General features: G+C 38.7%; 1 pseudogene; it reads right to left on the bottom strand.

The window, feature by feature from the left end:
* Nucleotides 1–31,737: 31,737 nt before the first annotated feature.
* LOC113307160 lies at nucleotides 31,738–31,837 on the bottom strand (annotated as a pseudogene).
* Nucleotides 31,838–72,089: the final 40,252 nt, after the last annotated feature.

Raw genomic sequence — 72,089 nt, forward strand, 5'->3', positions numbered from 1 at the left:
CAAAACTCGTGACCATGGACAGTTTGCTCGCTTACGAATCCAGCCAATCCTTTTACTTCCGTGGATGCCCATACAATTATAGCCAACCTACTTTGTTCCCACGACAATGTAGTCTCTTCTGATTACATCTGCTACCAAGAACTGTTGCCGCTCATTTTTGATACCAGCCATAGCTTCACCGCAGAAACAATCACTAGAAAGGTAACCCATACTCCTCCATATTTTAGTTTCACGTGGAAGAAGTAACAAAATCACCAGTACGAACGAACGATGGTGATGTCTTTATCATGGTCAACCCACTGACCATACAAGATGGAAACATGTAAACCATACTTGGGGACTGAGGATCTACACGGAATCCTTTCACTGTCAAAGCTCAGAAGACACAGTCAACCAAAAATCCATAACCACAACAAGGCCATCTACTCTTCAAGGGTGTAGCGCAAGAATATCATCACCTCTCTATCTAGAAGACGCTTTCAACACTTTACGAGGCTGCGGAGGATCCCAAGCCTGCTCAGAGGAAAACAACTTCAGAAGCTAAAGAAAAATGCGACTGGGGACTGCTCATCACAGTCCATCCCGAAGACCATCAAAGAATCATGAGATAACTCCAGAGACGCGGCTGAAACATTTCCTTGAAGAAACAGAGGGAGCCACGATAAAAAACATAACTCTCTCATTCCTACCTCTTCTCTATCCAGAATATTTCGTCCATGTGCATCCTAGCGTCACATCCAGAAGAGTACAATAAGCTTGTATCAAATCCCGTGGACATGGATTCAAGCCGATGCGATGAAAATAGGCTACACATGGGGACTACCAGCACGAGACGCTTTCACTCCCCTCAAATTGGTTATTTCTGATTTCAACATCATCACTGCCGAAGTTTTACGAGCCGAGGGAATTTATCAACATGAAGACGTACATGCGCATCGAAAACTCCAAAAGAACGCCACAAAAATACATTCACATGTTCGTCCATGCCATCGGATCTAATAGAAATATAACCGGGGACTGCTCACCGCATCCCATTCCATACGATAGTCCAAGATGCATAAGCTGGTTCGAAGGATTTCTATTGGAACAAAGTCCTTGAAGACTTGATAGCAGCACATCGGCAACAAAATGTCTCCCAACTCATCTATTTCATCTTGTGTCTTCGGAAGATTTCTACCATACAATCATCCACAACATATAAATCAACCTAAAATCAAGGATGTACCAACAACGCAACAACAATTTCCAAGATTAGCCCTGACATGATCGTTGCCAAGCATATATTTCATCCATCCATCCCAAGAATACAGTGAGTTTTGGTAAATTTTGGAATCCACTAGAGAGACACTGCAGACGAAAGCACATATTCAGACGAGCAACATAAGAGGCTCGATACCTCTTTTCATGCAGATGGAGTTTCTAGAGTTTGAACAGAATGAAGATCCCTTCTTTATCAATGAACGGGAATAGGTGACTGGGCGTGACTATGTCACCTCGGGCCCGCAATATTCCTCCTGAATTTTACTGTCGAGCTGTTTTCACCTCCCGAACGAGCTCGAAACCTAAATATTCCCGAATGAGGAGATAGGAAATTCTTTTCCGTTCAGAATGGAGGGGAGGACCGTCAAAATCCGAGTCTGTACGAGAATTCTACATCGATTCTAGTAAAGGGCGCTAATTAGGGTTTCGGCATGCCAAACCCTAATTTAGACAAAGTTGCCATCATTCCACGGAACTGAAGCCGGTCGTCATCCTTCCACGGAACTGAAGACAGTCGTCATCCTTCCGAGGAACTCAAGATAGCTTCATTCCAAGCCTACCAATGTTGACGGCTCCATTCCAAGCCTACCAATGTAGACGGCTCCATTCCAAGCCGACCAATGCTGGCGGCTCCTTTCCAAACCGATGACAACAGTCTGCATCCCGGTAGCAATCGTCTCTACCACTCCGCGGTCTGACCTGCAGTGCCACGAGCATAATTTATGCAAGACCGCCAACACGAGAATCAAAAACTATCCTCACCTCTCGAAAAAAAAGTTAGCCGGGTCTTCCTGACCATTTTTCATGACTTGTCATTTCGATTTTTTCCTTGCCTGTCACCATCTTATGCTTCCCTCGCAACAATACTCATGTTCCGAGCTAAGCAGGGGACTTAATGTTGATGGTGGTTTTTAGCTTAGGGTTAAAATCGTAAAACCGTGCATCTGACATGACGTCACTACGACCACTAGCGCATTATTGAGTCAATCAGCATGCCTACGTAAGAATTACCAGGGTACCTTTTTTCTTTTACATGTGTCATGTTCCACGGTAGAACCCTTAGTATTGACCGACATTATCTTCGTATATACCAAACCCTAATTCTCACGCCACTGTGCCAATGGAAAACCATGCCAGCCACATCTCCGTGCCAAGGCATGCCAACCATGCCAGCCATGTCTCCGCGCCAAGGCATGCCAACCATGCCAGTCGCACCACCGTGCCAATGGAAAACCATGCCAGCCACGTCTCCGCGCCAAGGCATGCCAACCATGCCAGCCACACCACCATGCCAGCCACATCTCCGCGCCAAGGCATGCCAACCATGCCAGCCGCACCACCGTGCCAATGGCATACCATGCCATCCACGTCTCCGCTCCAAGGCATGCCAACCATGCCAGCCGCGCCACCGTGCCAGTGGCAAACCATGTCAGCCACGTCTCCGCGCCAAGGCAGGCCAACCATGCCAGCCGCGCCACCGTGCCAATGGCAAACCATGCCACCCACGTCTCCGAGCCAAGGCATTCCAACCATGCCATTCGCGCCACCGTGACAATGGTAAACCATGCCGGCCACGTCTCCACGCCAAGGCATCCCAACCATGCCAGCCGCGCCACCGTGCCAATGGCAAACCATGCCAGCCACATCTCCGCGCCAAGGCATACCAACCATGCCAGCCGCGCCACCATGCCAGCCACATCTCCGCGCCAAGGCATGCCAGCCGCGCCACCGTGCCAATGGGAAACCATGCCAGCCACGTCTCCGCACCAAGGCATGCAACCATGCCATCCGTGCCACTGTGCGAATAGCATACCGTGCCAGCCGCATCTCCGCTCCAAGGAATGCAAACCATGCCAGTCGTCCCAATATGCCATGCACGATGCTGGCTGCCAAAACGAAGGGTTGCAACAATCAACGGCCACCCTTCCATCTGAGATGTAGATCTTAGCCGTCCAAGGTTGCCAGCTAACGCGTGCTAACCTTTGGCCCAACGCCAAGCCCTAAATTTTGGCCGCGCCCAAACTATGCCAAAACCCTAGTTTTTTGCCGCGCCTAAACTACGCCAAAATGCTAGCTTGGCCACGCCTAAACCATGCCGGCCATACCTTCATGCCGCTGGCTTGAAAAACGAAGGGTTGCAACAATCAACCGCCACCCTTCTACCTGAGATGTAGATCTTAGCCGTGTAAGGTCGCCAGCTAACGCATATGGTAACCTGTGGCCCAACGCCAAGCTATAATTTTGGCCGCTCCCAAGCTATGCCAAAACACTAGTTTTTGGACGCGCCTAAACTACGCCAAAATCCTAGCTTGGCCACGCCTAACACATGCCAAAGCCATGCACGACGCTGGGTGCCAAAACGAAGGGTTGCAATAATCAACAGATGCCCTTCCTTCTGAGATACAAATCTCAACCACACAAGTTCTCCACCAAACTCATGGAAACTTACATCCCAAAGCCAAACATCACGGTTCATGAAAACCCTAATTTTGGACGCGCCTAACACATGCCAAAGCGATTCACGACACTGGCTGCCAAAACAAAGGATTGCAATAATCAACGGCTACCCTTCCATCTAATATGCAGATCCCAACCGTCCATGTTCGCCACCCAAGGAATGCCAACCATGCCAGCCGCACCATATGTGCCAATGGCATGCCGTGAAACCTTTCCGCGCCAAGGCATGCCAACCATGCCGCATGTGCCAATGGCATGCCGTGCCAGCCACATCTCCGCGCCAAGGCATGCCAACCATGCCGCATGTGCCCATGGCATGCCGTGCCAGCCACATCTCCGCGCCAAGGCATGACAACCATGCCTCATGTGCCCATGGCATGCCTTGCCAGCCACATCTCCGCGCCAAGGCATGCCAACCATGCCGCATGTGCCAAGGGTATGCCGTGCCACATCTCCGCGCCAAGGCATGCCAACCATGCCACATTTTCCAATGGCATGCTGTGCCAGTCGATCCAAGGCATGCCAACCAGGCCAACCGCACCGCTGTGACAAAACCATGCAAGCCTTTCCTTCACGATCGTTGGCTGCCAAAGCAAAGGGTTGCAATAATCAACGGACACCTTTCCATCTAAGATGCAGATATTAGCCGTCCAAGGGCACAAGCTAACACGTGGAAACCTTTGGCCCAACGCCAAGCCCTAATTTTGGACGCGCCCAAACTATGACAAAACCATAGCTCTCGGTCGTGCTTAAACTATGCCAAAATCATAGCTTGGCCACGCCTAACCATGTCAAAGCCATGCCGGCCATGCTTTCATGAAGCTGGCTACCAAATGAAGGGTTTCAATAATCAACGGCTACCCTTCCTCTCAAGATGCAAAATCTCGACCGTCTAAGGTCACCATCGAGCCGGCAAGTCTCCAAAGCTCAACTTGCCAAACAGCAGCAACATTCCACATGTTTTCCACGAAAACACTCGAGATATAAACGCGTGTCACAAACTGGGGGATGCTCATTAGGGTATTTGTTTGGAGGTTTACAGCGTGCGGCGTACACTATGCCCGTTACAAGACAGTGTCATAAGAATGAGGTGGTTAGTAAATACAGGGGGTAATGGTGAAACGCTCTCCTTCATTATGGAACATAAATTTCAGGCGTTACCGGTTACCATCTCCTCTCATTTACTCATCCATTTCTATTTCTTACGAGACCATAGTACGTTTCACTTCGACTTGTATAAATTGGTCTTACCTATTTCCACCGAACAAAAAGTTCTGGTCAGGGGCATACAACACTCAGAAATCACCTGCTAGCTTTCCCATGTGTTAGCTTACGTTTTCTGATACAAGTCAAAACAACTACTCTTCCAGAATCAACTATTCTGGTCTCAACACTCTCTTTGCTTCCCTCTCCAAAACCAACCCTTCTCCTTCACTTTGTGACCGAAGCAAGTCTGGAACGACCATTTCTTGGTTTAGGCCGGATTTGTACAGATTGATCTCTCGAATCTAAAGTACTCCCTTGCAGTACATTGTTTAGGGTTTAGACTCGTTTCTCACCCACAACACACGAAATTACCGAAACCAGCAGAAACTGTTTTCACCCTTCAATCCCTGTAGCAAGTCGTCAGTCTTGACCTGATCGGTAAGTGCTCTTATTGATAACACCTTGTTTGTATGTAAACCCTGGTTCTTTCTCATGATTTACAAGTTTTACTATTTGCTTTATCAGGATACCATTGAGCTCAACCTGGAGTTTTAGCGATTGCTTAAGACCCTCTCTTGTATTTGATTTCCTTTGTATTTATACAAGCCTGTTTTCATACTTGATATTGTATATACATATATATACACAGGAGTAAATCCGAACCTTGTGCCCAATTGTTGACTAAGATGCTGCTTGCATCCATTGTAGATGTCTCACGATAATGGAAATAATGCCGCTACAACTTCCAGTCGTGGTAGGGATGAGAATTCTGATGACGTCCCTTTAGATGATGTACCCAGTATTTATGAAAAAAAATTTGAGGGTGTTACTGAATATGCTGCTCATCCAGATTATATTGGGTGGTTTCTCTCGAGTGGCAATGCTATCAATATGATTAAACACATTTCTCCTTGTGCTGTGGTCAGGTGTTGTCTTCATAAGGGAGAATATAGTACTTCATTTGTGGAATTTCGAGCACCTCAGCAACCTTTACCCGGATGGACAGGATGGGTCAAGGTTATGCTTATGAATCCGCAAGTTAAACTGGTTTTAGAAAATTCTGGAGTATTCCATGTTGTGAGAGTGTTCGAGTCTTTGAGCATCAGCAAAGATACTAAAGGCTTGCTTGCATTCATGTCTCGCTGATATGGCGCAACTAATACTGTTGTGTTCTCATGGGGCGAACTGACTATTACCTTAGAAGATGTATTTTCTTTACTACAGTTACAGGATGTTGGCAATTTCCCGAAGTTGACTGATCAAGGAGAGAAGAATGATTCTCTTCGTATTCGTAAGATTAGTGAGTTGGAGAAGTCCGATTTGATAACACAAGCTACTCATCTTGGACTGACTACTGGTGGAATAGTAGTACGAATATCGATGGTCTTGTTGTTGATCACCCTTTAGGTATTGCTGCATATCTCGTTCTTTGGCTTTCTAAAGACATATTTGAGGATTATCTAGGAGGTATATTAAATCCCCAAGTTTCTCTTGATGTTTCCCTTGATGGTGGTAAAGCTCTTCCCCTCGTTAAATTATTTATGTTTCCTTTATATGCTCACTTGTGTACTTTAATCCATGTCTAGGATGCCACGGTTCTTGACTGAGTAATAGCCTAAGCTAGCACGCGGCCAAGTACAAAGTAGTTGCAGTTTATAGGTGAAAAAGGTAGTGCTTTCACTGTAGAAAGAATCGGGAGACTACTGAGTCAACCCAGTTAGAAAATCTCATCTTCTTCAACTGCATTTACTGCATCTCGATCCCTCTGCATGTTTCAAAATTAACTCCTACCGTCTTTATGTTGTCTTAATCAAGCTTTAATTTTCACTTTTTTTTCTCCCCCTTTTTCGATCTTCATAATTTAATGTGATTTTTGTCTCTTCCATGAACAGCAGGTAGTGCATTCACTGGTCATCTGCCATTAAAGGTTCCTTGTTTAAGACGTTGGTCCAATCTCCAAAGGTTGTAATGGCTTCTACTACATAAAAGTTATTATACATTGATGATTTCGAAAGATGATGCTCAGAAGCTCAATGTTCAATTCATAGTAAACTCCGTCAAATGACACTAATCGAAAAAAACCTGCATCAAATATAACTTGTAAGAATCCGTCTGACCAATCATACACGTTTCAGAAGGAAATCATGCAAATCATGTATAAAAAGGAATTAGATTAGTTATCTTCTCATCAACATCATCATTCACTTTCTGTATTTTACAACATCTCTTTCCAAAATGTCGGATAATACTTCTTATGGTGAAGTCTCTGACTTTATTAGCAAAATCAATTTAACAAATCTGAATGATGATGATGATAATGTCAGGAGAGTTATAAGATATCCACACATCAAGTTAAGTAAAGGAATTAAACAGTGTGAAAGAATCCTTATTGGGAAGATCATGCATGAACTTCCTTTTTTAATTAGAAAAAATGAATATGAAGCTACTCTTCAATGGGGTCATGGTCATTTCATCATCAGGAAAAAAGATTTCAATATTCCCACCTTCACGTTTAAAAGCTGGAGAGAATACAATGAGGTGTTAGTTGGATCTCCATAGAATTTGGATAGATACCTGATTGTGTTGAAAGAGTGGAATCCAACTATGGATCACAAAGAGATTGATTTTAACATTCAACAATACTGGATATATATCAAAAAGATGCCAATTGAGTTTCAGAATGCTGAGGTTGCAAATCAGATTGCAATCATTGTTGGGAGAGTGATCAAACTTGAACCAGAAGATGGATGTCCAGTGGATTCAAACATTGTAAGTGCTCTCATTGAGTTTAATATATCTAATCCTATGCTAAGAGAAATTCTTGCAGAAAACGCTGCCAAATACACTCAACGGATACCAATTTATTTTCAGAAGCAGCCAAGGAAGTTGTGTCCTTCTTTTCTGATTGCCAATCACAAGGAAAGTGGATGTGAAGAGAAAGCTATCCATGTTCAAATTATAGCAGGGTATATATTCAATTTTGGAGAGGATTTTGGAGAAGTTATTGACCCAAGAGAGAACAGTACAGACTTTGTTGTTGAAGAAACTATTCACATATATCCTAAGAAGAACAACAGAAAGAAGAATATTCAAAAGAGAGATTATGTTATCCCAGAGGATGGTCAATTGGTCTCTACAATCTAGTCTCAGGGGTTTTGCAATGCTCCAGAAAGTTCAAATGCTAGGAGAAATAAGAGATATGGAGAATATGGAAGCTCCTCTCAGGCTAGCTATGCACAACAAGGTGACAGTCTGGACTCTCAGATGCAGCATGAAAGCAGCCAAAATATGGAGGACTACGAAGCCTATTATAATCAAATGTATAATAATGAACACGGAGATTGGGACAATTATGTCAATCAACAACAAGGAAACCAAGAATGGCAGAATGATCAGGTATCTTTCTTTTCAATAATTCAATATTTTGATTCAGACCTTAAATCTCAACATCATTTAATTGCTTTTACATCACACATCATATCTAGCCTGAATTGAATCCCCATTGTTCTTAATTTTAACAACAATATTTCCTTGGTTAGTTGCCCTGGTCACTCCCAAAAAAATCTTAATTATAGCTGCAATCAAAATAGCATAGCCATGAAAACTCTTGCTTGGAATGTTCAAGGTATGGGCAACAAAAATACTAGACAGCATCTTAGAGATTGTATATACAATTATAACCCTGGTATTATCTTCCTCTCAAAAACTAAAAACAAAGCTGAAAGAACTAGAAATTTCTTAATGCAATTGTCAAAGTTCAATAGGAAGGTCAGGGGGCATTGCTTTGCTTTGGAAGGATGGTCTAGGAATTAAAATTGACAGTGTTTCTAGTAATATGATGAATGTGATTTTCAATGCTAATGTTAAAGATTGCAGCTGGTTCTTAACATGTATGTATGGATCACATAAAAAGAGTGACAGACAGAGTCGGTGGAATTCCTTACAAAAACTAGGAGAAAATATGTACATGCCATGGGTCATCCTTGGAGATCTCAATATCACTCTTCACAGCTCAGAAAAGAAAAATTTCTCTACTCATCCCTCTCCCTCTTATTAGTTTGTATATGACACAATTGATTCTCATGGCTTAAGAGACATCCCATTCACAGGATCCCCATTCACCTGGTCAAACCAAAGAAACCTACAGCAAAATATCCAAACCAGAATGGATAGAGCTTTAGCAAACCCAGAATGGTTTACCAAATTTCAAAATTTTATCATAAACAATCTACTGCCTTATGGATCAGATCATGCACCAATTCTCCTTCATACCCATGCTCCAGAAAACAAAACAAAAAGCCCAAATAGATTTTATCAAGTTTGGCTAACAAATCCCACATGTAAGGAGGTGATTCAAAAATGTTGGCAAAAGAATAGCATAGGACAAGACAAGGGGAACTTGGTGGAAAAACTGGAAGCTACAACTGAAGCTCTTAAGGAATGGAATCATAAGGTATTTGGACATGTTAAAACAGAGATAAAGAAAACTCAGAGAAAACTTCAACAAGAAAAGAATGACATAATTCAAGACAAGTTCCAGATCAATCATATAGAAGATCATCTAAACTCTCTGTACAAAAAAGAGACCTAATCAGCTATCAACAAGCAAGAGACTATAAAATCAAGTTTGAAGACCGGAACAACAAATATTTTCATTCAAGAGCAAACTACAGAATAAAAAGAAACAACATAAACACCATACAAGATAAAGATGGGAAATGGACTTCTACCAGAGAAGAGCTAAAACAAGTTCTGTTTCAATACTACAATGATCTCTACACCTCTTCCACCCATACCATGGATGAAGATATTATGCAGCTGATTGAACCATGTATAACAGAAGAAAACAAACTTATAATTCAAACTCCAACAGATAAAGAGATAAAGGAAGAAGTTTTCTCTGTAAATTCTTGGGAAGCACCTGGACCAGATGGCTATCAAGCAGGCTTTTATCAACAAGTATGGGATACAGTCAATGAATAAGTTACTCAACTTATTAAAGCTTTTTTCAACTCAGGTGAATTTCCCTCTAAAGTTAATGAAACATTTCAAGTTTTGATTCCAAAAAAAGAAGTGGTTACCAAACCTGAAGAGCTAAGACCAATTAGTTTATGTAATATATCCTATAAAATCATTACCAAGGTACTAGCCGCAAGACTCAAGCCACTATTACATAAAATGATTTCTCCATGGAAAGCAGCATATGTTCCAGGAATACACATACAAAACAATGTCATTATAGCACAAGAAATGGTCCATTTTATGAAGAAAACAAGAGCTTCTCAAGGAATTGTTGGAGTTAAACTAGATATGGCTAAAGATTTTGATAGAATAGAGCGGGACTTCCTTATACAAATCATGAAGCAATTGTTTTTTTTTCATCAAGCATTGCATAATCACTTCATCCATATCTCTACTTCTAAATGGTACTCGCACAGAAAAAATCTTCCCATCCAGAGGACTGAGGCAAGGTGATTCCATCTCTCCATTCTTATTCATATTATGCATGGAAGGTTTCAGAAAATTGATCACTAAGGAAGCTCAGGAAAAATTGATCATTCCAATTAAACAAGCAAAGTCAAAGGATTGTCCATCCATCTCTCATCTGTTTTTTGCAGATGACTGTATTCTTTTCACTAAGGCTAGCAAGGAAGCAATCACAAATCTGATACATATTATCCATAAATTCACTTCATCTTCAGGTCAAATGGTCAATTTAGGGAAGTCAAGTATATTCTTAAGCAAGAATGTGACACCTCAAGATGCCAAAGATATTTCTTCAATGTTTCAAATGAAGGAAATAGAGGAAAAATATTTGAGAATTAATCTCATTGTTTCAAGAAAAAGAGATCAAAATGCTGATTATGTTGTGGAAAAAATGCAACATATGCTTCAGGGGTGGCAAGGAAAGCTTACAATTCAGGCAGCAAGAATTAGACAAATCCAATCTTCACTAAGCTCGGCTACACAGTACCAGATGAGTATTTTTTTTCTTCCAGATAAAACTCATGATAGAATTAACAGAATTCAGAGAAACTATTTCTGGAATAAGAAGAAGAAGAAGTACTTCTGCCCAATTTCATGGATTTCTATGAGCAAGCCAAAGAGATATGGAGGTCTGGGATTCAAAGACTTAAAAAAGTATAATCTAGCTATGCTTACCAAGCTAGCTTGGAGGATGATCACTAACCCAACAGAAAAATGGGCTCAATTGCTTAAGGCTTTACACTTCCCAAACAAGGATCCTTTAGTGCATGATATCTCCAAAAACGATATCTCTTGGGTTTGGAACATCATACAACAGTGTCTCAAAATTTTTAAACAGTACTACATATGGGAAATTGTTGATGGCAGTTCAGTTAAAGTCTTCAAGCATAACAGGATAAGTAAAAAAGACAAGTCAGTTGATCTCAGTGATGTTCTTAACTCTCAAGGAATTCAAATCCAAGGCAATGAAGATCTCAAGGTGTCTGAGCTCTTTGATGAAGACTCAAAGAACTGGAATGTTAACCTTCTCAATCAAATCTTCAATCAGAATCTGGCTCATAAAATAAAATACATTAGAATACCAGAGGAGGGTCAAGATAAGATAAGATGGTCTATTAACATATGTGGAAATTTCACTGCAAATTCTGTCTATAAGGAGTTAAGCAAGAACAAAAATCAAATTCCTTCTTCACACAACATGAAAGAACAAGACTGGCTGAAGCTGTGGCACATAAATATACCTTACAAACTACAACAATTCTTATGAAAGTGCAACCTTGATCTCTTGCCAGTCAACAAGAATTTAGGCACATACATAAAAGATATTAAAAGTCTTTGTCCAACGTGCAACAAAGAAGAAGAATCAAGCTCTCATATCCTTCTGAACTGTGAATTTGCTGATGTGGTTTGGTTTGGAATATCTTCAGCTCTTCATCACTCAAAACATAATAGCAAGTCTGTACAACAATGGATAAGCTCTTGGTTCTCAGATAGAAATTCTTTAGAATCTAACAATCCTGACCTAGCCAATACAGTTGCCTGTATTCTTTGGCAATTGTAGAAACTTAGATGTGATAGAGTTTTCCAAAACAAAACCCATCATCCTAGGGAAGTTATACAAAAAATTAGGTTTTATATTAATGATAACATCAGTACTATGAATTTTTTAACCATAAAAAAGGTCAGGGAAAAAGAATTTTGGCAAAGACCACTTAGAGACTGGCTTAAAATTAATATTGATGCTTATATGAATTCTGATTTCTCTAAGGAAGGATTTGCTCTAATCATTCGCAATTGTACCAGAGAATTCGTGGGGGCAATGGCCTTCTCAGCAGTAGCCAGGGATGTGATGCAAGATGAAGCTATGATACTCTTGAAAGCACCACATTGGATTAAAGATTAGAATTATCAAAGAGTCATAATGGAAGGTTTTTAGAGCATTGCTCGGTCGAACTCGCATGCGTTGATATCTTAAGCATGTTTGTCAATGTTAGTGATCAAAACTATAAGTCTTGATTTCTAGTCTACTATAGCTAAGTCTCGGACTAGGATAGAAAGTGTAGTTGAGCTCAAGGACTTCATGACGATTCATCATACAAGAAGAAGAACTACTCAAGGAACCGGTGGAACTTCTCGACAAAAAGGTATGTGAAGACTTGAACTTATCTGTCACTCAAAAGTCTATCTACACTATATCCTACTTCTTGATACAAAAAGTCGTATGTTATATATAGACTTAGATTATACACATTTGGTATTTCGAGCCGAGTATACCTCGCCTATCTGTATCTCGAAATATGTGTTGGTAAGCGTTTCGTTTCGACCATGTTTATCTTTACCTAGTGACGAAATTCATGATATGTTTCAATCACTTTAAAAATTGCTTTGACGATAATGGTGTAACAACTATATAACGTCCTCTAAGAATGTTTCAATGGTTGGAATGAGAGTTTAGATTACATAACCAATGATGGACATAAGTATTGTTGTGGAAACACATATATGCATAATTCATATCCCTTGAACTAATGTTTGCGAACTTTGTTGATCAAGAGAAACCGGAAGAATGGCTTGTTGCCGAGTCCGCGAACTGCCGAACTTCTCATCCCGAGAAATTCTGACGGAGTTGAAAAACTTGTTGCGTGAGTACCAGTCCGTGAACCCAGTCTGCAAACCGGCGGAAAGTCTTTGCCGAGATTTTCTGCTGGAGTTTGTAAACTATGCCCGGTTGCTTAAGTCCGCGAACCTAGTGTGCGAACTTAAGAAGGTTATATATCTGAAGATGATTTCTGAACTTAAACTTATAAAGACTAAGGAATGCTTTTGAAAACCGTGGCTATAAAGTTCATGAACCGATTCGAATGAATCAAATCATCTTTGCTTCAATTGTGTCTTGTGTAGTACATAAGATTTTCTTGCAATTGAACAACTCTCTAACTAGTTCATTTGAGTCATTTGAACTAGTTATGGTGAAGAAGAATATGGTTGGTATGAAATGCTCATATGGCTAACCTTTTGGTTAACTATTGTTGAACCAAAAAATGTACACGTTTGGGTACGGTTAACAAACCTAGAAGCGTGCAGTTCATTTGTGTATAACAAGCTAAGTTTTTGATCTAACGGTTGAGAAATATTAGCTTGAATCTAAATCAGGTTTTCATCTAACGGTGGATATTGTTTGCTTTGTGACCAAGGCGAAACCATGATTTGAAATACTATATAAAGGAGACCGGATTATCAATTGGTTCCTGTTCACCTTGATTATTATCAAAATATGGAACAAAAACTTTAGGGTTTTTCTGTGGGAGCGAGATTGATCTTTTGATAGACTTGTCTGTGTGAGACAGATTTGTTTATTATCAAAGCCTGCGATTTTGGGTCGTAGCAACTCTTAGTTGTGGGTGAGATCAGCTAAGGGAATCAAGTGCGCAGTATCCTGCTGGGATCATAGGCGTAGGGAGTACAACTGTACCTTGGATCAGTGGGATACTGATTGGGGTTCAACTACAGTCCATCCCGAAGTTAGCTTGGAGTAGGCTAATGTATGTAGTGGCTTAATATAGTGTGTGTTCAATCTGGACTAGGTACCGGGTTTTTTTTGCATTTGCGGTTTCCTCGTTAACAAAATTTCTGGTGTCTGTGTTATTTCAGTTTCCGCATTATATTTTTTTATCTTTATAATTGAAATAATACAGGTTGTGCGTTAGATCATCAATTAGAGTAATCCAACCTTTGGTTGTTGATTGTCATTGATTGATCCTTGGATATTGGTCTTTGGTACCATCCAAGTTATTCCTTGTATTTGATTAGTACTCGCAGTTTTTGTTTGAGGAAATAAAATCAAGAGAGAGATATAAACTCTTTGATGTACTTTTAATTAATTGAGTCTTGTTGATTCTCTTAAAAGTATATTCGAGTTTGTCCATACAGATTGCTAAGCGAAATATTGGGTGGTGTTGTTAGACCCCCGCCTTTTCAATTGGTATCAGAGCAGGAAAACACGTTCAAGACCTCAAAAGTCTGTGTTTGTAGCGATCTGACTCTATGGACGACAAGTACATCTCTGATAACGCAACACCAGTTCAGAGCCACTCACGTGAGTCTCAAAGGGTTGAAACTTCTGAGAAAAACTCAAGAACTTGTCCATTGACTGAAACTACTTTCGAATGGAAAAAATCTCTTGAGGAACAGTTGGATGATCTTTCAGATGATAGTAATTCATAAGAAGGACAAAGTATTGATGAGGAAGTCTCTCAATATATCAAGCTGTTTGATCATGCCTTGAAAGAAAAGAAGTCAACAACCTGCTTGAGCAAATACATGGGTCCTCTTTGTCAAGAAAATAGAAAGTTGAGAAAACTATTTAAAGGATACGATGGTGGATATAAACTCTTACAATCTATTGTTAAAGATCGTGAAGAAGATGTACGCACAAAAAAATCTGAATGTGATAATCTTTCTCGAAATCTCTTCGTGTTGAAAGAAAGACTTTCAGAAACTGAAGCAAGATATGACTCTCAACAAAAATGTTTTTGCGAAAAAGAGCGCAGTCTTCTCGCCAAAGAAAAATACTTGGAAACTGAGCTTGCAGCTGCTCTTAATAAAGTAGAATCACTGGAAGAGAGTCTGAGCATATTCAATTCTAGCTCTAAAAAAATATCTTCTATGCTTGGAGAATGTAAAGAACACCGTAATACACCTGGTCGGGGCTATAAAGGAATAGACGCTCCAAAAACTAGTAAGATCAACTTTGTTAAAGCTAGTGATAAATCTCCATGTGAAAAACCTTTAGCAGCTTGCAATGGTCCCAAAAACAAGGATTCTGCTCCTTCTAATTCTGATCACAAGAGAACAGTTAAAAATAATTCCTTTAACTGCTATTACTGCGGGAATAAAGGACATTCTGAGCAAAGATGTCGTTATCGGTTGAGGAATGAATAGCTTCATAACATTGTTACTTGGATGTCTAAAGAAGTCATTAAACTGATTTCACACATTGTTGTAAAAGGCACTTTAAACACTCAAGGAATGTACTGTGATAAGTCCTTTCTTAGTTGTGTGTTCAAAACAAAAAATGCCTACAATGGAAGAAGGAAGAATGGCGAAAGGGTGACTGACCCTGTAAAGAGAAAAAGGCATAGGAGAAAGAAAGAAAAGTTGAGTTCCTCATCTCTCCCTGAAGAAAGCTGCAAGTCCAAGACTTCCGCTCCAGATTTCTTACATATCAACAATCGAGTCTCAGATCTAAAAATCAGTGTAAACAGACTCAAACGGAGCATCAAGAAAACATGGAAAACAGTTGACTCAGGTACTCCTAACCCTTTTCTTGATAAAACTTCTTCAGCTATGACGAGTAATGTCTTTCTAAATACCCTTGATAAAGGAAAAGAAGAAGTGAATATTGATGAGCAAGATGCTCATCTTAATACACCATGACTGCTTGAAGTTGCATCCCTCTTTTATATAAAAGGTGGATGCTCCTTGTTCTCAAGATGACTCATCTTGGGAAAGTTGTCGGGGTTGTATTAAATTCGTTGTTAAGTTTTTTTTTTTAAAAATAAAAAAAAATTGGTCCTCGTGTTCCTTCATCCCTTCTTCGAGTGTCTGTCTCTCGGCAATTCTTTGAATAATTGTGCTTCTCCTTTCCCTGGGTCTCACATGTGTTATTGACCAAATACACATACCGAACCACACGAACGTCATTGTTCCCAGGGTTTCTTGGAACACCTTATAAATACTGTGTTCCATAAGGTCAAAAGATTCTACTTGACTCTTTTTGTACACAATGGATGGAAGCAACAAGGTTGATGAAGTTGAGAAGGACAATATTCTTGAGTTGAATCCTGTTTCTATAACATGCTTTCATGTTGTTAATCATGAAAACAAAGTACCAGTTCAGATGTCATCACAACTGGTACGAAACCTTCTTCGAGACTTTGAAGTAGTGCGTGAACAACTCGGAACTGCAACAAGGAATCTTGATTTTCTGAAAAACAAACTGAAGAAGGCAACTGATGAGCTCGTCCATGTTCAATCTCTAGTTGCTGACAGAGTTTAGAGTGTTTTAATCATGTTTCTTGTTTTAGTTTCCTAGTATGTCTTCTTTTTGGTTTAGTTGAAAGAATAACTAGTGCTTGAATAACAATGATTGTGACTACACATAGCTATTATTTTTCATCTTCTTGTTCTTTTTTTTAGGTTTATTGGTTTAAATTCTAAAAATATTTAGAGGATAATGGTTTGCAGTATTTAATCATTATGATTTGTTATATTGCAATTTGTTATGGGATATTGGTGTTTACGTCCGTGAACTGTGTTGTCCCATATTTTGTCAAAAGTAAAGTCGTTCATGATCGATATGCATGTATTGATTTAAGGATGAATAGAATTTTGACATATACAAAAGTTAAGCTTATATTGTCAGTTCTTTTATGGAAGATAGGTTAAAATGTTTTGTGTTCAAGGATTATATCTATTAAATATCGTTATGCAAATAGTGATGGAAGATAGAATGAATCCTTGTGTATTCCACAGTATTGATCTTCACTGATCTATATTTTATGTAATACTGTGAGGCTCTGTAATGTGTCTTATGTTGAGCACGATACAACCAAGTTGATTAATTTTTGATTAGCTTTGTTGGTTGTTCCGTAAGGTACTTTATGTTGAGCATTCTTGAATTAAATTAATCATCTTGTTTGGTTATTTAGTTATTGCTCCATAAGTCATTTTATGTCGAGCAAAACAAATGACAATTAAATTGATTACTTTTGTAATTAGTTTGGCTGTTTATTCCAATTAGATTAATTATGGGTTCTCTTGTAATTAATCTAGTTGAGTATTTTCATACTCCGTAAGATTCCTCTTATGTTGAGTATATGAACGACTATCCTATTCATTTTCTGATGGTTATGTTAGTCGTATGCTCCGTAAGTTCTCTTATGTCGAGCATAATCAATTAAGTTGATCACTTTTGTGTTTAATTTGATTGCGTATTCCGATTAAATTAACCATGGGTTTACTTGTGATTAATTTGATTGAGTTTTTGGATATAGAAAATCATTCTCATGGTTTTAGGTGTCCAATCAAAATCCTTCTTTTCTTTTGAAATTAAGGTCGCTCTTGTTGTTCCCTTGGGAATGACATCAAATGGGGGTGAGTTCATTTGAACTTGTGTTTAATGGTCATATCTTGAGGGGTGTGCGGATGTGGAATTTTAAAAGGGGTTATCTTGTATCTTTAAACTCCTTGATGAATGCTATTAGCTTTGCATCTAAATTAGATGGTATGTATTTTCTTTTAGTCATGAAATGTCTCTTACGGAAATTTCATTATGATCCCGTTCTTGTACCTTTGCCAATTTTATTAACAAAAAGGGGGAGAAATAATATGTAGTTCACACTGTAAATACATATGGTTTTCGGATCATTGTGTAAGGGATAATGGTTTCCATGTGAGATGGAGTATTGACTAAGGGGGAGTGATACATATCACCACGGTACTATTGTTGAAGTTGTGATACAATTGGACTTTGAAACTGTGTAATAATACTATGACACTGTATAACAATGATCGAGATGGATGCTTTCTCATTGTTATAGCTACGGATCTTCAACAACGGTGATGCTACACTTACAACCTTTGGGATCATTGGAGTACTTGGAAGTGACGAAGATTTCGAGGAATGTTGAAGATTAGACATGTGGAATAGGAGCTACCAAAGGTTCTTTATCTTTTTTGTATTCTATATGTATTGATAGTTGTCACTAAAATTGACAAAGGGGGGGATTGTTAGAGCATTGCTCGGTCGAACTCGCATGTGTTGCTATCTCAAGCATGTTTGTCAATGTTAGTGTATCAAAACTATAAGTCTTGATTTCTAGTCTACTATAGCTAAGTCTCGGACTAGGATAGAAAGTGTAGTTGAGCTTAAGGACTTGATGGCGATTCATCATACAAGAAAAAAGTACTACTCAAGGAACCGGTGGAACTTCTCGACAAAAAGGTATGTGAAGACTTGAACTTATCTGTCACTCAAAAGTCTATCTACTTTATCTCCTACTTTTTGAAACAAAAATTCGTATGCTACATATAGACTTAGATTATACACATTTGGTATTTTGAGCCGAGTATACCTCGCCTATATATATCTCGAAATATGTGTTCGTAAGCGTTTCGCTTCGACCATGTTTATCTTTATCTAGTGACGAAAGTCATGATATGTTTCAATCACTTTTAAAATTGCTTTGACGAGAAATGGTGTAACAACTATATAACGTCCTCTAAGAATGTTTCAATGGTTGGAATGAGAGTTTAGATTACATAACCAATGATGGACATAAGTATTGTTGTGGAAACACATATGTGCATAAATCCTATCCCTTGAACCAAAGTTTGCGAACTTTGTTGATCAAGAGAAACCGGAAGAATGACTTGTTGACAAGTCCGCAAACTGCCGAACTTCTCATCCAGAGAAATTCTGCTGGAGTTGACAAACTTGTTGCGTGAATACCAGTCCGCGAACCCAGTCTGCGAACCAGCGGAAAGTCTTTGCCGAGATTTTCTGCTGGAGTTTGTAAACTCTGCCCGGTTGCTTAAGTCCGCGAACCTAGTGTACGAACTTAAGAAGGTTATATATCTGAAGATGATTTCTGAACTTAAACTTATAAAGACTAAGGAATGCAATTTGCAAACCGTGGCTATAAAGTTCATGAACCGATTCGAGTAAATCAAATCATCTTTGCTTCAATTGTGTCTTGTGTAGTACATAAGATTTCCTTGCAATTGAACAACTCTCTAACTAGTTCATTTGAGTCATTTGAACTAGTTATGGTGAAGAAGAATATGGTTGGTATGAAATGCTCATATGACTAACCTTTTGGTTAACTATTGTTGAACCAAAAAATGTACACGTTTGGGTACGGTTAACAAACCTAGAAGCGTGCAGTTCATTTGTGTATAACAAGCTAAGTTTTTGATCTAACGGTTGAGAAATATTAGCTTGAATCTAAATCAGGTTTTCATCTAACTGTGGATATTGTTTTCTTTTTGACCAAGGAGAAACCCTAATTTTAAAGACTATAAGGAGACATCTAGTATTGTGCAAAACTAATCCCCACACTTCACGTGTGATACTAGTTTGCGTGCTAGAGTCGTTTCTCCTTTAACCTTTGGTTTTCTTCTTCTAAAACCAGATTAACGACTTAAAGACTTCATTGGGATTGTGAATCCAGACCGATACTACTTTTATCGTAGTTGTGTAATATGATCTTGCATCTTCTATCGTACGAGTACAATCAGATTTATTGGCTTGAGATTAATATCTCCGATAGGAAAGATATAAAAAGTAGTCGCAAACATCTTCGTCTCATTGTTTGTGATTCCGCAACATCTTGTTTCGCTACCATAAGATTAAGATTTTTGTGAGGTGATTGATTTATCTAGGCTGTTCTTCGGGAATATAAGACCAGATTATCAATTGGTTCCTGTTCACCTTGATTATTATCAAAAGACGGAACAAAAAGTTTAGGGTTTTTCTGTGGGAGACAGATTGATCCTTTGATAGACTTGTATGTATGAGACAGATTTGTTTATTGTCAAAGCCTGCGATTTTGGGTCGTAGCAACTCTTAGTTGTGGGTGAGATCAGCTAAGGGAATCAAGTGCGCAGTATCCTGCTGGGATCAGAGGCGTAGGGAGTACAATTGTACCTTGGATCAGTGGAAGACTGATTGGGGTTCAACTACAGTCCAGTCCGAAGATAGCTTGGAGTAGGCTAGTGTTTGTAGCGGCTTAATACAGTGTGTGTTCAATACGGACTAGGTCCCGGGGGTTTTCTGCATTTGCAGTTTCCTCGTTAACAAAAATTTTGGTGTATGTGTTATTTCAGTTTCCGCATTATATTGTTTTATCTTTATAATTGAAATAATACAGGTTGTGCGTTAGATCATCAATTAGAGTAATTCTACCTTTGGTTGTTGATTGTCATCGATTGATCCTTGGATATTGATCTTTGGTACCATCCAAGTTATTCCTTGTATTTGATTAGTACTCGCAGTTTCTGTTTGAGGAAATCAAATCAAGAGATAGAGATATAAACTCGTTGATGTACTTTTAATTGATTGAGTCTTGTTGATTCTCTTAAAAGTATATTCGAGTTTGTCCATACAGATTGCTAAGCGAAATATTGGGTGGTGTTTTTATACCCCCGCATTTTCAAAGGTGATAACTTTTCTGTCATTAATGGATGTAATGGTAACTTAGTTGGTGTTCCTTGGGAAGACCATAGTATTATTCTAGAGTGTCAACAAGTTCTTAGGGGCTTAATTCAGTGTGTAGTGTCTTTTAAAAGAAGGGATCGCAACCATATGCAGCAGACTTGCTTGCAAAACATGCCAGGAGAAGCATCAGAAATCAACATTGGTGGGATTCACCTCCAAACATTATCAGTGAAATTCTCAGTACAAAAAGTAACTATATTTCTCCAGAGTCAGTTTAGTTTGTGTCTGTCTTCTTGTCTATTTCGTTTGCTTCAGTTGTTTGTGTCTGTTGAGAGCTTTTGAGAGTGTTATGGTCTGAGTGTCTGTAATACTCCCTTTCTTTCAATGAATTTCCCTTTGCTCAAAAAAAAATAGCCTAAGCTAGCCAGACTTTGTCGAAGTGGCATAGCATGAAGAGACAACTCGACTCCAAGGTTACGTGTGAATAGTGAATAGTAATGAGTTTGCCATAAGATGGAATTGGAATTAGCTAGCTATAATAATACACGTAGATAGCATAGTAAACCAAGCTAGTCAGGTCACGCGACCTAGTTGATAGCCAGCCGAGTCGGCATGGACATAGGTTCTAGGCTTGGAGCAACGTAGCTGCGGCCATATGGCTAGGCTAGGCCAAGCTAGAACGACTATCAAGGAGGCCGCGACTAGTTATAGTCTAGGCTAGACCAAACTATGAGGCAAGGAGGCATGGACGGCTAGCAAGAAGGCCGTGGCTGGTTAGAATCTAGGCCGGTTGAAAGGAGGTCGTAGCCATATGGCTAGGTCGGGCCTGAAGACAAGGTGGTCGTGGCCTGACTAGCTAGTTGGCTAGCAAGGAAGCTAGGATAGGCCAGACTATGAGCCAAAGGAGGTCGTTACTGTGACTAGTCCAAGCTATGCCGGCTAGAAAAGAGGCCCTTAGCTGATCTCACCCACAATTAAGAGTTGATACGACCCAAACTCGAAGACTTGATAAACAAATCTGTCTCACACAGAAAAGTCTATTGAATTGATAAATCTGTGTCCCATAGAATTACTTAAGAGTTTTGTTCCGTCTTTTGATAAATCAATGTGCACAAAAACCAATTGATAAACCAGACTTATATTTCCGAAGAACATCCAAGTAATGTCAATCACCTTACAATAATCTTAACCGTATGGAAGCAGAATAAGATATTGTGGAATCACAAACAATGTGACGAAGATGTTTGTGACTTCTTTTTATCTTACCTATCGGAGATAAATCTCGAGAAAATCTTAGAGAAGATAGTACTCAATACGATAAAACAAAGTAAGATCAGAACACGCAACTACAGAGAAAATAGTTGGGTCTGGCTTCACAATCCCAATGAAGTCTTCAAGTCGTTAACCTATGAGGGTTTTAGGAAAAACCTAAGTTAAAGGAGAATTTGTTAGAGAATTGCTCGGTCGAAATCGCATTCGTTGCTATCTCAAGCATGTTTGTCAATGTTAGCGATCAAAACTATAAGTCTTGATTTCTCTCCTATTTATAGATGTCTCAGACTAGGACATAGACTGTATAGTTGATCCTTAGACTTCATAGTTCATCATTTGAAGACGAAGAACTACTAAGAAGAGCTTGTGGAACTTCATCAACAAAAGGTATGTGGAGACTGAAACTCATCTATTACTTGGAAAGTCTATTTCTAATCTCCTTTATTGAGACATAAGTCGTGTTACAATATAGTTTTCTATTATACACATTTGAGATTTCGAGCTAAGTTTAACTCGCTTACATATTTCTCGGAATATGTTTTGGCAAGCTTTTGCTTCGACCAAGCTCATCTTACATTCTTGAAGAAAGTCAGAATATGATCATGTGAACATTGCCGAGTAACACCTTACATGGTTTGTGTGATACAATCATTTGGTGTAGACTTGGAATGTTTCATTATGATAATTTCAATAACTTGAAAATCGTTTTGATGCTAATAGTATGTGAAAACGACTATTGTCATCCTCTAAGAAAGTTTCAATGATTGAAATAAATAGTTTAGAATCAAGTAACCATGTTTTGATATAAACATAGTGTGTTATCACATTTGTGTGTAAGTCCAAAACCGGGAGCCTGAAGTATGCGTACCCATACGCGTAATGGCGGTTGCTGATGTCTCGGAAAGTATGCGTACCGGTGGAAGTTTCACATCCATGAATTTATGCTGGAGTTTGGAAGTGTGAATTGGTATGCGCACCCGTACGCAAACTGGCGTAACCAAACTCGGTCCGGCTACTTAAGTATGCGTACCCGTTTGCATACTTGAGTAGGTTACTTTCTAAAATCCGTTATGTATATGAGCTTAAATATTTACATAATACGGAATGCAATCTTTGCAAACCGTGGCTATAATGTTTATGAATTGATTCGAGTGAATCAAACCGATTTTTTTCCGATTGTGTTCTTGTATACTTCTATGAGAATATATCAATTGAAAGACTCTTTAACTAGTTTCATTTGAGTCATTTGAACTAGTTATGATTAAGATGAATAAGGTTGATATGAGAGTAATCATATGGCTAACTTCGGTTAACTATTGTTGATCCAACATGGTGTACACGTTTGGGTACAGTTACATAAACCTAAATGAGGGTACATTTCATTTGTGTGTAACAAGCTAAGTTTGATCTAACGGTTGAAAGATATTAGCTTGGTTGAATTAGGTTTTTTATCTAACGGTGAATATTGAATGCTTTGTTACCAAGGTAACTTAGATTGCAAACCCTGATTTGAAAACTATATAAAGGAGAACTCTAGCAACTGGGAAACCTAATTCCCACACCTCCTGTGTGTTACTAGTTGCATAATCTAGAGTCCATTCTCCTTTAACCTTAGGTTTCTATCGAGACCCTGTAGGTTAACGACTTCAAAGACTTCATTGGGATTGTGAAGCCAGACCCAACTATTTTCTTTGTAGTTGTGTCTTCTGATCTTGCCCAATTCTATCATTTGAGTACTATCTTCTCTATGATTTGCTCGAGATTAATTTCTCCTATAGGAAAGATAAAAAGTAATCACAAACACCTTCGTCTCATCATTTGTGATTCCACAATATCTAGTTTCGCCATAATACGATTTAGATTATTGTGAGGTGATTGATAATACTAGGTTGTTCTTCGGGAATATAAGTCTGGTTTATCAATTGGTTCCTGTTCACCTTGATTTATCAAAAGATGGAACAAAACTCATAGGTATTTCTGTGGGAGACAGATTTATCTATTCTAAAAGACTTTTCTGTGTGAGACAGATTTGTTTATCAAGTCTTCGACTTTGGGTCGTGGCAACTCGTAGTTGTGGGTGAGATCAGCTAAGGAAATCAAGTGCGTAGTATCCTGCTGGGATCAGAGACCTAAGGAGCGCAACTTTACCTTGAATCAGTGTGAGATTGATTAGGGTTCAACTACAGTCCAGTCCGAAGTTCATTGGTAGTAAGCCAGTGTCTGTAGCGGCTTAATACAGTGTGGTGTTCAATCTGGACTAGGTCCCGGGGTTTTTCTGCATTTCGCATTATATTTTGTTATATAATTGAAATATCATAGGTTGTGCGTTGAATCGATCAATTGGGAAATCCAACCTTTGGTTGTTGATTGAAATTGATTGATCCTTGAACAATGGTTTTTGGTACCGTTCAAATTACTCCTCTTATATTCAACCGGGCTCGCAGATTTCTATTTGCTGATCGCGGATTGAATTAAGAGTTAGAGATATAAAACTTTTGTACATAATTTTCTCTAGATTGAGTCTGACTGTCTAGTTGATTCTTTGAAAGTATATTAGAGTAAGTCATCTCGGATTGCCAAACGAATTGTTGGGTGTGGTTGTTAGACCCCTGCATTTTCAATTGGTATCAGAGAAGGCAAACACCATAAACCTAATAATTTTGTGTTTGACTGATCCCTAAAGCTGGTCCTGATGGGAAACCTCTTTGGGAAATTTGCTCTTGGCATCTGTAACGCACGCCAGAATTCCTTAAAGATTATTCAGAGATTATCATGGACTATATTTGAGTTCTCATGATAATATTGTTCCATCTAAGACTTTGGAAAACTTAGATGATGAGAAACAATCTAGAGGAAAAATTAAAAGTTCTTCTAAGAAAGGAAGATCGAGAAAACGTTCTTTACACTCAAAGATATGGAATCTCACTAGATTAACTCTTAATCTTTTTGAGGAGTACTATCGTGATGGGTCAATTGACAAATATCTATTTAGATCATTTGAAAACGTTCTTAGATTCTTAGAAAAACTTAATTCGATTAAGAATCTCTCCGATAAAAGTTCTGTACATATCAAATCATGGAATCGTGATGTACGAACTAAACATGTTGTCAACACAAGTGAGTCCAATAAAACTGGTTCTTGTTTTTTCGATACAGGTTCAGGTTATCGGAAAAATATTCTTTCTATTCATATGAAAAATAAGTTAGAAAGCTCTGTTAGCCCTGATTATCATCATTTCTATGATTATATCACTGGTACTGTTCAAAAATATCAACCAGAAATAGTGCACGAAGGTCTCTCTGCACATCTTGCCACTTGGTAACTTGTTTCGCATTGATCGTTGTCGTATGCGTCAAAAATAATTCACTTTCTCACGCAACTAAATTTAAATGAAGTACGTGGTAAGAAAGATTTCGTATCCACAGAGAGACTTTTGTTGTTATGTAATTTTCAGTTTCTAAGATAACCAAGGGGGATTTTTGTTTTAGCAAATAAAATAAAATAAAATAAAGTAAAGAAAAGCAAATAGTTGGAATAATCAATAAGGAGAAGATATTGGTCACGGGATAGTATCATTCACAAACATGTATTTTCATCAATGACTAGAATTGATATTTTAATCTCTCATCTATTAAAAGCCTTAGGATACCTTGATCGCAAGAATATCCCGCTAATTCCCTAATTTCATCACAACCACATTAAAAGATGCATATGTGAATTCTTCCTAGAAAGTAACCCAAAGTGTAAAAGCACAATTAAATTTAACTCCCTAAAAGCTTTAAAATTTATGAAATAAGGCTAATCAAAGCAATCAAACGTGTAAAAGCACTAATTTGATTTAACCAAGATTATGATTCATATGTGACTAGTAGGATATATCGCTACAAGCACTACCCACAATCATGCTACTTAAAATCAGGGACAAACAACTTTTTCGTATTGAAAACCCTAATATAGCTTTAGAGATGAATGCAAATCGGATTGATTCCAGACTCAACCAATCAAACAATCAAATCCAATAACAATATAGACCATGAATCATAAACAATAAAATATTGAGACAAAACTAATCCATAGATTCAAATAACATATTTGAGAAAACAACTTTTATCCCATAACCAATAGTAGTATTTAGTTACTCATAGTAATGGAGTTCAGCATAATCATAATCAATAAAATAAAGAAGATGAAAACAAACAAAAGCAAATCCTAGAAGAAGTTCTCTCTAAAGCTCCAGATAGAAAATAATACGTGATATCCAAGTTGTAGAAGTCTTTCTTTTATAATCCTTTGCTTCCCAAAATTAGGTCTAGTCTTCAAAGTCCATTAGATAAAAATTCACCAAGCCCATATGTGAGAAAAACTCATGTAGAAATTCTGCCAAAAACTTGTCGCCGGAAAGCTGGTACCGGCGCCGGAAATTGGCCGGTAGAGTTATCGGAAAACAGCTCAGGTGACCAGCAAAGTCCACCCGGTCACCAGTCAAATGGGTCAAAGCAAGACCAGTCAACTGAGTCACAACCGAGTCATATGGTCAACTCAGTCCAGGATGGGTCAGCTGCTAGTCAGATAAGTAATGTCTGAGTCAGAGGCTAAACTCAGCTAGGCCAATGCCATCTTGCACAGGCTGGTTCATTCATGCGCCATGTTGATGCTTCATTCTTGCATTTCAGCTCTGCAACTTGAGCACCGCACACAACCACTTCAGCATTTCTGTAGCAGCATCCTTTCAACACAACATCATTCCTTTCCCTGTAATGAACAACATTCTTCTTTGTAATTTCCCAGCCACGGCACCTACAAATCACTTGCATAAACTACAACGGACACAGATCAAATCTTCAATCCGTTGCCTGTAGCTTCACCAGCACTACAACTACAACACAGACTTGTCCTTCTTACATGTTTAATTACACAGCTCTACCATATCAAGCTCCACTTGTAATCCAAGTTCTGCTCAAATCCACCAGTGCCTTCACTTCAGCTGCAATTCAGTCAAGCAGCAAACCAACTGCAACAACAGTTCACCACAGACCACCTGCAACTCCATGACCAGTTGCGCATTCACCATATCCTGCATCTTCTCAGCTCTCCACTTCTCTTGCCATCACTGCCTATAGTAACACAGCATCATTCTGAACTGCAGCTACCACTTCCCTTGGCTCTGCCAACCCATTCAACAGCTGCACATGGTACCAGTTCATTCCTGCAACCTAACATACATCTAGATTCATTCTTGAGCCAACACACAGCACCACCAGCTTCAGTTGCACCTCCATGAGTTCAATACCACCATTCTCAGCACATTCTGCAACATAATCACATGCCAATCCACCATCTGAACTCCACCATGCTTAACTGCATCAATTCCCAGATTCTGCAGCTACATGACCATTGCATCACCAACAGTCGTCTCAGCCGAGGCACCTGCAATCATCCTCAAACCCCTCTTAGAAGCCTCACGCCTTTCTTCGCAACTCATTCAAGCACCACCTGAACTTTCAGTTCCTTAAAAGCTTCATTACCTCCTGAACTTATCAGAATCCCCGTGTAAACTTATTCACATCATATTCTCTTCCTCCAGCTCAATTCCAGTTAATTTATGTCTTGGAATTCAGCTCCAAATCAAACCCAGTTCAGCTCATATCCTGTAAAACGATCCACCAACACAAATTCGAACCACTGATTCACATAAACACCCAACAAAACTCAAGTCTTCCACAACTTCTCTCAATTGAATTCATGGCTTCACAATATCTCCTTTATCTGTCGAGAACCCCGTGTGTAAACACCCATTGTAACTCCTCAGAAATTAGACATAGAAATGTCATATTTCAGCTGAATTCCAACTCAAAACTTCGCCTAAACAACACATCTGGCCCTGCCATTCCTTGTATATTTTGATTGATCTCAACTCCTGCGAAATCCACTCACCAGCCACGGCAGCAACAACATCGAGTATCAGTCTTGTTCATTGATTTTCCGGCAGCAATACAAGCTTGGAACTCAACCAAAACTCCTTGCAGTTGAATTCCTCACTGAACCCTTTAAACAACCACAGAAATTCGATCAGAGCAACATCATATTTCAGCTGCAATTGAGCTCATAACTTAACCCATTCTCCTCCAATTCGAAGTAGCAACACCATCTGAGAACTACCATCACTGCAACTCATGTAGCTTCACAATTACCATTTCATCTCAACCCAACCCAGCAACACTTATATGTCAGCATCAGCTTCATCATTAAGCCATAATTCTCAGTACCCATCTTCTTTTGTGATATTCATAGCTTTCTTCTCTTAGCAGCACATGCATTCTATCTCCATCTCATCCTTGTACTCTCTTAGCAGCTGCAGCTAGGAATCAAACCTGAGACGAACCCATCTAGCTCTGTTCATCACATTCCAACCCCTAATTTCAGAACTCCAAATCCATTTCTTAACTTCAATCTCTCAAATTCAAATCTGCGACATCGACCACCATCTTCTGTAATTTCTGCTCAACCCAGCAACAGAAACTTAGGTCATCTCTCTTTGATCTCTGTCTGTAAATCCACTTCTGAATATCGACCCCCACAACATCAGATCCCCATCGATCTCAATCATCTCTCTGAATGGTTTCACCTCCTCTCTCTATTTCAGCTGCAATTCACTCAATTTCTCGATCGTCAACAGCAGCGGTTGCTCCTTCTCTTCATTCTCTTGATTCAATTTCTCGATCTAGTTCAGTAGCAGCAGCTGCTGACTTTTTTTCTCAATTTCAGGTGAGAAATGATTGAGTTTGAGAATTGGTTTCTCGATTTAGGGTGTAGGAATTAGGGTTAGATAATCACACCCCACTCATTAGATACCCCAGTGGATGCCCTATAATTGATGGTCACCCCTTAACCTCAGCGGGCTGTTTTTATTATTCCCCTGAGAGAATTTCCCCTTAACCTTGGGTCGACTCCCGATAGCAATTGGTGAAGCTTTTGCCCCTTTGTTTTCCACTAAGCTTTTCCTCTAATCCTTCCACCAACGGCGATCGTCCCTTACTTCTCAGATCTACTTTTTCTCTCTAATTTCTCTTCATCATTAAAATCGAAGATAAAGGAAGATATGGGAAGATTTCCTAAAACAGGTGAAACAGGGGAGCAGTTGTTCACGGATTCTATGTTCGGCTAAATTTGGTAATACGTGGGGAATAGGATAGTGAATATCTCCTTATGGATTCAAATTTATCAACAAAGGAAAGTTTGGACTAAACAGGGAGACGTGTGAAGAAGATATGAAACTTATATCCGTAACTTTTGGAAAAAGAAAAGGAAGAAAATCAGAGATTTTTTGGAGGCTTGATCATGTTGTGGCATATATATATATATGTTGCTTGGAGTTCCAAAAGGGGCATCGAGTAGTTTGGGGCCTTTACGTAGTTTAGGGGGAGCTCTGGTGCGAAGAAATCACACTGCAGAGAAAGTTGCAGCAACAGGAGGAAGAAGACGAAGCTGAAGAACATTGGACAGACGAAGACAGTCGCAGAATCCGTGGCCTTTTCTTTCAAAATTCAATCACTTTGTAACAATTTCTGTAACAATTATTCAGAGTTCGCAACAGTTCAATGTTTGGGTATTCTGTAACAGTGGTTCGTAACAATTATATCTGTTACAAACACGCTGTTTTATACCTTCTCTTCTTTTTGATCAACTCTTGAGCAACATGCATGTATTTTGAGCAAGTGGTTAATATGAGGAGCTAAACCCCGTTGCTGAGGCAATAGAGGAAGCTATTTTTCCAACAAAAGTAGTATATTTTTATTTATTTATTTATCGCAATTATTTTTATGATTGTTTTGCCTTGATTGAAAATTGTTTGAATGATTCTTGTTAAGCAATTGTTATTTCTTTTGATAGAGCATGCTTGGACCTAGGTTTTTGATGTTCTATGCTTTGGATTTACACCTGTTATTTTGAGAATCTACTTGTTGCAATAGTTTAGAATCAAATTGAACGAAAAAATTGCATGAATATGAATATTGGATTAAATCACTTTGAATTTGGAAAATAGTGGAATCTTAGCATCAATGTTCCTTTTAGTATTGATATCATCTTTGATTGAGTTTGCTATAATTTTTAGTGAGTTTTCTATTTTAATATTAGGATTTAAGTCTAATTAATATCCTTCACAAGTCTAAGAATCGAACCACTTTTACCACTATCTACAAATCACATTAATTTTTGGCGCCGCCGACGCGGACATGTTTTTAGGGTTTTAAATTTTTTTATTTTTTTTGTTTTTATTATTTTTGTCTTTTTTTTTATGTTTTTGGGTATTTATCTTGTGTCTACAGGTTCTGAATCATAAAGAAAATTGAGCCAAGGAGTTTGGTGATTTCATAAATACTTGGAGCTAAAGATTAAAGCAAAAGGAACATAAAAGAAGAAAAATTTATTTTTATTTTAGACAATTTAGTTTAGGGTTTGTTTATTTTATTTTATTTAAAAAAAAAAAAAAACTGTATTAGGGTTTATTATTTTTGTAACTTTTCTTTATTTTTTTGGACTTTGGGACATTATTTTTTTATTACCCTACGGAAGGGTACTTTAAATATAAACTGTTTGCAGAGAAGGAGGACAATTACGATATTGTCTCTGCACCTTGGGTTCGTATACTAGACATTGGAGTCAGTGGCCCGAGTCGACTACAACCGATTCATCCCCCGTATGGAACGGGAGGTAAGATTCTAAACACTCGCGAATCCCCTGTCAGCGAGTTACTGGACTCCTTCGTATGCATATATGTTGAGGACTGAATACGTACATTTATTTTTCTAGAAAATGGAAAGGCCTGGCCATACAAGATAAGGTTCAGATTTCATCACCGTTCTCTTCTTGCCCGCTTTAGGAACACGTAACCTACGCGAACCTAAGCCTAAAATTTTGACTAGAACGAGACCGATAGGGTAACGAGCTTAACAGGAAAGTCATTCGAAAAATATTGGTTACTCTTTTAAGCATACTTCGAAGTTCTTGACGGTTTGTATAAGTTGAATGCGTGACTGCGTTGCCTTGTAATACCGGTGAGGCCCTGGGTATCAAAGCTCCACCGAGCTTCCCTCGCCTCTATTCAACTTACGTTAACTCGGATTGATTCCAGAGGGGTTTGCTTAAATTGTAACGAATTCCCGTTCGAAGGATTAAAAGCTGGTCTAGAAACAATCTAAGTGGAGCCATCATGCTTTTTGTTTGCTGGAAATCAATAGGTTTGATTTGGTTGAGTCGGCCTTGATCTTTGTTTGCTTACCCTTCCAATTTAGAAAATTCTATTGTATGCCTGAATGTAAACGAGACGCACTAGGTAGATTTGTTAAAGAGAAACCTAGTAGTTCGAAGCGTCTCGATTACCTTAATCTAGAAAGTCCGGCTTTTGAAAAGTCTATTTTTGAACGTTCTTTGACGGAGGAGAGAATACCTGTTGCTCCGATAGGGCCAGAAATGACAACTTTGAAAGCTTTGTTGAATCCAACTAGGACTACCCGTCCTTCATGTATTAAGTTAGCTGAAACGGAGGCACCCTATGAACTGAAACCTGGGACCTTACAGATGCTCCCAATCTTTTTAGGGAAAGAAAATGAAAACCCTTATTACCATGTTAGGGATTTTGAGGAAATTTGTAGTACTCTAAGAATTAGAGGCTTAGATAATGATGCTTTGAAACTTAGGTTATTCCCATTTTCCCTGAAAGATAAGGCCAAGTCGTGGCTGTATAGTTTGGACTCCGAGTCAATTGAAACATATGAACAACTTACATCTGCATTTTTCAATAAGTTTTTCCCTAGGCACAAAACATCGTCTATTAGGACGCAAATATGCACATTTTCACAACAAGAGGGAGAATCTTTATATAGGTATTTGGAAAGGTTCAATGATTTATTATCCCAGTGTCCTCATCATGGTTTAGAAAAGGTTAGGCTAGTTCAGATCCTTTGAGGGTTTAGATTATTCCACAACGACCATGGTTGAGTCTCTATGCACTGGTGGATTTGAAAACCAAACTGTTGATGCGGCGATGGAATTTTTTAATGAAATCGCCGAAAAACCCAGCAATGGGAAAATAGTAGGGCACCCCAGAAAACAATTCTTTTAAGTAGAGGAAACGTTAATAGGGTAGAAGGAGGCTATGAATCAGATGCCAAAATTGCTGCTATAGCAAAAAGGTTAGAAGCCTTAGAAGTGGGCCAGACTAGTGGTAGAGTGGAGCCTTTTTGGGAAGGCCAGAATATTGAAGAGCAGGCCAATGCTCTTTATAATAACACTAGATTTGATAACCGTCAAAAGATTGACCCATATTCAGAAACCTATAATCCTGGTTGGAGAAACCATCCGAACCTTTCGTGGTCTAAGGGCCAAAGTCAAGGTCAGTTTAGTAATTCTAATGCTCCCCCAGGTTTTGGCTATACTAAGAATCCTTCAGGACTAGCTCAGTTTCAGAATCAGTCAGATAAGAAAATCCTAAGTTTAGAGGAATCTCTCGCCTTGTTAACTCAGCAAACTGCAAATTCCAGTTATCCGTAGAACAGAGTCTACAAGCTAGTAACAGGAGGACAAGAAAATAGTCAGGCTATTTCCGAGTTAAAAACCCAGGTTGGTCTGATAAGTGATTCTTTGAGAGAAAAAGGTAAGTTTCCTAGTCAAACACAACCCAACCCTAGAGGAGTTCATGAATTAGGTGCAAAACCATCGAATCAATTGAATGCTGTTAGAACCCTTAGAAGTGGTAGAGTTGTAGACAATAAGGTAACCATGCCCGATAGTGAACATACTGTAGTTCACCCCTCAGGATCTCACCTCTCAGGACCAGTAGCTGAAGAGACTGATAAAGTTTCTGATGATGTGAATTCGGTTCCTGAAAGGTCTGATTTTAGGCCTAGAACCCCATTTCCTCAGCTATTAGTACCAACAAAGAAGGAATCGAACTTTAATGACATATTGGAGGTTTTTAAGAAAGTTACCATAAACCTTCCCTTTTAGATGCAATTAGGCAAATTCCTGCTTATGCCAAGTTCCTTAAGGATATGTGTACGCGAAAGCGAAAACTTAGCGTCCATAAGAAATCCTTTTTAGCTAGTCACGTAAGTTCAATCATTCAGAACACCACAACTCCAAAGTACAAAGACCCAGGTTCTCCTACCATTGCTTGCACAATAGGTAACTTCCGGGTAGAAAAAGCTTTACTTGACTTAGGAGCCAGTGTGAACTTACTGCCATTCCATGTATACTTACATCTAGGACTTGGTGAAATGAAACCTACTCAGATGACACTGCAGTTAGCTGATAGGTATGTTAAGATCCCTCGAGGTGTTATCGAGGATGTTCTTATTGAGGTCGACAAGTTTATTTATCCAGTGGATTTCGTGGTCCTAGATACCCAACCTGTCCCTGACCCGGAGAACCAGATACCTGTGATTTTAGGTCGCCCATTTTTAGATACGTCTAATGCGATCATTAACTGTCGAAATGGTGTGATGAGTTTATCTTTTGGTAATATGACTATGGAGATGAACATTTTTAATGTCAGTAAGCAACCTTATGAGCTAGATGACACATGTGTTGAGGAGGTGAACATGATAGAAGCCTTAGTTCAGGAGTCATTACCAAACATCTTTTCTGAAGACCCATTAGAAAGTTGTCTATCCCATTTTGGTTTAGATTTTGACGACGATAGCACTATTGAACAGGTGAATGTTCTATTAGATTCTACCCCTGTGTTAGACACTGATAGATAGAAAGCTAGGTTCGAACCGTTACCAGTTTCTGAGACTACCCTAATTCCTTCTTTAGAAGAGCCCCCAAAGTTGGACCTTAAACCACTACCCGATACTCTAAAGTATGTGTTTTTAGGCCCATCTGAGACTTTACCTGTGATTGTAGCTTCCAATTTGGATAGTGATCAGGAAAGTAGGCTAGTAAATGTACTTCAAGACAATAAGGAAGCTTTAGGGTGGACTATAGAAGACATTAAGGGTATAAGTCCTACTGTGTGTATGCATCAGATTCATTTAGAGGAAGACTCCAAACCTTCTAGGGAGATGCAACGTCGACTGAACCCTAACATGAAAGAGGTAGTTCGAAAAGATGTTCTTAAGTTGTTAGATGTGGGTATTATTTACCCAATTTCAGACAGTAAGTGGGTCATCCCTTTTCAGGTTGTCCCCAAGAAATCAGGTATCATTGTAGTCCAGAATGATAATAATGAATTAATCCCAACCCGAGTGACCACGGGATGGCATGTGTGTATTGACTATAGGAAATTGAACAAGTTCACAAGGAAGGATCACTTTACCCTTCCTTTTATCGACCAAATGCTAGAGCGATTAGCTGGACATAGTCACTATTGCTTCTTAGATGGCTACTCCGGTTATAATCAGATCGTCATTGCCCCAGAAGACCAAGAGAAAACCACTTTTACCTGTCCCTTTGGTACCTTTGCGTATAGACGCATGCCTTTCGGGCTATGTAATGCCCCTGCAACTTTTCAGCTTTGTATGATGAGCATATTTTCTGATATGGTAGAATGGTTCTTAGAGGTCTTTATGGATGATTTTTCAGTGTTTGGTTCATCTTTCTTGAGTGCTTGCATCATTTGACATTAGTGTTGACTAGGTGTAAGGAGAAAAATTTAGTGCTTAATTGGGAAAAATGCCATTTCATGGTTAAATCAGGAATTTTATTAGGGCGCATCGTCTCTTCAAAGGGTATAGAGGTAGACAAAGCCAAAGTTGACCTTATTAAGACTTTACAGGTCCCAAAAACCGTAAAAGATATTAGGTCATTCCTAGGGCATGCAGGTTTTTACCGTCGATTCATTAAGGATTTTAGATTGATTTCTAGACATTTTTGCAATTTGCTTGCAAAAGATGTTAAATTTGTCTTTGATGATGCTTGTTTAGAGGCTTTTGAGAAGCTTAAAACTTTACTCACTACTGCCCCGATAGTCCAGGCACTTAACTGGAACCTACCCTTTGAGATTATGTGTGATTCTTCAGATTATGCTATAGGCGTCGTTTTAGGACAACGAGAAAACAAATTACTTCATGTGATTTATTATGCTAGCAAAACTCTGAATGATGCCCAAATTAACTACACAACTACCGAGAAGGTACTTTTATCCATCGTGTTTTCCTTGGATAAGTTTAGGTCCTACCTATTAGGTTCTAAGATCATAATCTATACAGATCATGCTACTTTGAAATACCTTTTATCTAAGAAGGATACCAAACCTAGATTGATTAGATGGATCCTATTGTTGCAGGAATTTTCCCCAGACATTAGAGACAAAAAGGGTGCAGAAAATGTAGTAGCAGATCACTTGTCTAGGCTAGTTGTTAGTTCCCCTAGTGATTCCCTTCCTATAAGGGATAGCTTTCCTGATGAAAAATTGTTCTCTGTTTCCCAATCACCTTGGTATGAAAATATAGTGAATTATCTTGTTACTGGTCGAACCCCTCAACATTGGGGTAAGCAAGATCGTTCTAGGTTTTTAGCCGAGGTTAAGCATTTCTTTTGGGACGATCCTTATCTGTTTAAGTATTGTCCGGACCAGATTATTAGGAGATGTGTATCTGAGAGTGACCAATCTAGTATTATCTCCTTTTGTCATGAACATGCATGTGGGGGTCATTTTAGTGCTAAGAAGACTGCTGCTAAGATTTTGCAGTGTGGATTTTACTGGCCTTCAGTGTTTAAAGATTCCCATAGTCATTGTGTTTCTTGTGAGCGTTGCCAGAAGTTAGGAACCATTTCCCGTAGAAATATGATGCTTTTGAACCCTATTTTAGTGATTGAGGTTTTTGATGTGTGGGGCATTGATTTTATGGGTCCATTTCCTATTTTATTTGGTTATCTTTACATACTTGTCGCTGTAGACTATGTGTCTAAGTGGGTTGAGGCGGTTCCGTGTAAAACGAATGACCACAGGGTCGTAGTCCAGTTTTTGAAAGAGAATATACTTACACGTTTTGGTACGCCGCGAGCTATAATTAGTTATGGAGGTTCACACTTTTGTAATAGACCATTTTCTCTTTTAATGAAACAATACGGTATTACCCATAAAGTAGCAACCCATATCACCCTCAGACTAGTGGTCAGGTAGAGGTTTCCAATAGGGAAATTAAACGTATTCTAGAGAAAACAATTAGTCCAAATAGGAAAGACTGGTCGTCGAGGCTTACTGATGCCTTATGAGATTACCGTACTGCGTTTAAGACACCCATTGGAATGTCACCTTATCATTTAGTGTTTGTCAAGGCATGTCACCTGCCTGTTGAGTTAGAGCATCGAGCCTATTGGGCTATTAAGAACTTAAACTTTTCACTTGACAAGGCAGGAGCTCAAAGAAAGCTCCAGCTCAATGATTTGGACGAGATTCGTAGAGTAGTGCTAAGGAGTATAAGAACAAAATGAAACTTGTGCATGATAGGAATATTTTACGAAAGTCATTTTCTCCAGGTCAAAAAGTTATTATGTATGACACTCGTTTGCATCTATTCCCCGGGAAGTTAAGCTCTCGGTGGACCGGTCTTTTTGTGGTCCGTACTGTTTTTCCTCATGGCGTTGTTGAGATTGAGACACCATATGGTAGTAGTTCTTCGAAGGTTAACGGTCAGCGATTGAAGCCCTTTTTAGAGCCTTTTCCTACAGGTGATGTTGAGGAGGTCCCTCTGGAGGACCCTGTTTACCATAATTGACCATCGAGGCGATTTTGTATGTTGTATAATATTTTTGTAGGTTTTTGGTTACACTTCACCCAGGTACTATCTTTCCGACTTCTCTCTTTACTATTTCCTCATGTTACTTATATTTTTGGTACTGTTCTTTGATTAGAAACATTGAGGACAATGTTAGATTTAAGTTTGGGGGTGGGGTAGAACTTTTTGTTACCTTTTCGTTGCAAGAAATAAACTCCAGAGCCTAGAAATTTATCCCTATTAAGGGTGGAACTAACCAATCCAAGTGGATGGAAGCATTTTGGTTGTAGGAGTTGAGGAACCAATCTGACTAGATGGCAACATCTAATAGTCTATTCATAAAAGAACAGAGCTCAGGTGTTCGAAATAACATGATAGTTTTACCATATCTCGTTGAGTCCTTTTCACTTCTGTTTTTATTTTGTTTTGTTTTTAAACTATGTTTCTCTAAGTGATTAGGTGAGGCTCACGATTCAAGTTGTTACCAATGCTAGGGTGAATTAGAGTGATTGAGATACAAAAAAAAAAAAAGAGACCAGACCATCAGACCAACTGGAATAAATTCAATAAAGTCGACCACTGGAACCCTTGTATATGCCAGTTGTGTTGACCTAGAGTTAGGATTATCAATCACTGGTTCCCTTGTATATGCCAGTGTGTTGATATTAGTCAGACTAGTATCTCACTCCATTAGGATAGGTTCATTTTGGCGGAGGCCTTCAGACAGATATGAGAAACACCGTTCACCTAGTAAACATCAAAACCATATATGTTTTTCTATATCCATCTTCTTGATCTATCCATGTGATTAGTTTTGACTCCGGATATTGATGTCCATAGTGCGACTATCTGAGTAGAGCTCTGTCACTTCATATGAATTTTAGTATGCTTGAGTGCGAGCTCGTGTACAACAATTGGAATTTCGCATCAGGGTACTTCCTCCTGTAGTCAATAAGTATGCCAACCAAGGAGATTCTTTAGTGCATTCCAAGGTTCTATGTAGATAGCTAGGGTCTGGAGTATAAAGGTTTTGTGGGTATACCTCTGGTAAGCCCTCCAGAGACAACACTCCGCCACTACGGACACCTAGGGGTTTAAAGTCTTATTGCATACGCTAAATGCAATCGACGATGCCTGCGACAGTGAGTTAGGATTTTATTTCTATTTTATTTTTGCTCGAGGACTAGCAAATAATAGGTTTGGGGGTATTTGATAGACACATTTTTGTTTCCGATTTGTCTCGATTCTATATATTGTTAGGGCTCATTTTTGTACTTATTATGGTGTGTTATTTATTTGTAGGTTTTTTTGGCTAATAAACATTTTTGGAAAAAATTGGCTTGAAAAGTTGTCGGAAAGCACCCGGAGGACATTTGCTATTCGGACTCTCACTTTAGATAAGGGGTAACCTAATTACTAAGGGGCATCCCATTTCCAGGCAGTTGCTAATCGCACCCCAGCCATTGTTAGGGAGACACCATCTTTATGGCTTAAACGCACTGAATTTTGGCGGGAAAATTATTATCAACAGCGAACTCCCTGAATTGGATTTGGACGTGATATTCTCGTGGATTTTCAGCGGACCAAGTTGGTTTGGGCTTGGTTTGATCATACATGCAAGGTACGTGGATTAAAATCGAAGATAAAGGGAGATATGGGAAGATTTACTAAAACAAGTGAAATAGGGGAGCAGTTGTTCACGGATTCTATGTTCGGCTAAATTTGGTAATACGTGCGGAATAGGATAGTGAATATCTCCCTATGGATTCGAATCTATCAACAAAGGAAAGTTTGGACTAAACAGGGAGACGTGTGAAGAAATTATGAAAATTATATTCGTAACTTTTGGAAAAAGAAAAGGAAGAAAATCAGAGATTTCTTGGAGACTTGATCGTGTTGTGGCATATGTATATGTTTCTTGGAGTTCCAAAAGGGGTATCGAGTAGTTTGGGGCCTTTACGTAGTTTAGGGGGAGCTCTGGTGCGAAGAAATCACACTGCAGAGAAAGTTGCAGAAGCAGGAGGAAGAAGACGAAGCTGAAGAACATTGGACAGACGAAGACAGTCGCAGAATCCGTGGCCTTTTCTTTCAATATTCAATCACTTTGTAACAATTTTTGTAACAATTATTCAGAGTTCGCAACAGTTCTGTGTTAGGATATTCTGTAACAGTGGTTCGTAACAATTATATCTGTTACAAACACGCTGTTTTATACCTTTCTCTTCTTTTTAATCAACTTTTGAGCAACAAGCATGTATTTTGAGCAAGTTGTTAATATGAGGAGCTAAACCCCATTGCTGAGGCAATAGAGGAAGCTATTTTTACAACAAAAAGTAGTATATTTTTATTTATTTATTTATCGCAATTATTTTTATGATTGTTTTGCCTTGATTGAAAGTTGTTTGAATGATTCTTGTTAAGCAATTGTTATTTCTTTTGATAGAGCATGCTTGGACCTAGGTTTTTGATGTTCTATGCTTTGGATTTACACCTGTTATTTTGAGAATCTACTTGTTGCAATAGTTTATAATCAAATTGAACGAAAAAATTGCATGAATATGAATATTGGATTAAATCACTTTGAAATTGGAAAATAGTGGAATCTTAGCCTCAGTGTTCCTTTTAGTATTGATATCATCTTTGATTGAGTTTGCTATAATTTTTAGTGAGTTTTTTATTTTAATATTAGGATTTAAGTCTAATTAATATCCTTCACAAGTCTGAGAATCGAACCACTTTTACCACTATCTACAAATCACATCAGTACCATGGTTAATGTCTTTTTGTCCTCCTCGGGATAATTGTAAAATAACTTTCTACTGTATCGTCTTTTAACACGTTTGCGTGTTTTCGCGGGTTACAGAACCTTGGTGTTTGATCACCTACGAAATCCTACATTCCTATTGTGGATCACGGTTGAGAAATGGGTCCAAGCTTATTTTTGAGTATATATATAAGAGAGGTACGCGTACCTTTCTTCTTCTCCATCATGTCCGCGTACGTGAACGCTCTAGGGTTCATGTATTTCCTCCATTAAAATTTGTTTGGAGCAAAATTAAGAGAAAGGGTGTTCAAGGTTGTTTCAACCGTTAGATTGACTTAGCTTGTTACACAAAAATGAAATGTACCTTCATTTAAATATGGGTAACCGTATATAAACCTGTACACCTAGTTGGCTCAACAATAGTTAACCAAAGTTAGCCATATGAACACTTGCATATCAACCTTATTCATCGTAACACAACTAGTTCAAATGACTCAAATAAAACTAGTTATAGAGTTTTTCAATTGTTTACATTCTCATAGAAGTATACAAGAAATAATTGAAGCAAAATCGGTTTGATTCACTTGAATAAAATCATGAACATTATAGCCACGGTTTGCAAAAGATTGCATTTCTTATTATGTAAATGTATTAGTTCATGACATAGCGGATTTTAGAACATAACCCACTCAAGTATGCAAACGGGTACGCATACCTAAGTACCCGGACTTGGACTGTGTTCGCCAGTATGCAAACTGGTACGCATACTGTCATTCACATCCGAACTCAGTTGAATATAGTATGCAAACGGGTATGCATACTATAGTTCCCGGACTTCAACTGACTTTACCAAATACGCATACGAGTATGCATACTAGATTCCCGGACTTGGAATACACATATGCAAGTACACGTACTGTGCTTATATCCAATCATGGTTAATCGTTCTAAACTCTCATTTCAATGATTGAAACATTCTTAGAAGACGAGAATAGCTATCTCACACAAACTATTACCTTCAAAGCAATTTTCACAGTTCACGGACGTAAAAACTCATATCCCGTACCAAGTTTTACAATATATGAAACCAATAAAGATTAATACTGCAAAAATCATCTTCCAAATAACTTAAAATTCAAATAAATAAATCTAAAACATTTCAAGATGAATATCATTTGAAATAGCTATGTGTAATCACAATAATTGTTATTCCAAACCCTAGTTATCCTTCTTAAAACACAAGATTAAATTCTCATATGAAATTTCCTAGACATTGTAGAGCTTTCTCAGGGCATCTACTGAGAATTCCTTCTCATTATTGCAAAACCCGTTGATTATGGGATCATTCAATTCCTCCGAATCTTCAGAAATATCAGTTAACTCACTAACTTCTCTTTTCAGTTCACGCAAGTTGTTCTTTGTCAGAGACAACATTTGTCCATAGTGAGTTATCTCTTCTAAAGAAGAAATGATTTGAGATTTTAAATCATTTCTTTTGCTGATGAAATCTTTCATCATAGCCCTGAAGTTATTATCATGATGACAAACAGATATTAGGTAGTTAGAGGAAGAACATTTTTCATCATTTGTAGCTTTCTCCTTTTTCTTTTTTGAGGACTGGATTCCTTCACATAGATACAAATTGACTGCTTCTACTGCATCCTTTTTCATGGTACCTCTAGTTATAGGAACCATGAAACTGTATCTTTCAAAGAAAAGAGGTGAAGGATATTTTTTATCACAAATGAACATAAATAGACCATCGGACAACCAAACCCTAAAAGAACTTTGAAAAAGTCTTCACGGTTCATGATCCATTATCTATTTCAACAATAAAATATTCACTTGCTCAATTTAACTTTTATAGCTAAAAATAGAATAAAAGAAAAAAAATTAAACAACTAATATTACAAGACTTGAGCAACCTTGATGTTATCCTTATTCTCAAGTCAAAAATAAGGATACATGACATTACTATGACTAGATAGTAATGGAGTGAACATAATGCTCACTTCTTGTGTCACATGGTAACATGTCAAGGTTTGTTGAATAACAGACTTACCTCGTCTGACTCTTAATCTTTTAGACTTCTTCTTGTCCTCGGGCGTTCCCTGCTTTTTATCCAAAGCCAAATTCATCCTTTGCATGTCATTTTGAAGTTTGGGAATTCTTTTGTTATTCTTATTGAATTTCCAACACTTACTATGAATATGACTTGCACTTCCACAAAACGAACAAAACAGAAAAAAAAATTTTGTACAGATGACTCCTGTTTATCACAACTTTCAAGATCAATTATTCTAGAACCGTCCGGAACAAACGAATTGATTGTGCTCATAGTCTTATTTTTGAACCCTAAACCGTTTGTGTTTCCAAAAGACTTTTGACCGAATAACATTGCTGAAATCTTGTCGGAGCTTCCTGACAACCTTTGCAGGTCACACTTGAGAGTATCAATCTCTTTTTCCTTCAGAGATAGGGTTCTGGTAAATTCATCATTAAGACAATCAATCTCAATAGTTTTCACCTGAAGTGATGATTCAAGTTTCTCCAACTTAATCTTCAGTTGAAGGTTTTCTTGGTGAATTTCTTCACTTTTATCTAAGAATTCTAAAACCTCAGTGTCAGACTCATATTTTGAACACGAATTTGAGTTAATGGAAGTTTCTGCCGAAAAGGCTGAAAGTTCTGAACAGACTTCGAGAAAATGTATATCGTTGAAAAATTGAGATGATTTTTCTTGAATTGATCATCAAAGAGCATCAGAGAAAGAAAATGGTTTCTCATATCTCTTTATTTTCTTCAAAATATCCTTGATCTTTTGTGTAATAAATGATCTGTTCGGATCAATATGATTAGGACAACAATCATCAACGCAGGACAAGTTAGAAAGTTCACTTGTGTTGGTCACATCATTGAACGCAAACGTTCTAACCTTGTTCTGATCATGATCAATTAATTTTAGCTTTCCAACAAGTGTGTGTCTGGAAAGTGTTTCAAGGTTATTTCCCTCAACGATGGCATTTTTATTAGAATTGTATCTAAATGGCAACGATCTGAGAATTTTCAACACCACGTCCTTTTCAGGAATAGTCTTACCCAATGCAAAAGATGCATTAACAATTTCAGACACTTTGTGATTAAACTCATCAAATGAATCTTAATCTGCCATACTAAGGTTTTCACAATCATAATTTAGGTTTTGAAGCCTATCTTTGTTTTCACAGGTATTCCCCAAAAATACGGTTTCTAAGATATCCCAAGCATCTTTAGACCGAGTGCATGTAGTCACATGATGCTGGAGATCTGGGTTATGGCATGGATGATCGAATTTAACCCATCAGAATTTTTCTTTGCAGCAAGAATCTCTTCAGGTTCATAAGCACATCCTTAGGAGCAGTAACATCGTAAACTGTCACTATAGGAGGATCATAGTCATTAACTACCCGAACCCATGATTGAATATCACGCGCTTGAAGAAAGGTACGCATAGAAATTTTCCTCCATAAGTAATTCGAGTCATCGAAGACTGGTTGTACGTTTATAGAGATATCGCTTCTTTGAATATAGCCAGATTGCTACAAACACAGACTTATAAGGTCTTAAACAGGTTTGCCTACTCTGATACCAATTGTAAAAGCAGGGGTATAACAACCAGACCCAAACTTTTCGTTTAGAAATCTATATGAACTAACTCCAGTATACTTTCAAGAGAATCAACTAGACAGTCAGACTCAATCAATGAAAAGTATATCCAAGAGTTGTATCTCTGTTTCTTAATATGATCATCAAATCAATTAAACTGATAGAAATCCGTGAGCCTGATTAGTATAAGAAACAACTTGGACGGTATCAAAAACCAATATCCTAGTGTCAATCAATTCAATTAACGACCCAAAGGTCAGATTCACAAACTGATTGAACTTACCCACAACCTGTGATATTTCAATTATATAAAGAATATAATGCGGAAAAGAAATAACACAGACACCAGATATTTTGTTAACGAGGAAACCGCAAATGCAGAAACACCACGAGACCTGGTCCAGATTTGAACACCGCATTGTACTAAGACGCTACATACATTAGCCTACTACCAGTTAACTTCGGACTAGAATGTAGTTGAGCCCTATCCAATCTCACACTGATTAAGGTACAGTCGTGTTACTTGTGTCTCCAGAACCATGCCGGATTCTACACACTTTATTCCCTTAGCTGATCTCACCCACAACTAAGAGTTGCTACGACCCAAAGTCGGAGACTTAATAAACAAATCTGTCTCACACGAAAAAGTCTATATAGAAAGATAAATTTTTCTCCCACAAAAATACCTATAAGGTTTTGTTTCGTCTTTTGATAAATCAAGGTGCACACGAACCAATTGATAAATTGGACATATATTCCCGAAGAAAAGCCAAGTAATATCAATCACCTCACTATAACTTAACTATATGGAAGTAGAACAAGTTATTGTGGAATCACAAACGATGAGACGAAGATGTTTGTGACTAATTTTTATCTTACCTATCGGAGATAAATCTCGAGCAAATCTTAGGGAAGATAGTACTCAATACGATAGAACAAAGTAAGTTAGAACATGCAACTACAAAGAAAATAGTTGGGTTTGGCTTCATAATCCCAATGAAGTTTTCAAGTCGTTAACCTATGAGGGTTTTAGGAAAAACCAAGGTTAAAGGAGCATCAACTCTAGTCGCAACTAGTATCACACAGGAGGTGTGGGGATTAGGTTTCCCAGTTGCTAAAGTTCTCCCTATATAGTCTTCAAATCAGGGTTTGATAGCCTTGGAACAAAGCAATCAATATTCACCGTTAGATGAATCCTGATCTAAGAGTCAAGCTAAGTTTACTTAAAACCAAATCAATATCTTTCCACCGTTAGATGGTCTTAGTTTGTTACACACAAATAAAATGTACCTTTATTTAGATATGGGTAAGAGTACCTAAACATGTACACTTAGTTGGTTCAACAATAGTTAACCGAAGTTATCCATATGAACAATTTCATATCAACCTTGTTCATCTTAACACATATAATTCAAATGACTCAAACGAAACTAGTTATGTTACACATAGAGTTGTTCAATTGATTATATTATCATAGAAGTAAACAAGACACAATTGAAGCAAAATCGGTTTTCATTCACTCGAATCAATTCATAAACATTACAGCCACGGTTTGCAAAATATTGCATTCCTTATTATATAAATGTATTTTTTCATGATATAGCCGATTTCAGAACTTAACCACTCAAGTATGCAAACGTGTACGCATACCTAAGTTGCCGAACTTGGCCTGTGTTCGCCAGTATGGTTACGCATATTGTCGTACACAACCGAACTCAGTTGAAATTAGTATGCAAACGGGTACGCATACTACAGTTCCCGGACTTCAACTGTTGAATCAGTACGCTTACGGGTATTCATACTTAGATTCCCGTACTTGGAATAATCATGAAACAGTTAGCATACAAGTACACATACTGTGTGTTAGAGCATTTCTCGGTCGAACTCGCATGCGTTGCTATCTCAAGCATGTTTGTCAATGTTAGTGATCAGAACTATAAGTCTTGATTTCTGGTCTATTATAGCTAAGTCTCGGACTAGGATAGAAAGTGTAGTTGAGCTCAAGAACTCCATGGAGATTCATCATACAAGACGAAGAACTACTCAAGCAACCGGTGGAACTTCATCAACAAAAAGGTATGCGAAGACTTGAACTTATCTATCACTCAAAAATTCTATCTAATTTATCTCCTACTTTGAGACAAAAGTCGTTTTGCTATATAGACTTTGATTATACACATTTGCTATTTCGATCCGAGTTTATCTCGCCTATCTATATCTCGAAATATGTGTTGGTAATCTTTCGCTTCAACCAAGTTTATTTTTACCTAGTGATGAAAGTCATGATATGTTTCAATCACTTTGAAAATTCCTTTGACGAGAAATGGTTTAACAACTATATAACATCCTCTAAGATGTTTCAATGATTGAAATGAGAGTTGAGATTATATAACAAATGGTGGACATAAGCATTGTTGTGGAAACACATATATGTATAAGTCCTTATTCCTTGAACCAAAGTTTGCGAACTTTGTTGATCAAGAGAAACAGAATGTGGCGTGAGCCAAATCCGCAAACGCAGTCCGCAAACTGGCGGAATTTCTCGACCCGAGAATTTCTTCTGGAGTTTGTGAACTCTTTCCGGGAACTTAAGTCCACGAACCCAGTCCTCGAACTTGAGTTAGGTTATATCTAAAGATGATTGTTCTGAACTTATATTTATAAATACTAAGGAATGCAGTTTGCAAACCGTGGCTATAAAGTTCATGAACCGATTCAAGTGAATCAAATCATCTTTGCTTCAATTGTGTATTGTGTAGTTACATAAGATTTCCTTGCAATTTAACAACTCTCTAATTAGTTCATTTGAGTCAATTCAACTAGTTATGGCGAAGAAGAATATGGTTGATATGGAAGTGATCATTTGGTTAACTATTGTTGAACCAACAAATGTACATGTTTGGGTACGGTTATACACACCTATAAACATACATTTCATTTGTGTGTAACAAGCTAAGTTTTCGATCTAACGGTTGAAAGATATTAACTTGAATCTAATCAGGTTTTCATTTAACGATGAATATTGAATGCTTTGTTACTAAGCTAACATTGATTACAAACCCTGATTTGAAAGACTATATAATGGGAACTCTAGCATCTGTGCAAAACTAATCCCCACACCTTATGTGTGATACTAGTTTGTTTGCTAGAGTCGATTCTCCTTTAACCTTTGGTTTCTTCTTAAAATCCAGGTTAACGACTTAAAGACTTCATTGGGATTGTGAAGCCATACCGATACTACTTTTATCGTAGTTGTGTGATCTGATATTGTATCTTCTATCGTACGAGTACAATCAGATTGATTGGCTTGAGATTGATATCTCCGATAGGCAAGATATAAAAAGTAATCACAAACATCTTCGTCTCATTGTTTGTGATTCCACAACATCTTTTTTCGCTATCATACGATTAAGATTGTTGTGAGGTGATTGATAACTCTAGGCTGTTCTTCGGGAATATAAGACCGGATTATCAATTGGTTCCTGTTCACCTTGATTTATCAAAATACGGAACAAAAACTTTAGAGTTTGTCTGTGGGAGACAGATTGATCCTTTCAATAGACTTGTCTGTGTGAGACAGATTTGTTTATTTTCAAGTCTTTGACTTTGGGTCGTAGCAACTCTTAGTTGTGGGTAAGATCAGCTAAGGGAATCAAGTGCGTAGTATTTTGTTGGGATCAGAGACGTAGAGAGAGCAATTGTACCTTGGATCAGTGTGAGATTGGTTGGGGTTCAAATACAATCCAGTCCGAAGTTAGCTTGGAGTAGGCTAGTGTCTGTAGAGGCTTAATACAATGTGTGTTCAATCTGGACTAGGTGCCGGGGTTTTTCTGCATTTGCGGTTTCCTCGTTAACAAAATTCTGGTGTCTGTGTTATTTCTATTTCCGCATTATATTGTTTATATTTATAATTGAAATAATATACAGGTTGTGCATTGAAGATCAATCAATTAGAATACCCGACCTTTTGGTTGTTGATTTAAATTGATTGACAATTGGATATTGGTCTTTGGTACCATCCAAGTTATTCCTTGTATTTGATTAGGACTCGCAAATTCTGCTTGAGTAAATCAAATCAAGGGAGAGATATTAACTCCTCGATATACTTTTATCTAGATTGAATCTGTCTGTCTAGTTGATTCTATAGTAAGTATATTGGAGTTAGTCCATACAGATTGCTATGCGAAATATTGGATGGTGTTGTTAGACCCCCGCTTTTTCAATTGGTATCAGAGCAGGCAAACACGATTAAGAAATTACAAGTATATGTTTGTAGCGATCTGACTCTATGGAATATAAGTGCATCTCTGATAACGCAACATCAGTTCAGAGTCACTCAAGTAAGTTCAAAAGTTCTGAAACTTCTGAGAAAAACTCTAACTCTTGTCCATCGACTGAATCTACATTCAACTGGGAAAAATCCCTTGATGAACAGTCGGATGATCTTTCAAATGATAGTGATTCAGAAGAGGGACAGAGTGTTGATGAGGAAGTCTCTCAATATATCAAGTTGTTTGACCGCGCTTTGAAAGAAAAGAAGTCAACAACCTGCTTGAGTAAATGCATGGGTCCTCTTTGTCAAGAAAACAGAAAGTTGAGAAAAATATTTAAAGGATATGATAGTGGGTATAAACTCTTACAATCTATCGTTAAAGATCGTGAAGAAGATGTACGCACAAAAAGGTATGAATGTGATAATCTACTCCGTAATCTCTTCATGTTGAAAGAAAGACTTTCAGAAACTGAAGAAGATATGACTCTCAACAAAAATGTTTTAATGACAAAGAGATCATTCTTCTCAACAAGGAAAAAACCTTAGAGACTGAGCTTGCAGCTGCTCTTAATAAAGTAAAATCACTGGAAGAGAATCTGAGTAGATTCAATTCTAGCTCTACAAAATTATCTTCTATGCTTGGAGCATGTAAAGAACATCGTGATACACGTGGTATGGGCTATAAAGGAATAAACGCTCCGAAAACTAGTAAGACCAATTTTGTAAAGCTACTGATATTTCTTCAGGTGAAAAAACTTTGACAGCTTGCAATGGTCCTAAAACAAGGAGTTTGCTCCTTCTAAAGCGACTCACATGAGAAAGGTTAAAAATAATTCCTTCAACTGCTATTATTGTGGGAATAAAGGACATTCTGAGCGAAAATGTGGTTATCGTTTGAGGATGAAAAACTTCATAACATTCTTGTATGGATATCTAAAGAAGTTATTAAACCGGTCTCTCACATTGTTGGAGTAAAAGGCACTTTCAACAATCAAGGAATGAATTGTGATAAGTCCTTTCTTAATTGCGTTGTTAAAACGAAGAATTCCTATAATGGTAGAAGGAAGAGTGGCAGAAGAGTAATTGACCACGTAAATCACTCTGAGAAGAGAAAAAGGCATAGGAGAAAGAAAGAAAAGTTGAATTCCCTGTCTCTTCCTGAAAAAGACTGCAAGTCCAAGACTTCCGCTCCAGATTTCATACACATCAATAATCGAGTCACAGAACTGAAAATCAGCGTAAGCAGACTCAAACTGAGCATCAAAAAAACATGGAAGGTAGTTGACTCAGGTACTCCTGATTATTCTCTTGATAAAACTTCTTCATTTATGACAAGTAACTCTTCTCTAAATACCCTTTAAAGAGAGAAGGAAGAAGTAAATATTGATGAGAAAAATGCTTCATCCTAATATACCATGACTGCTTAATTATAGCATCCCTCTTTTAAATTAAGAAGGATGCTCATAGTTCTCAAGAAATTCATCTTGAGGAAGCTGACAGGGTTGTATTGGTTATAATCTTTAAGCTCTCTTGAGTTTTTTTTTCTCTCCTTCATCCTTACTCCAAGTGCTTGCGTCTGTAATCTTCACTTGAAATTGATTCCTTTTTGTGCTTTTGGTTTCTCTTGCATGCTGACCAGCAGTACACGTACACCTGACCCACGTGGACGTCGTGTTTCCTAGGGTTCTTATATGGAACACATTATAAATACTGTGTTTCATAAGGTCAAAAGATTCTACTGAATTTTTTGTGTTTGTGTATACAATGGAAGGAAGTAACATAGTTGATGAAGTCGAGAAGGGCAAGACTATTGAGTTGAATCCTGTTTTCTAACTGTTTGAGGGTGAAAACAGTTTTTGCTGGTTTCGGTAATTTCGTATGATGTGGGTGAGAAATAAGTCTAAAACCTAAATAATGTACTGCAAGGGAGTACTTTAGATTCGAGAGATCAATATTTACAAGTCCGTCCTAAACCAAGAAATGGCCCTTCCAGACTTGCTTCGGTCACAAAGTGGAGGAGAAGGGTTGGTTTTGGGGAGGGAAGCGAAGAGAGTGTTGAGACCAGAATAGTTGATTCTGGAAGAGTAGTTGTTTTGACTTGTATCAGAAAGTGGAAAGCTAATAGATGGGAAGCTAGCAAATGTTTTCTGAGTGTTGTATGCTCCTGACCAGAACTTGTTGTTCGGTGGAAATAGGTAATGCGGATTTATACAAGTCGAAGTGAAACGTACTCTGGTCTCATTAAGAAATGGAAAACGGGTGAGTAAATGCGAGGAGGTAGTAACCAGTAACGCTTGGAATTTATGTTCCATAAAAGAAAGCATTTCACCATTCCTGTATTTACTAACCGCCTCATCCTTATGACACTTTCTAATAACGAGCGTAGTGTACGCCGCACGCTGTAAACCGCCAAACCAATACCCAATGAGCATCCCCCAGTTTGTTACATGTGTTGATGTCTCGAGTGTTTTCGTGGAAAACATGTAGCATGTTGTTGTTGTCTGGCAAGTTGAGCTTGGGAGACTTGCCGGCTCGGTGGTGACCTTCAACGGTCGATATTTTGCATCTTAAGAGGAAGGTAGCCGTTGATTATTGCAACCTTTCGTTTGGTAGACAGTGGCATGAAAGTATGATCAGTATGGCTTTAATATGGCCCAGTTTATTAAACTCCATTGTATTCTTGGGACGGATGGATGTGGTTGCGTTTTTGGTCCATCCTTGATTTTAGGTTGTTCAGTGCCTGGACCCTCTGATCGCGATGACAATATGTTGTGGATGCTTGTATTGGTCGAAATCTTCCGGAGACACTGGATGAAATATATGAGTTGGGAGACGTTTCGTTGGCGATGTGCTACTATCAAGTCTTCAAGGACTTGGCTCCAAGTGGCATCCTTCGAACCATATTCTGAATCTTGGATTATCGTGTGGAAGAGGATGTGGTGAGCAGTCCCCAGTTATGCTTCTGTTAGATCCGATGGATTGGCCGAATATGTGAATGTATCTTTGTGGCATGCATTTGGAGTCTTCCGTGCACGTGTACGGCTTCATGTTGAGAAATTCTTGCGGCTCATAAAACTTTAACAATGATGATGTTGAAATCATAAATAACCTGGTTGAGGGGAGTGAAAGCGTCCCATGTTGGTAGTCCCCATGTGTAGCCTACTTTCATTGCATCGCCTTGAATCCACGTCCACGAGATTTGATATAAGCTTATCGTACTCTTCTGGATGTGACGCTGGGGTGATCAGAATATCATATGATGAAATATCCTGGATAGTGATGTGGTAGGAATGAGAGAGTTATGTTGTTTGTCATGGCTCCCTCTGTTTCTTCAAGAAATGTTTCAACCACGTCTCTGGAGTTATCTCATGAGTCTTTGATGGTCATCGGTATGGACTGCGATGAGCAGACCCCAGTCGCGTTTTTCTTCAGTTTCTGAAGTTGTTTTCCTCTGAGAAGGCTTGGGATCCTCCGCGGCCTTGTAAAGTGTTGAAGGCGTCTTCTGGACAGATAGGTGATGATTTTCTTGCGCTGCACCCTTGAAGAGTAGATGACCTTGTTGTGGCTATGACCTTTTGGTTGAACATGTCTTATGATCTTTGACAGTGAAGGGATTTCGTGTATATCCTCAGTCCCCAAGTATGGTTTCAATGTTTCCATCTTGTATGGTCAGTGGGTTGACCATGATAAAGACATCACCATCGTGCGTTCATACTGGTGATTTTGTTACTTCTTGCACGTGGAACTTAAAATATGGAGGAGTACATGTTAATTTTGTAGTGATTACTGCCGTGGTGAAGCTCTGGCTGGTATCAATAAATGAGCGGGAACAGTTCTTGGTAGCAGATGTAAACAGAAGAGACTACATTGTCGTGGTAACAAAGTAGGTTCGCTGGAATTGTATGGGAATCCATGGAAGTAAAAGGATTGGTTGGACGCGTAAGCGATCAAACTGTCCATGATCACGAGTTTTGGCGAGATGGATCAAAAGGCGGTCATGACTACGAAGGTTGGATGGTTGTGATCATGATCCTTGACATGGGGAGCGTGGTGGTATGACCCTTTGCAGGAAGAAACGGCGTTGAAGCAGCTTCGGATCTTGGAAAGGATGTTGAAACTTATGAATCCAAACGCTGAAGCTTCGACTTCGGATTCTCGAGCAGCTTATGGAGAGAACGCTGAAGCGGAGCGGCTGTCGGAGCGAACGTTGAAGCGGAGCCGCTACTGGAGGACGTTGAAGTGAAGCGGCTGTTGGAGCGAACGTTGAAGGGGAAAATGGTTAGGAGTCCCCAGTTCCATCTATCAATCGTGATTTCCAGAAGAGGTTGGGGTTTGGGAACGGCTTCTTTAGTTGGAAACAGCTGCTTCCCTGATGTAGTACGGTTCAAGGCTGCGAATATGTCTTGACGTTGCGCCTACAGAATCTCACATAAGTGTTTTATCATAGACTGCACGATTTTGTGGGCGAAGTTCCCGGAAATCATGCAGCTCCTGACAGGAAGAGAGTCTTTGTGAACTCAGGGAGGCTGCTGATTTTCTTTGCTTCGATTTTGGAGAAGTCGTTCCTGGTCTTTACGTGTGATGAAATTAGATTGATGATTCCATTCTACTGGGAATTCAAAAGGAAACGCTGGAAGGATGCAAGCTGCTGGCGCTGGGAAGATACAAGTTGTTAGCGCTGGAAAGATGCAAGATGCTGTAAAGATGCAATCTATTAGCGCTGGAAAGGATGCAAGCTGCTGACGCTGGAAATATGCAAGTTGTTACTGCTGGAAGGATGCAAGCTGCTGGCGCTGGAAATATGCAAGTTGTTAGCGCTGGTTCGGCTTGGAATTGGGCGCTGGCTTTGCGTGGACGCTGGCTTGGATTTGGTATGGTGCGGACTGTTGGATGGGCATGGCGCGGACTGTTGGCTTGCGACGGCGCTGGCTTGGTGTGGCGCGGGATTGTTCTTGCGGGCCCAGTTGCCTCTTTCCATACGTATCTCAAATAGGAAATCATTTCCTTATTCAAATTCCAATAGTGTTATGCATATGAAAGGGGTTGGCTGTCCTTTTTATCTCGTATCTTTATTCTCACGTCCTGGTGTTAGCGGTAGCGCGGTAGCAATAAAGTGGGCAAGCGTATTTCAGCTATGTACTCCAGCGTTTCTCTTTTAATTTGTTTTCTTGTTTTGGGGAAAATCCTAGCCATAGGTATGCCTTGCATGAATCTGTAGAAATATTGTTCTTCTCTTCGAATATCATTGTAGTAGCGTCGGCTACCTCATGCATAGTGACTGGTAATCGTTATTATGCAAAGTAGGTATGTATGGGTAGGTGACTGATTCCACGAGGAACTGGGCGTTAGGGTTTCTCTGAGATCCAAAAGTTGCAGGCCAAGGTGACCGAAGGTCCTTCTGCGTACGTGGTCAAACAACAAGAAGTGGAGGTCGAAAAGCTGTCAGAAAAGTTGGAGCTGAAACAGGCGGTCCTCCAAATGACGAAGGACGCCTTCTTCGAGAAGAGCAAAAAACTGTTGAATGGTTTCCTTTGAATGCACTTATGTCTTATGAAATTCTTCTGCTTCGTTTTTTTTTTTTTTGAAAGGAAAATGAAACACCTGGCTTTATGGTTTTGATTTTCTGGATTTTTGGGTTGATAGACAAGTGTTACCTATGAGGGTTTTGGATTGTTATTCGGGATGAAATGTTTTAGGATGATGCCGTTTTTGGTTATGATTGTAAGTGACACAAACATCCCAGCGAAGATATGGAACCGTGAACGTTGCGTGTCGGTAGATGACATGGGACGAAACATAACACGGCTATCGGTTTTATCATTCCCGTGAAAACTTGTAATAGTAAACCATGTATTTTGTCTAGGAAAGACTTACTCGGTTTTTTTTTATCTGCTAACGAAAAATGAGTCAGGTGAAAGTCCGAGTTTTGTGAGAACCACCGCAATTGTGGAAAGCCCCCAGTCGTCCCTGAGTCACTTGATTATCGAGTCGTCAATCCCTGGGCGGATCGTTTGCTTTTAGCCTCTGGGAAGTCCCCAGTCGCCCCTTGTCGTGTCATGACTGGTAATCGGGTCGTCTGTTAACTGGGTCGTCGATCCCTGAGCGGATCGTATTGGGTTGTCTGGTAGTTGAGTCGGTGATCCCTAGGCGGATTGTTTGCCTCTACCGTCCTGATGTCTGGGTCGAAGTATGAGATCGAGTATTGAAAATTGACATTGTAACCGAAATACCAATCTCCCACTGTGGTCGCCCATTGTTTGAGGGTGAAAACAGTTTCTGCTGGTTTCGGTAATTTCGTGTGATGTGGGTGAGAAACAAGTCTAAAACCTAAACAATGTACTGCAAGGGATTACTTTAGATTCGAGAGATCAATCTGTGCAAGTCTGTCCTAAACCAAGAAATGGTCGTTCCAGACTTGCTTCGGTCACAAAGTGGAGGAGAATGGTTAGTTTTGGGAAGGAAAGCGAAGAGAGTGTTGAGACCAGAATAGTTGATTCTGGAAGAGTAGTTGTTTTGACTTGTATCAGAAAGTAGAAAGCTAACATATGGGAAGCTAGCAAATGTTTTCTGAGTGTTGTATGCTCCTGACCAGAACTTGTTATTCGGTGGAAATAGGTAATACCTATTTATACAAGTCGAAGTGAAACGTACTCTGGTCTCATTAAGAAATGGAAAACGGGTGAGTAAATGGGAGGAGGTGGTAACCGGTAACGCTTGGAATTGATGTTCCATAAAATAAAGCGTTTCACCATTACTCCATGTATTTACTAACCGCCTCATCCTTATGAAACTTTCTAATAACTAGCGTAGTGCACGCCGAACGCTGTAAACCGCCAAACTAATACCCAATGAGCATCCCCCAGTTTGTGACATGTGTTGATGTCTCGAGTGTTTTCATGGAAAACATGTAGCATGTTGTTGTTGTATGGCAAGTTGAGCTTGGGAGACTTGCCGGCTCGGTGGTGACCTTCAACGGTCGAGATTTTGCATCTTAAGAGGAAGGTAGCCGTTGATTATTGCAACCTTTCTTTTGGTATCCAGTGGCATGAAAGTATGATCAGTATGACTTTAATATGTCCCAGTTTAGGCGCGTCCAAAAGTTAGAGTTTTGTCTTTGTTTAGGCGCGACCAAACTAGGGCCAAAGGTTGCCATGTGTTAGCTGGTAACCTTAGACGTCTAAGATCTGCATCTTAGATGAAAAAGTGGTCGTTGATTATTGCAGGCCTTCGTTTTGGTAGCCGCATAGGGAAGGCCAGCATGGTATGGCGTGGCAAGGTGGTTGGCATGCCATTGGCACATGTGGCATGGCATGCCTTGGCGCGGTTTGGCATGGCCAAAACTAGGGTTTTGGCCAAAGGTTACCATGCGTTGTTTGGCGACCTTGGACGGCTAGGATTTGCATCTAGGATGGAAGGGTGTCCGTTGATCGTCGCACGTCTTCGTTTTGGTAGCCGCATGGGAAAGGCCGGCATGGTATGGCGCGGCAAGGTGGTTGGCATGCCATTGGCACATGTGGCATGGCATGCCTTGGCGCGGTTTGACGTGGCCAAAACTAGGGTTTTGGGCCAAAGGTTACCATGCGTTTTTTGGCGACCTTGGACGGCTAGGATTTGCATCCAGGATGGAAGGGTGGCCGTTGATCGTCGCACGCCTTCATTTTGGTAGCCTCCTAGGGAAGGACGGCATGATGTGGCGCGGAAAGGTGGTCGGCATGACATTGGCACATGTGGCATAGCATGCCTTGGCGCGGTTTTGGCGTGGCTAAAACTAGGGTTTTGGGCCAAAGGTTACCATGCGTTGTTTGGCGACCTTGGACGGCTAGGATTTGCATCCAGGATGGAAGGGTGGCCGTTGATCGTCGCACGGTTTTGGTAGCCGCATAGGGAAAGCCGGCATGGTGGGGCCAAGGCCAATGGCGCGGATGGCTTGGCATAGTGGGGCCAAGGGTTTGGCACGGACGGCTTGGCATGGTGGGGCCAAGGCAAGGTGCGGTTGGCTTGGCATGGTGGGGCCAAGGGTTTGGCATGCCATTGGCGCATGGTGCGACTAGCATGGTTGGGGTCAAGGGTTTGGCATGCCATTGGCACATGGTGCGGCTAGCATGGTTGGGGCCAAGGCAAGGCGTGGTTGGTTTGGCATGGTGGGGCCAAGGGTTCGGCATGACATTGGCGCATGGTGCGGATAACATGGTTGGGGACAAGGAAAGGTGCGGTGGCTTGGCATGATGGGGCCAAGGGTTTGGAATGCCATTGACGCATGGTGCGGCTAGCATGGTTGGCATGCCTTGGCGCGGTAGACGTGGCTGGCATGGTTTGCCATTGGCACAGTGGTGTGGCTGTCATGGTTGGCATGCCTTGGCGCGGAGATGTTGCTAGCATGGTTTCACATTGGCACAGTGGTGCGGCTGTCATGGTTGGCATGCCTTGGAGCTTAGATGTGGATGGCATGGTTTTCCATTGGCACAGTGGTGCGGCTGGCATGGTTGGCATTACTTGGCGCGGAGATGTGGCTGGCATGGTTTTCCATTGGCACAGTGGTGCGGCTAGCATGGTTGGCATGCCTTGGCGCGGAGATGTGGCTGACATGGTTTTCCATTGGCATAGTGGTGCGGCTTGCATGGTTGGCATGCCTTTGCGCGGAGATGTGGCTGGCATGGTTTGTCATTGGCACAGTGGTGCGGCTGGCATGGTTGCATGCCTTGGCGCGGAGATGTGTGGCTGGCATGGTTTTCCATTGGCACAGTGGTGTGGTTGGCATGCCTTGGCGCGGAGATGTGGCTGGCATGGTTTTCCATTGGCACAGTGGTGCGGATGGCATGGTTGGCATGCCTTGGCACGAAGATGTGGCTGGCATGGTTTTCCATTGGCACAGTGGTGCGGCTGGCACGGTTGGCATGCCTTGGCACGGATATGTGGTTGGCATGGTTTTCCATTGGCACAGTGGTGCGGCTGGCATGGTTGGCATGCCTTGGCGCGGTAGCATGAGAATTAGGGTTTGATATGTACGAAGATGATGTCGGTCAATACTAAGGGTTCTGTCGTGGAACATGACACATAGTTTTGTTGAATGATTCAATAAATCCGCTAGTGGTTATAGTGACGTCATGTCAGATGTAAGGTTTTACGATTTTAACCCTAAGCTAAAACCACCATCAACAGTGACATGCTTTCATGCTGTAGATCATGAAAACTAACTACCAGTTCAGATGTCATCACAACTGGTAGGAAATATTCTTCGAGACTTTGAAGTAATACGTGAACAACTCGGAATTGCAACAAGGAATCTTGATTTTCTGAAAAACAAACTGAAGAAGGAAACTGATGAGCTCGTTCATGTTCAATCTCTAATTGCTGACAGGGTTTAGTGTGTTTCAGATCATGGTTCTTGTTGTTTTGCCTAGTAAATCTTCTTTTTTTGTTTTAGTTGGAAGAATAACTAGAGTTTGGAATAGCCATTATTGTGATTACACGTAGCTATGTCCATTATTTTCATCTTCATGTTTTTATATTTATGTTAAATTCTAAAATTGTTTGGGAGATGAATTTTGCAGTATTAATCTTTATGATTTTATATATTGCAATATGTTATGGGATATGTGTGTTTGCGTCTTGTTGTCGATATTCATGTATTGATAAAATAATAAATGGACTTTTGACAAATACAAAAGTTAAGCCTATTATGTCAATCTTTGATGGAAGATAGGTTAAAATCTTTTGTGAACGAGGATTATGTCCATTGATTTTCATTATGCAAATAGTGATGGAAAATAGAATGAATCCTTGTGTATTTCGCAGTATTGATCTTCCCTGATCCATATTTTATGTGTATACTGCAATACTCCACAAGTCTTCTTGTGTTGAGTATATGAACGGTTAAGCTAATCATTTCCTTATGGTTAACTTAGTCGTAGCTCCGTAAGTTCTCTTATGTTGAGCATTTCCAATTAAATTGATCACTCTTGTGTTTAATTTAATTAAGTATTACGATTAAATTAATCATGGGTTTACTTGTGATTAATTTGATTGAGTTTTTGGATATAGAAAATCATTCTCATGATTTTTGGTGTCCAATAAAATCCTTTGTTTCTTTCAAAATTAAGGTTGCTCTTGTTGTTCTTTCGGGAATGACATCAAATGGGGGAGAGTTCTTTTGAACTTGTGCTTAATTACAAATCTTAAGGAGAGTGGGGCTGTGGAATATTATAGGGGTTATCTTGTATCTTTAAACTCCTTGATGAATGCATTTAGCTTCGGCTTTATGATTGCATCTAAATTAGTTGGTAGCGTATTTTTCTTTTTAGTCATTAAATGTCTCTTTCGGAAATTTCATTAGGCCCGTTCTTGTACCTTTGCCAATTTTATTGACAAAAAGAGGGAGAATTAATATGTAGTTCACACTACAAATACATATGGTTTTCGGATCATTATGTAAGGGGGAGTGGTTTCTATGTGAGATGGAGTATTGACTAAGGGGGAGTGATACATATCACCATAGTATTATTGTCAAAGTTGTGATACAATTGAGCTTTGATACTGTGTAATAATACTATGACACTGTATAATAATGATCGAGAACTATGTTTTCTCATTGTTATATCTACGGATCTTCAACAACGGTGATGCTGAACTTACAACCTTTGGGATCATTGGGTACTTGGAAGTGATGAAGATTTCGAGTAATGTTGAAGATTAGGAATGTGGAATAAGAGATACTAAAGTTTCTTTATCTTTTTTGTATTCCATATGTATTGATAGTTTTTTCACTAAAATTGACAAAGGGGGAGATTGTTAGACCATTGCTCGGTCGAACTCGCATGCGTTGCTATCTCAAGCATGTTTGTCAATGTTAGTGATCAAAACTATAAGTCTTGATTTCTGGTCTATTATAGCTAAGTCTCGGACGAGGATATAAAGTGTAGTTGAGCTCAAGAACTCCATGGCGATTCATCATACAAGACGAAGAACTACTCAAGGAACCGGTGGAACTTCATCAACAAAAAGGTATGCGGAGATTTGAACTTATCTATCACTCAAAAATTCTATCTACTCTATCTCCTACTTTGAGACAAAAGTCGTTTTGCTATATAGACTTTGATTATACACATTTGCTATTTCGAGCCGAGTATATGTCGCCTATCTATATATCGAAATATGTGTTGGTAAGCTTTCGCTTCAACCAAGTTTATCTTTACCTAGTGACTAAATTCATGATATATTTCAATCACTTTGAAAATTGCTTTGACGAGAAATGGTTTAACAACTATATAACGTCCTCTAAGAATGTTTCAATGATTGAAATGGGAGTTTAGATTATATAACCAATGGTGGACATAAACATTGTTGTGGAAACACATATATGTATAAGTCCTTATTCCTTGAACGTTTGCGAACTTTGTTGATCAAGAGAAACGGAATGTGGAGTGAGCCAAGTCCGCGAACTCAGTCCGCTACCCGAGAGTTTCTGCTGGAGTTTGTGAACTCCTTCCATGAACTTAAGTCCGCGAACTTGAGTTAGGTTATATATAAAGATGATTGTTTTGAACTTATACTTATAAATACTAAGGAATGCAGTTTGCAAACCGTGGCTATAAAGTTCATAAACCGATTCAAGTGAATTAAATCATCTTTGCTTCAATTGTTTCTTGTGTAGTTACATAAGATTTCCTTGCAATTGAACAACTCTCTAACTAGTTCATTTGAGTCAATTGAACTAGTTATGGTGAAGAAGAATATGGTTTATATGGAAGTGATCATATGGCTAACCATTTGGTTAACTATTGTTGAACCAACAAATGTACATGTTTGGGTACGGTTACACAAACCTAGAAACGTACATTTCATTTGTGTGTAATAAGCTAAGTTTTCGATCTAACGGTTGAAAGATATTAACTTGAATCTAATCAGGTTTTCATCTAAGGGTGAATATTGAATGCTTTGTTACTAAGATAACATTGATTGCAAACCCTGATTTGAAAGACTATATAAGGGGAACTCTAGCATCTATGCTAAACTAATCCCCACACCTTAAGTGTGATACTAGTTTGTTTGCTATAGTATATTATCCTTTAACCTTTGGTTTCTTCTTAAAAACCAGGTTAACGACTTAAAAACTTCACTGGGATTGTGGAGCCAGACCGATACTACTTTTATCGTAGTTGTGTGATATGGTATTGCATCTTCTATCGTACGAGTACAATCAAATTGATTGGCTTGAGATTGATATCTCTGATAGGTAAGATATAAAAAGTAATCACAAACATCTTCGTCTTATTGTTTGTGATTCCGCAACATCTTGTTTCGCTACCATATGATTAAGATTGTTGTGAGGTGATTGATAACTCTAGGTTGTTCTTTGGGAATATAAGACCGGATTATCAATTGGTTCATGTTCACTTTAATTTATCAAAAGACTGGACAAAACTTTTAGGGTTTATCTATGGGAGACAGATTGATACTTTCAATAGACTTGTTTGTGTGAGACAGATTTGTTTATTTTCAAGTCTTCGACTTTGGGTCGTAGCAACTCTCAGTTGTGGGTGAGATCAACTAAGGGAATCAAGTGTGTAGTATCCTGCTGGGATCAGAGACGTAGGGAGCGCAACTGTACCTTGGATCAGTGTGAGATTGGTTGGGGTTCAACTACAGTCCAGTCCGAAGTTAGCTTGGAGTAGGCTAGTGTCTGTAGCGTCTTAATACAGTGTGTGTTCAATCTGGACTAGGTCCCGGGGTTTTTCTGCATTTGTGGTTTCCTCGTTAACAAAATTTTGGTGTCTGTGTTATTTCAATTTCCGCATTATATTGTTTATCTTTATAATTGAAATAATATAGGTTGTGCGTTGAAGATCAGTCAATTAGAGTATCCGACCTTTTGGTTGTTGATTTAAATTGATTGACACTTGGATATTGGTCTTTGGTACCATCCAAGTTATTCCTTGTATTTGATTAGGACTCGTAGATTCTGCTTGAGTAAATCAAATCAAGAGAGAGATATTAACTCCTCGATATACTTTTATCTAGATTGAGTCTGACTGTCTAGTTGATTCTCTAGTAAGTATATTGGAGTTAGTCCATACAGATTGCTATGCGAAATATTGGGTGGTATTGTTAGACCCCCGCTTTTTCATTGTGTTACATCCAATCATTAGTTAATCGTTCTAAACTCACATTTCAATCATTGAAACATTCTTAGTAGAAGAGAATAGCTGTCTCACACAAACTATAAGCTTCAAAGCAATTTTCAAGTGATCGAATGATCAATACGAAACATTCCGAGTCTACATCAAATGACTGTCTCACACAAATCATATAATATGTTACTAGGTGATTTTCACATGATCATCTTTTGACTTTGGTCAAGAATAAAATATGAACTTAGTTAAAGCAAAAGCTTACCAACACATATTTCGAGAAATATGTAAGCGAGTTAAACTCATCTTGAAATATGAAATGTGTATCATTCAAAGTCTATATAGCTATACGACTTGGTCTCAATAGAATATAGAAAGAAATAGACTTTTGTGTGATAGATGAGTTCAAGTATCCACATACCTTTTGTTGATGAAGTTCCTCCAAGATCTCCTCCGTATATCTTCGTCTTCGATGAACGCCGTGAAGTCTAAAGCTCAACTACAACTTCTATCCTATTCCGAGACATATCTATATGTAGATTAGAAATCAAGACTTGTAGTTTTGACAACTAAACTTGACAAACAAGCTTGAGATAACAATGCTTGCGAGTTTGACCGACCAATGCTCTAACAATCTCCCTCTTTGTAAATTTTAGTGATAAAACTATCAATCCATATGGATTACAAAATAAATAAAACTTTTTAGCTTCTCATCCAAATGCTTGATTTCCTTGGTTCTTCAACATTACTCGAAATATTCGTCACTTCCAAGTACTCCAGTGATTCTGAACGTGTTCAACTCAGCATCATTGTTGTTGAAGATCCGTAGCCATAACAATAAGAAAACAGTTGTTCTCAATCATTGTTATACAATGTCATAGTATTAATACACAACATCAAAGTTCAATTGTACCACAACTTTGACAACAATACTATGGTGATATGTATCACTCCCCCTTAGTCAATACTTCATCTCACAATGAAAACCACTCCCCCTTACATAATGATCCGTAAACCATATGTATATGTAGTGTGAGCTACAAAATAAGTCTCCCCTTTTTGTCAATATAAATTGTCAAAGGTACGAAAACTAGTGGGATCATAATGAAATTCTCAAAGAGATACTTCATGACTAAAAGTGAACATATCAACTTTGTTTCGATGATTTCATATAGTCGAAATTAGTGTATTCATCAAGGAGTTTATAAAGATTCAAGAAAACTCCTACAATATTCCACAACAGCACTCCCCAAAAAGATTTGGTAATTAAGCACAAGTTCAATTAAGAACTCTCCCCCATAAAATGTCATTCCAGAAAGAATGACAAGAGCGGCCTTACTTTTACAAGAAAAGAAGGATTTATTTGGACATTAACAAATCACATGAATCATGAATTTGTATCCAAAAATCTCAATTAAATTAACCACAAAGAAAATGATTAATTTAATTGGAAATGCTCAACATAAGAAAACTTACGGAGCCAACACAGTACTTTCACATAGAAGTGGATCAGGGAAAGACCAATATTGTCGAATATTCAAAAATTCATTCTATCTTTTATCAATATTTGCATAAAGACATATAATATACTTAAATTTTGAGCATACATGGGACAATCAAACGTCATGGAACGTAAACACTCATATCCTATACTAAGTTTTGCAATATATGAAACCAATAAAGATTAATACTACAAAAATCATCTTTCAAATAACTTAGAATTTAAATAAATAAATCTAAAACATTGCAATATCAAAAAATTTTGAAATAGCTATGTGTAATCACAATAATTGCTATTCCAAACCCTAGTTATCCTTCTTAAAACACAAGAATAAATTCTCATAAGAAGTTTCCTAGACATTGTAGAGCTTTCTCAGGGCATCTACTGAGAATTCCTTTTCATTATTGAAAAACCCATTGATTATGAGATCATTCACTTCCTCCAAATCTTCAGAAATATCAGTTAACTCACTAAGTTCTCTTTTCAGTTCACGCAAGGTGTTCTTTGTCAGAGACAACATTTGTCCATAGTGAGTTATATCTTCTAAAGAAGAAATGATTTGAGATTTTAAATTATTTCTTTTGCTGATGAAATCTTTCACCATAGCCCTGAAGTTATTATCATGATGACAAACAGACAATATGCAGTTAGAGGAAGAACCTTTTTCATCGTTTGTAGCCTTCTCCTTTTTCTTCCTTGAGGACTGGATTCCTTCACGTAGATACACATTGACTACTTCTACTGCATCCTTTTTCGCGGTACCTCTAGTTTTAGGAGCCATGAAACTGTATCTTTCAAAGAAAAGAGGTGAAGGACATTTTTGATCACAAATGAACATAAATAGACTATCAGACAACCAAACCCTAAAAGGACTTTAAAAAGTCTTCACGGTTCATGATCCATTATCTATTTCAACAATAAAATATTCACTTGCTCAATTTAACTTTTATAGCTAAAAATATAATAAAAGAAAAAACAACAACTAATCTTACAAGACTTGAGAAACCTTGATGTTATCCTTATTTTCAAGTTAAAGTTAAGGATACATGACATTACTATGTCTACATAGTAAAAGAATGCTCACTTCTTGTGTTAGATGGTGACATATCAAGGTTTGTTGAATAAACAGAATTACCTCTTCTGACTCTTAATATTTTAGACTTCTTCTTGTCCTCAGGCGTTCCCTGTTGTTTATCCAAAGCCATATTAATCCTCTGCATATCATTTTGAAGTTTTGCAATTCTTTTGTTATTCTTCTTGAATTTCCAACACATGCTTGGAACATGACTTGCATTTCCACAAAACGAACAAAACAGAAAAGAGTTTTTTTTTTAGAGATGACTCATGTTTATCACAACTTTCAAGATCAATGATTCTAGACCGGAGGGAACAAACGAATTGATTGTGCTCACAGTCTTGCTTTTGAACCCTAAACCATTTGTGTTTCTAAAAGCCTTTTGACCGAATAAAATTGCTGAAATCTTGTCGAAGCTTCCTGATAAACTTTCCAGGTCACACTTGAGAGTGTCAATCTCTTTTTCTTTCAGAGATAGGGTTCTGGTGAATTCATCATTAAGACAATCAATCTCAAGAGTCTTCACCTGAACTGATGATTCAAGTTTCTCCAACTTAATCTTCAGTTGAAGATTTTCTTGGTGAATTTCTTTACTTTTATCCAAGAATTCTAAAACCTTAGCGTCAAGACTCGTATTTTGAACAAGAACTTGAGTTAATGTAAGTCTCTGACGAAAAGGCTGAAAATTCTGAACAGACTTCGGGAATATGTATACTGTTGACAAACTGAGATGATTTTTCTTGAATCGAATCATCAAGAGCATTAGAGAGAGAAATGGTTTCTCGGGTCTCTTGATTTTCTTCAAAATATCCTTGATCTTTTGTGTAATAAATGATTTGTTCGGATAAATATGATTAGGACAACATTCATCAGCCAAAGACAAGTTAGAAAATTAACTTGTGTTGGTCACAACATTGAACACAGACGTTCTAACCGTGTTCTGATCATGATCAAGTAATTTTATCTTTCCAACAAGTGTGTGTCTGGAAAGTGTTTCAAGGTTATTTCCCTCAATGATGGCATGTTTCTTAGAATTGTATCTAGATGGCAACGATCTGAGAATTTTCATCACAGTGTCCTTTTTAGGAATAGTCTTACCCAATGCGAAAGATGCATTAACAATTCCAGACACTTTGTGATTAAACTCATAAAATGAATCTTCATCTGCCATATGAAAGTTTTCCGAATCAGAATTTAGGTTTTGAAGCCTAGCTTCTTTTTCACAGGTATTCCCTTCAAATGCGGTTTCTAAGATATCCCAAGTATCTTTAGACCGAGTGCATGTAGTCACATGATGTTGGAGATCTGGGGTAATGGCATGGATGATCGCATTTAACCTATCCGAATTTTTCTTTGCAGCAAGAATCTCTTCAGGTTCATAAGCATCAATATCCTTAGGAGCAGTAACATCGTAAACTGTCACTAAAGGAGGATCATAGACATTAACTACCCGAACCCATGATTGAAAATCTCGCGCTTGAAGAAAGGCACGCATAACAATTTTCCACCACAAGTAATTCGAGCCATCGAAGACTGGTGGTACGTTTATAGAGATAACGCATCTTTCCATAGATCCAGATTGCTACAAAGACAGACTTATAAGGTCTTAAATGTGTTTGCGTGCTCTGATACCAATTGAAATAGCAGGGGTATTACAACCACACCCAACTTTTCGTTTAGCAATCTATATGGACTAACTCCAATATATTTTCAAGAGAATCAACTAGACAGTAAGACTCAATCAATGAAAAGTATATCCAAGTGTTTTATCTTTGTTTCTTAATGTAATCAGCAAAACAAACAGATGAAATGTGTATCCTGATTAATATAAGAAACAACTTGGACGGTATCAAAAACCAATATATAAGTGTCAATCAATTCAATCAACAACCTAAAGGTCGGATTCACAAACTGATTGAACTTACGCACAACCTGTGATATTTTTATTGTATAAAGAATATAATGCGGAAAAGAAATAACAGAGACACTAGAAATTTTGTTAACGAGGAAACCGCAGACGCAGAAAAACCCTGGGACCTAGTCTAGATTTGAACACCACACTGTATTAAGCCGCTACATACACTAACCTACGACCATTTAACTTCGGACTGGAATGTAGTTGAGCCCTAACAAATCTCACACTGATTAAGGTACAATCGCGTTCCTTACGTCTCCAGAACCACGCCGGATTCTACGCACTTGGTTCCCTTAGCTGATCTCACCCACAACTAAGAGTTGCTACGACCCAAAGTCGAAGACTTAATAAACAAATCTATTCACACAGAAAAATCTATATAGATAGATAAATCTGTCTCCCACAGAATGAAAGAGTACATTCCTCAGAATTACATATGCCACAAGAGTTGTATAAAATATCCATTAAAAGATGCCTCAAACAGACGAGGAATTATCAAAACAGATACCACGAAACACATTTAAACATTGTCTCGAAGCGAGCACGAGGACTTACTACAACCACTGCACCTTTATACATCACCTCATAGTGAGCATGAGGACTTGCTACAACTTTCACACCTTTAAATATCGCCTAAGAGTACGCATGAGGATTTACCAAAAAACTACCACCCCAAAAAATAACAAATATGAAAGAGAATAAAACTAAGGACGACTAGTATACCACCAGGACCAAGGATTTTCTTACATAAAAAATATCAGACTTTCTCAACAACAGCCTTGTATTTCTCTATACCCTCGAACGTACCGCCAGCACACGATGCAGGGGAAGTCTCTTCAACGATGGGTTGAACAGGGTTCATAGTAGTCGGAGTAGCAGCTCCAACTCTTTCGCATCACGACAAATAACAAGCTTGCAGTATTGACGAATCTTAAGCATAGTCAGCATGGAAATCATTGAATCCCAATCAGAACGCTCAATCTCCATGTCTTCTTCATGACGAGTCACGAGACCATCCATCTCACTGTCCAAATTCTCCTTCTCCTCCTTAAGCTCCAACACTTGTTTCTCTAGATCCAGCATACGATTGAGAGATTCTGAAATATAACAGTGGGAAGACGAGTTAAGAAACAAAAAATTCTAGGGAACAACAAGAAAAAGAACGGTAGCTTATAAAATCTACCTTCATTTTTAGATAAAACGGAGTTCGGAGTTTGCTCCAGTTGGGCCCTTTGGTGGTCCAAAACACTAAATTGTGCCTCTACAGAAGTAACCGAACCATCTGCAGCAAGACACGATAGCATATGCCTGTCACGAGAACTTTCGAGCTTGACATACTCTCGTTTGATCCTACGAAGCTCTTCCCGATCTTCTTCAGCCTACTGGAGCATAAGCAAATGATCGGACTTCTATTCGATGAACTTATTCTTCTGATACTGGAGCAAATCAATCTTCTCATCATGAGACACCGCCAAAATCTTTACCTCATCGACCTTTTCACTGAGTTCCTTGATACGATCACGATGTACATCAACATTTTATACAATGGTAAATTAGAGTTCGTTTCTCAGACTTATTAAGGTTCGATTCAAGATTTAAACTCTAATTTATCTAGAAAATATATGTACAAGGTGATAACAACATGTAATAAAATTGGGACTCGGGATTTTACCATTAATCAAAATCAAGTGATGCGTATATTGATTCTTAACAATTATAGCTCTTTTGTGGACTTTATTTCTTTGCCAAAGGTCGATATCGAAAATATTAATTGTAAATTATGAGCATGATGCATCAGAATTACTAAGACTAAGCGTACATCACCCAATATGATCACAACTAATTAATGAAAATCATAAATCAATTAAAATAAGTGCAAAAAATCATAAAGAATCAATTATAGTTACCAAATAATTCTTGAAATAAGTCTTTCTCCGTCATCCCAGTAAGTGTTTATCTCCTCATGTAAAACACTCTCTCAAAAGATGAATATATAACTCAAAAAGTGTTTGCAAATGTGAAAAGAGGTAAAATAATGAAAATAACGAGTTTGCAACGCTTTGTGAGCGTTACAGAGACGACTATTACAAATTGAGTGTTGCAGATTCAAATTATGTGTTGTATATTTGAAAATAAGTGTTTTAAAGAAATGTCACAGACACTATAGATAAACGACAGTTCTTTTACGTTTGTTCATCAGGTTTTTCAGAACGATGGTTCTCAGCCGTCTGTTATTCGTTTTCTTCACCTGCTGCTGCAATTCTTTTTGTCTTCTCTGCAACGTCTCTGGTGGCTTTGCAGCTTAACTCTCCATATCCCTTCTCTGACCCCAGAACCCCCTTTACATACTCAACAACCCATCAAATCTTTAAATACATCTCGAGTATAATTCAAAGTATTTTCTTTCTTTTTCTCGAGAATAATTTCCTTTTATATCTCTGCTTTTGATTTTCCTGCGTGAATCTGCTGCTAAATTTCTCCAACACCCTACTTCCTCATCTTAGAATACACTGGGCACGCTTCAGCCACATGAAAACTTCCCAGAGATATAAAAATCCCGAGATCTCTTTTCCACGTAATACACCTCTCCTTTTTATCTCCAATCCGATTATCTAACCCAGCTTAATTGAATCAAACACCTATACATGCCTTGTTAAGTACACCCCAACCAAATTTGGTGATTGAATCTCATGAAATATCCCGTTGCTCACTTTTTCTTCCAAACACCAGGTTTGGATTAGTGAAGGAGGAGGTGTCCCCTATCCACTGCTAGGGTCCCTTTAGAAATACCCTAGGGTAAATAGTAAATTTGGGGTATAAATAGTAATTTTCCTGGGTGCCTTATCAACTCCTATCGGTGCCTTTGACACTATCTCGGAAGATAGTTGGGACCCAAACCATCAAACCTAAGACATGCTCAAGGGATATGACGCTTCAACGCTCAAGAAGCATTCAAATTGTACTCCCAATCAAAGAGTACACCTCCTATAACGGCGTATCTAGCTTCAGCACAAATATCTCAGCGATGACACACTGATTCAACACCAGAGCAATCAAAGTGTAACTAAATTACAATTGCTAATTCTTCATTATCCCATGATAAGACTTCTGAAGCAGATGCAACATCATTCATCCATGGATGGCACAAACTCCTTCGTTATACACTGGGGACTTGATCTTATTGGAATTTACAATCTGATGTGACTCCATGAAAATTCATCAACGAAACCTCTCTAGATCACAAGCCTTGCACGACCAAGGAACTTTTTCTCCTCACATAGAGAATGGAGACTGCGGCTGTTATCTGCCACAACAACAATGATTCCCTGACAAAGCCACTTCACAGTAAAGTCATATTCAGGAGAATTTGGGTTGAAATCCTAGAACATATTCATCTTAGGAATGCTCAACTCACCAACTAGTTCGTGAATGTAAAAGGCTCACTGGATGAAGGAGAAAAGGCTATATCGATAATCATGGTTCTAGCATTTTTCGGTCTCTGGAGCAACTCCAACAATAGTATCAGAATCAACAAGGATATGTGGGGGGTACTCCGTTCATGGTCTCAGCATCAACAAGAATTTCTTGAGAAATTTCAATCGTGATCTAGCATCAACAACGGTCTCAAGAGCAACATCCTCATGACAGGTTTTCATCAATTAACCATTTTCTGAAGTATTGCTCGACGAAGCGGACTTCTCCAAGCACTAATGATTCTTATCAAGGTGTATATACATGAAATATTTTCACATGAAAGTCTTTCCGAAGCTTGCACGATGAGCGGGCACAATCCCAGTTCTTATACAAGATGTTCTCATCACCTCTACAAATGAGATACAACATCCTTCAGCACATGGGTTTACAAAAACGTACCAATGAGTGAGGAATGGGACAATACTTCATCAACAAAAAATGTTCGTATATGTCTCTTCTGCAATATACCAAAAGGGTGCATCAATCGGACATACGAGCTGAAAGATATGGCCTTTACCGCCAGGCCTACGAAATCTGAAAAACTTGTACGGGATTACAAATTAAAAATGTGCACGCTTCGTTTGCTGACCTCTACAACTCCAAATTGATTGATTCTTTTCTCATGTGATAACTCAGACTCTTAGATTCAAAAGTTTGGTCAATCATCGAATTCCGACGTCGTATGAGGTTCCTACAGCTTCCAGAGCGTACAACATGCAAGCATCAACTCTTAGACGGGATTCATAACTTCCACAGTCGATCGGTGTCCACCAGGTCTTTCCACCAAGTACTTCATCAAGGTACCTCCAACTTCGACCACCTAGGTCTTTACATTTTTCTACCTGGTTCCTCTATCCAAGTCTTTCCAGAAGAAGAGAAAACGAAAAAGAGAGATTTAACAGAATACCGAGGACTGGCGGTCCACTGATCATGATGATCAGTTTCACAGTCCAAGACCCGTGGAACCAGACTCTCATGTGCTGGTTGTTCATAATAAAAGGAATGCTACCACCGGGACATGAAACCATGGTCATTACATCATCCCCTGTCGAGAGCAACCTCAGCTATGGTCCCGTTACCAGGGTTTCAGAAGTGATGTTTCTACGATTGACAGAAACAAGATGGAACTGCAAGCACCATGCTCATGCATCAATCAAGGGGTTCAGATTTCAAAATTAATAAATTGCATTGAAATCCTTCATCAAGTGTTCAAGACACAAGCAAATGGTCTAAAGACACAACATGGGCGTTTTACAACAAGCTCGTCTGACACAATTTTACACTGTCTTGCACAAAGAGGCGATCTGGGAGAAATTGGTGAAGAATCTAGGTATGGATCATATACCATTCTCTTTGCATGGATGTCTTATACAACATATCCAAAATTCATAGTAATTCGATGAACGATCAAAGAGATGTGATCGAAACATTGGACTACACGCCAGCTGAAAATTTTCTGGAAATATCCTGGAAGTTTGCTGTTTCGCCTATTTCGGACCCTAAACATGATCAAAACTCGAAAATATTCTTTAAAAAAGCTTGGAAATCTTCTGAGGATGAAAAACATGGGTAGACCGCGAAAATATGACATCAGACGAAGATTCTACAGCGTTTTTACTGAAAGACTGACTTCTGAATTTTCTGATGACAAATTATGACGAAATTCTTCGTTCATCCACATCCGAATCAGGCAAATCCTGACTTCATCTTCAGTCGATAGTCTCATTTGCGGAAGTCGACGGTGCTTATACTGATAAGGGACGACTCCCAGATGATCGAGAGACATACAAAGTACCAGCTTTCCAGCGTCTCTGAAAGGTTGATTCACCATGAACATCTGCAGAAGTCTTCATCTTTGACTTGATATTTCTGGAGCGTTCGCCGGAAGAGCCATAAAGGTGGTTGTAACCAGAAGTCACCACTATCTGATGCGAAAGACATGGAGTCATGGATATACCAATAACAAACGCGTAACAAAATTGGTAACTATCCAAATCTTACCTATTTACAATTTCACTAGTTGTAGTGATTATAACGTCAGAATTTCAAAAACATGCTCGTTCCTTCAAACCTGCAAAGACGAGAAAAATTCATTATTCAAAATCATGACTTGATTTTCATAAAACCGTGAACAACCCACGTGAATTTTAACATCCACTGGGTTTTCAAAAATTGGACAGACGTCCATTCTACAATTGTGAAAACTTGCATACAGACATTATTTTCACCATGTATAATTGTCTACTTTCAACAATTGTTCAAAATCAAAATATTGATTTTACAAAAATATATATATTTAACGCGAAACTCACGTAAGTTTGAAAATTAATATATATATAAATATATTTTCTCTCCCTCGCGCGAGCATCTGTCTTTGAAGCGAGAGTATATTTTCAAAGATTTATGAAAGCTCGAAGATAAAAAATTTCATGAAAGCTCATAAACAAAATTTTATTACTAACAGACGCACGTCTGTTCAAGAAAAAAAATTCTCTCGTACGAGCATCCACCTTTGAAACGAGAGTTTATTCCACTTTGTGAAATCTCACATATTTAAAAAATAAATTTTTGTTTTTCGTGAAAGTTCGTAGACAAAATTTTATCATTAGAATCAGGTCTATTTTGTTTGTTTCTTAAACTAACGAACGAACGCTAAAACGGATTCCTTTCTTGGGCCTGGATCCGTGAATCCTAAATCGACCAAGGTCCCATCATCAAATTAGCGGTTCTACACCAATTTGTGCTCGTTATATGATACTCTATCATGCCGCTGGGATCTTCGTTCAAACCGTGGTTCGCTCGCGCGATCGAAAATCCGGTAACATCTTATCTTACAACTAAGTTCAATTACTTATTTCATTCATAACTGGAAAATAACCATTTAGTGTTGACTGAGGAACATGACTGTCCCTCACTAAGCAGGGGACTTAATGTAGATGGTGGATTTTCGACAAGGGTTAAAATCGTAAAACCATAATTATACATGCTCCTGATCCGGGAATCAGATGAGTATTGAGGCTCATGTCTCTCATTAAAGCATGAAAGTTGATGCCATAAAATCTCTGACCGAGAATGTTGTATCTCAGAGTATATGAAGATGCGTAGTCTCTCAGCTGAGGCAACGACACACTTCATGAATACTGAGCAATTTCAGTAATTGTTTCTATATAAAATCGAAAGATTGGACGGCTCCTAGACAGCATGCCTTCTAGTATAGAGCAATAACGTCTTCAGGATGCAACAAGGTTTTCCCTGACTATATAAGAGAAATATGACGTTTCAACAAGGTCATATCTCTCAATTCTTAGATAATTAATGCTCCTAGACAGCATGCCTGCTAGTATAGAGCCATCAATTAATTATCTCTAATCGTTAACTGAATATTCAACAATATTCTACGATTTTTCGTAATTTTCGTCACTTCAATTTGTGGTTCTTCCCAGCAGAATTCCACGGGTTAGTGATAAATATTCAACGTACGGGCATCTGAGCAGCTCTCGAGTAAGCCTCGACCAAAATGGTGCAAGTGTACTCAGGAATAATGCACAAACGATCACCTGAATGCACAAACGAACATTCGAAAACACGAAGGAATGATGAACCTATGCAAAATAGGAAGAAAATAATAAATAATAAAATATTAATCGAAGCGCTAGGAGAATGGGCCCACCGGCCGGCCGGCCGGTCGTG

This window comes from Papaver somniferum, chromosome 8, assembly GCF_003573695.1.
Source record: "Papaver somniferum cultivar HN1 chromosome 8, ASM357369v1, whole genome shotgun sequence".
Classification (NCBI taxonomy): domain Eukaryota; kingdom Viridiplantae; phylum Streptophyta; class Magnoliopsida; order Ranunculales; family Papaveraceae; genus Papaver; species Papaver somniferum.